This window comes from Pinus tabuliformis, chromosome 1_1 (genome assembly GCF_031772625.1).
Source record: "Pinus tabuliformis cultivar Carrire ecotype Pingquan chromosome 1_1, CPIR1, whole genome shotgun sequence".
Taxonomy (NCBI): Eukaryota; Viridiplantae; Streptophyta; class Pinopsida; order Pinales; family Pinaceae; genus Pinus; species Pinus tabuliformis.
The window spans coordinates 888965437-889037525 of NC_142297.1; the positions used below are offsets into that span (position 1 = coordinate 888965437).

At 34.9% G+C, this 72089-nt stretch overlaps 1 protein-coding gene and 1 long non-coding RNA gene across 7 annotated transcripts; one reads left to right on the top strand and one right to left on the bottom strand.

Moving 5' to 3' along the window:
* Nucleotides 1–12654: 12654 nt before the first annotated feature.
* LOC149217235 (pleiotropic drug resistance protein TUR2-like) lies at nt 12655–14633 on the bottom strand. Its single transcript, XM_089391326.1, has 4 exons — nt 14206–14633; nt 13862–14033; nt 13177–13431; nt 12655–12941 (listed from the first exon to the last, which is right to left on the bottom strand). The coding sequence occupies exons 1-4, from the start codon at nt 14331–14333 to the stop codon at nt 12672–12674; spliced, it is 825 nt and encodes a 274-aa protein (XP_089247452.1). The 5' UTR covers nt 14334–14633; the 3' UTR covers nt 12655–12671.
* Nucleotides 14634–17925: 3292 nt separating this feature from the next.
* On the top strand, nt 17926–20848 carry LOC149217236 (uncharacterized). 6 transcript variants are annotated; one of them, XR_016250645.1, is made up of 5 exons: nt 17929–18189; nt 18466–18495; nt 18584–19024; nt 19112–19141; nt 19230–20848. It is a non-coding gene; the product is annotated as an uncharacterized LOC149217236 (long non-coding RNA). The 6 variants fall into 6 exon arrangements; XR_016250646.1 differs by having other exon boundaries at nt 19273–20848; XR_016250647.1 differs by having other exon boundaries at nt 18584–18689; nt 18883–19024; nt 19112–19234.
* The last annotated feature ends 51241 nt before the right edge of the window (nt 20849–72089 follow it).

Below are 72089 nucleotides of genomic sequence, written 5' to 3' on the forward strand. Positions count from 1 at the left end.
ACTTACTACAAACTATTGGCGAACATCTTGCCAATTCATGCAGGTAAATGTTTTGTCGGAGGTCTTTCCATCCTTTCAATATCCTTGAAAATGAATATTTTTACATGGAATATCAGAGGAATAAATAGTAAGGGGAAACAAAGATGTCTTAGAGATAGGATCCAAATGGAGAAGCTGAACATAGTAATCCTACAAGAGACTAAACTAGTGGGGGACAAATTAAACCTCATTATTGGAAGTTGTTGGAGAGGGTGTCAAAGGATATCACTTGATGCTAAAGGAAGTGTGGGAGGAATTACAATTTTGTGGAATCCTCTCCAGGTAATATTCCAAGATTGGTTTGCTAGCTCTAGATTTTTGATAGGAAAATTCTAATATATAGGAATGACAAAGGAATTCTATCTAACAATGGAATATGGTCTCCCTATCATAGCAGAGAAACGTCTCTTCGTGGATAAATTTTGAAACATCAAACATGCAGTACGTAACTCATTATGGGTGGTTCGCAGAAATTTTAACTTGATTAGATTGCTTAAGGAGAAGAAAGGACCCATTCATAGATTGGACTCTGAAGCAAGTCCTTTTGATAGATATATAGAACAAATAAAGTTGCTTAATATTCCAACTATTAATGGTACGTATACCTAGAATAACCACCGAGGAGGGAAACACCAAATAACAAGTTGAATAGACAACTTCCTCCTCTCTGAGTAGGTGATGCAGAAAGACATTTTTGTGGAAGCAACAATTTTACCTTGCCTCGAATCAGATCACTGAATGGTGAGAATGGAGATAGATTTCAAGGAAGTCCCTCACAATCATCCTTTTAGGTATGAAACCTTTTGGTTCCAATACCTAGACTTCCTCGAACTCCTAAATTAGTGGTGGCAGGGGATTGAAGTCTATGGATCGACTAAAATACAATGTTTTCAATTTAAGCTTAAAAACTTGAAGGAGCGGGTGAAAGTATGGAACACACAGGTTTTTGGAAATAAACTACACGACAAAGCTAAATTGGAAGTCGAGATGCAGGGGATACAACAATGTATCATCTTGGAGGGTTACTCTCAGTGCCCATGGGGGATTCACTTAGTGAACCTATGAAACATCACGTGCATTCATGGCATATTAAAAAACACCCTTAATTTGACTACATATTGGAAAATTCCTCTAAAAATCACATTATTTAACTTCCTACCAATATGAACCCAATACAACTTCCTAATTCAAAAAGCCCCTACTTTCAGTAGATATTGTAGGTATCCATTTTTTCATTAACATTTTTTATACCCCTTTATATTTTTTCATTGACTTTAAGCTTCATTTTTTATATTTTCCAATATAAAAACCCTTTACCCCCTATATATCCCCCAATATGTTATGTCATTTTCCCCTCAATATATATCCCCTAATATGAACCCACATGGTATGATATTGCTCCCATAGTGAAGCCCCCGTGCCAGTGCCTAGGACATCTTAGATAGAGGAGTGCATGGAAGATTATCAATAGGGGGCTTTCGGTTGCACTCCAATTGTCACGAAATTTAAAAAGATAATATCAGGGGGGCTTGGTTCAATCAGCCTTCATGAAGGTAAAATCAAGCCAATACATGGATCCCAATGTTTAGGGGGTAAATTGGGCCAACCTCAAAGAGGAATGTCTGGTTCTGGTGGCCGACACACAAAAAGGGGCAGCTTAATGTTGCAATTGTAGTAAAGTGAAGAGGAGGAGAGAAAGGAGGTGATTCTATGCATAGGGATGTAACATAATCCTAAGCAACAATGTCCTCACAGAGGTATGGAATATTGAAGAGGTGGAATCGTAGAAACAATGGAGCGCAAATGAAGGTTTCATGGTATATACATCATGGGCACATTTGTCACCAAAAGCATAAGTAAATTTGTGCATGTTACAAGTAAATAAGTAAATATGTAGCTAACACATGGTACTGTTACTACTTAGTAACAAATATACAATGACGAACAAGGGAGAAACCGACAACTTCATTACACCATTTCAGAGAAGGAAAAACATATATGAAATGAGATTTAAAGAGGGGAAAACATATTGTGCATTACCATGATTGGAATCACCAAAGAGTTTCATTAATATTCAAAATGAGTCCCATTCACCAGTCCATTTACATTTAACAATCTACAACTCAAGTCCCTCATGAACAAGCAATTGGAACCAAAGAATTTGGACCTCTCTGGGTGCAGAATTCCAAAACCAGTGTTAAGTGTTTCTTCCCTCTATTTATATAGAGAAGGGGGGATTTTAATCAACATTTACAAAATATCTCAGCCAAGGGCTAGTTGTCAAATTGATTAGATGTCTCAGCCTATGATAGCTCTGCTACCCAAAATGATTCCCAAGGATTTGATTCCTTTCTTGAAAATACATAAAAATTACAGAATTAAAAAAAAAGGAAAACACAAAGATGATGGAGGAAAATATCATCCTTGTGGTTCCTGTGAAGGCCCCTAATTAGGCCACGTCTCTACCATAATGTGTCCCTTTTGCTGCTTGGCCGGTTTTTGTCGCTTTCGCCTTAACTACCTAACTTGCTCATTCTCTAGAGCTGGGAGTGGATCAAATGTGAGTTTCTTGTTACAGATTAGAAGTGGAGAATATCCTGACAGTCCTTCATTGTGTATCTGAGTGGAGCCCCATGTCGAGCCATTAAATCTTCCCAAGTCCCATAACTCCATTTACTCTCTGAAGACGTGCAGCGAAGCAATCAAATTTATTTTTGAGGCGATTGTTGTCCTGGGTTTCTTGTTGTAAAGGCTTCCATAGGATCAGTCCATATCGATTTGCAACTGCTCCATACCTCTATTCAAAGTCTCAAATGTCGACCCATCCAACTTTAAAGCATTGTACCACGCTATCGAGGGGTCGTTGTATCGGGACTTTTATGTTATGAGGCATTACAGAACAGTGAGTCCCAATCTCCATATGCCCCCTTTGGTTTATCCCTTTTTAGTATTTCTTCATTGTAGGATCAGAGGCTATGACGAGTGCTTAGCACTAAGTGTTAGGGCCTTTGGACTCTTGTATGGGGGCCTTTTTCCCTTTATAAGTCCTTTGTGCCAGATTTCCTTAAGTCTAACAACTGTGCACCTTTTATCGGAGCTCCTTTCTCAGCGGATCACAATCAAGGTTTCTAGTTGGGAATTTTACATTAGAGTCGCAACATGTTTGCGACCTCCGATTGTGATAGCCCTTTAGCGTGCGACCCTTGGTTCCTCGGCCCTTTATCTGGTCATGGGCCAGCTCCCTTATTGGAGCCCCTTTATTGCCTTTCCCATGTGTTCATTGCGTTACAAAGTGCCGATAAAAGTCAACCTCTGATTTGCAATTGTCGATGTGATGTCATCACTTCCACGTGGCACCTTGTGAGTGGTGACACATGTCACCCTATTTTGGCCCCTTATAACCCCTCGACACATTGAATCTACATGCCACATGTCTGCCATACTACCACATCATGCTAACGTCAGTGCCACTGTGGATTTATCTAGACCAATGGTATTCTGCCATGTTGCCTTCTAGGGGATAGATAAAAGGCCCATCCGCCCTTGGTTTTTCATTGATTTCCTTTGTAAATTGCTTTCGGCCTTCCCGGTGCTTCAACACTAACATATAGAAACTCGCAATATCACAATATTTTAGAGTTGTCACCCTGCTGGTACATTGATAAGCCATGATGTTACTTGTGTGATCATCGATCGCCGATTGCCATGGACCATCGACTATCGATATGCCAATATGCTCCTGGACCTCTGATATGTGGGGCCTCCGATATGCTAGGGCTTCCGATTTGCGAGATCATCGATATGCGATGCGATACTAATGTGCAATCGTCGATCGCCATGTTGCTAGAACCTTTGATATGCCATGTTGCCTGGTCCTCTTATTTGTGATTTGCGATATATCAGTGTTGTTATGATCGTCGATCACTGATTCACCCTATCGATATGCCTGATCGCTGCCTTGGACCTTTGACATTTACTATCGTCGATATGAGGGATTGTTGGAGCCTTCGATCTCCAATATCAGTGATTAGTGATCGCTGGTTTTATTTTCCCTCCCCTGCTGCTACTTTCAAAAAATTCCAATTGTGATTTGCGATATGCTCACGTACCTTCAATATGTGATTATTTCCTCCTTTCAAAGGTGACAAAACCCCCATCTTTAACATGCCATATCTTATGATTCTGGGGTCCATTTGAGGAATTTCATATACCATTCGAAATCTTATTCTAAGCACTATCCAATGGAGAGGGTACGATTTAGCTTTGAGATATTTTGTGTTATGGGAAATGTCTGCAACTTTTCTGCTCTTTTGCACCCTTTTGACAACTGAAAACAAATTTTGCAGTGAGTGACAACATTGGCTTCAACTGGGGACAGTGCCTTGTTGGAAAGGTTTTGAGAACTTGCAGACCAGTGGCCTTCACCATTGGGCATGGAGTTAAAAATATAATGGACATACATAACCAGAAAATCTCCATGAAAGTTTGTTTGCAGGGATTCCTTTTCTCATCAAATTGAAATGCAGAAAATAAAATTCTACCAACAGGAAAGTAAATGCTCATCTAGTGAGCTTATTTATGTACAAATCCTACCTACGTACAGGGATCAATTCACCTAAGTGATTTTAACCCTCCAATGAAGCCATGCCAACATTTGGGTGCTGGACCTAATGCCTCCCTGTTGCTGAAATTTAAAAATTAAAATAAGCATGCACAATGAAAAATTTGAAACAAAAAGCTTGATGCATACTCCAGAAACAACCTCTGATGCTGACCAAAGAGTGCATTCATGTAATCAGCTATAGGGTCATAGAACCAACAAGAATATTTTGTAGTTGCCTTATTTCCACGAAAATTTTGTTGATCAATATATTCTCGGTCAAGGCAAATGCAAATATTGTTCAGCTCCTCAGCTTTAGAATTTTCGAGAAGAACTTGTTGCTGGAAGCTTGCTCCCCTCTTGCTGGTAAAGCACTCCCTTTGAACATATGCGACCATCTCATCGTCCTCTAAGTAATATGAATCATAAATCAGAGGAGGTTCTTGAACTGGTTCTCCAGTTGAAGGATGTGCATCGTGGACTTGAGCCTCTTCGTTGACGTCCTGGTGGGCCTCCTCTTCTTGTGCAACTTCCCTTAACTGGGATGGTTGTGACTCTGCATCACTTGACTCTCCATCAGAGTCACATACATCATAAGAAGGAGAAACATCAAATTCCACTAAATAAGATCTCTGAGGATTTATTTGCAGCTCAATGATGTTTCCTTCTTTGCTTTCTTGATCACTGGGAAATACTTCCTGATGTGAGTAGATATCTTCTTGGAATGGAGTCTCACAAACATATTCAGCAGGATCATTATCCTCAGGGATATTTTTTACATTAAAATGTGCATAATAATCTTCAAATAGAGCATTCAGTGGATACAATCTTTTGCAATAATGATGGAATTCTATATGAAAACATTTTAAGGAAGATATGCTGCCACGAGGTATTGTTCTGTACCAAACTATAAAATCCTCTTCTAAAGAGTACATGAACAATTTCATTTGTGCGATCTTGAAAAGGAAGAACAATATCGAAGGAGAGAGTGGAAGAGCGAAAAACCAAGACGGAGGGTTTCTGCGTGGGATTTTAGCCGTGGACGGGGGCAAAGGAGGGAGCTCCACTCCCTCCTTCAGAGAGGTCATGGTTAACAAGAGCAAGGCCCATCCAGAATTAGACAGAGGCAAAACGATGGAAGGAGGAAAAAATAGGGAACATGAAACAAAAAATAACAAGGAGAAGGAGAATGTTGGCACAAAAGACAAAGAGGAAAATGACAAAAAACAGGGAACAAAAGACAAGAAACAAAAGGGACCATGCAAGCCCAAAGCTGAAGTCACTCCCAGAGTTATCTTAAATAACCCTGAGTTGCAGGCCCATAGGGAGCACATGCAAAATTATGCAATCATATGCAAATTCATGGGACTATGGCCCACCGAAAAGGCTTTACAAACATGGATCAGATATCACTGGAAGCCTAAAGGAAGCATTGATCTTCATCTAGGATCCAAGGGTTTTTTCACTGTGGTGTTTGCAAACATTGAGGACAAAGACAGAGTGTTTGAAGGCGGGCCCTACTTCTATGCAGCAGCAGGGCTCTACATGCGGCCGTGGATGATGAACTTCATGCCGGAGCGGGAAACCTTTACCTCAGTGCCGGTTTGGGTAAGACTCTATTCACTACCTCTGGATTATTGGCAAATAGAATCACTAACAGCCATAGGAAATAAATTAGGGAGGTATGTTAAAACTTCTGAAGCCACAAGAAGGGGTAAATATACCTCCTTTGCTAGGATTTGTGTAGAAATGGACCTATCTGGAGCTCTTCCGGACGAGGTCATACTGGAGGTTTATGATGAGGAATGGGTGCAGACAGTTGACTACGAGCATATTCCATTTAGATGTCGAAAATGTCATGAACATGGGCACCTTCTGAGAGACTGTCCTGTCAGTAAGGCAGAGAACAAAAGCAAACCTCAATTATCTAAATAACTACCTTACCATAACCTCAACACTTAGTTAATTCATCTTATAAGCATAATAAAAAATAAGGGTCGTGGCAGTAGTCCCTGTCGGGGTCTGCAGGGAACTTAGAGGAGGTGGCAACCTTGCAGAAACCATATTTAACTTTGCCTTTGGATGACCAAATGTGATTAATGAAGAGTTTGGTGGGTGCGGCAATCACATTCCATCCAACATAAAACTCAGTTTTGTGCTTTGTGATACGAATATTATATTTCTACTGTAATATAATTTACTGTCTAAATATTTGTTAAGAACAAAACTTCTAATTTAAAAACAAAAAAATCGAACTTCCTTAAACTATTACATTAATTTATTAAGATATTTAAATTAAAACATTATTTTATATAATGAATATGATTATAAAATGTTTAAATTAAAATTTAGCAAACTGTCTATCCAGAAGTTATGAAATTGACCAATTAATTGTTTCCCTAAAAAATAGGAGGTTATATTTGGGAGTGGGAAACAAAATCTCATTAATGATCTAGCAACTACCTGCCACTTTTTGGTGAGGTGGAGGTAGTTACTAACCACAAAAGAGTGGTAGATTGGAAATTGATAAAAATCTTGTGTTTGATTTCTTTTGGCTCATTGTGAGAGAAAATGCTAAAGAGAAGCAATATCCTTGAGGGGATAATGGTTGGATGCAATATCAATGTTGAGAGGAGCCAAGTACTCAACTACTAGTTTTCCCAAACTACTGATTTTGAAGTCAGTGTCCTTACCTATTGTTCTTTTTTCTTTGGAAAAAGTAAATAATTATGTTTTTCATTAGAAAATTCTATGTAGAAGAAAGAAAATAATTTAGTTACATTTTACTTACTCATTTTCCATAGTAAAAGAAAAGGAAAAGAGTTAGTTATAATTTTATTAGAGAATTTTGAACTGTAAAGAGAAAATGGCTAATTGTTTTGTTTTATTTTATAGATTTTATATAGTAGAAAACTTATGGTTATATTTTTATTCATAAATATTGTGTGGAGGACTATTAAAGGAAGAAAACTAGAAATTATGCTAAAGAAAACAATCGCATACATAGTAGACATTTAATGTGTTAATTGAGAAATTAAACATGAAGGTATTTGTTGAAACTAGATAGGTATTGGTTATGTATACAAGTCTATCTATATGTGTTATTTCAACACACCGCACCTAGTAATACAGGATTGGAAAACCTTGTTCGACTTTGAAGAGTAAATATGTATACAAAACAATAATAAAATATGTATATAATAAATTTTGATTAACGTAATAACTCTTAATCTTCACTTTGCGAATATAATAAACTAGCCTAGATACACAATGATCGAAAATACAAAAGTATCAATATTTACCATTGTTTTCACAAGAAAACACAATGGTATTGTTTTCCAAAATTATACAAAGTTTCATTTATGATCTAAAAATATCATTACATGGAGACAAGATTTGGAAGAGCTCTAACCAACCTCAAGAAACATGTAATTAGAAAAATAATTATATAACTTAAATGTTTTCTTCATAATCGAAAACAATACTCAATACATGAGAGGCTCATATCATTTTATAAATAATTATGTTTCAGAGGAACTACATGTCCCAAAAGACGTGAAAGAAAACAATTAACAAACATTTCGGAGGTTAACAGTCGGGAGATTCCTCTTCGAACAAGAGAAATCACACCCATGTAGAATGAGAAACCAAAATTTGGGTACCTTAGACGTGGCGGAAGAGTTGAATAAGTTGAAATCAAGCCATGCCAAATTTGGAAAAGTTAAAGGAAACCGCTATGTTCAAAAGAGAAATCGGTACCTGAAATAAGCATATACGAAATTAATAATTAGTAAACAAGAACTAGATAAATAACACAAAGAAAATTTAGCACTAAAGGAACAAATGTGAAGAGGGTTATAAAAATAACTTGAAAATAAGTTACAAAATTTTGATGGCTTCTTCCACCTATACAAAAGTAAAATTAACTTATTTACTATACATATAAAAATGGTTGCTATCTAAAATAAAGACAACAATGTTATAGGTAAAAATAATTAAAGATTGAACTCAGAAATTATAAAGTGAATAACAATGTAAACCCGGTGATTACATTATTTTAACCTATGTAAAACAAATAGTTGATTTTTGGATAAATACCAATCTAAAGTTTGTACAATGTGGGAAGGAAATAATTGCTGAGTAATTAAGAACTTCAATTCATAATTATTTTTGGGTAAATTTACCGCAGGCATATGACTTTATCGCGCTTCATGCAAATGACAAGATGAAAGAAATGAAGAACTTTAGCACAAATTTTTTTTGGATTTATTTGATTTCGAATCATGGAAATGCAAAAAAAAAAAAAAAAGTGTGGCACATAAATTCATGACAGAAAAATGCTAAAAATTCAGACCAATAAAGAATAGAATGAAAATCTTAGGGCATTAACAAAAATGATACGCACCAAAAATTACAATACACGCACCCAAAAAAATACGAATGGCCCTAACCAAAAAAATTAAAAATAGTTACCTGAGCAATAGCATAGGGAAGAGCGGGAGACATCCCTGCTGCCTTTTCTCTATAGAAAACTGTTCTTTCCGCATCAACTACTGGTTGGACAGAGACGGCATTAGAGAAGCCCAGAAAGATAATAGCTGCGAACATGGATCCCAAAGCATTGAATATATCTTGTTGCTTCTGCCTGCAAACAACATCCAACCACACATAAGAATTGGATCGTTTTGTCCACATCGAACAACACATTAGAATTGGAGAAAGTAATGTTTACATGTTCCGGTCAATTCTGCAAAAAATAGAGCCAAATATTAGGGCGCAGCAAAAGGTGAAAATGAGTCGAACGGTGTTGTACTGAGGATTTCACCAATACGACCAGTGCTGCTTCCAGAAACAAGCCATGGTTTAAACGGCAAAGGACCCTGTCCGGAGTCTGGAGTAAGTTTAGAGCAGAGAGTTCTCCAGAGTAAGTTCAGAGCAGAGAGTGTGGAGCAGCTAGTTTGAGGAGCAGAGGAGCAGAGAGCGTTGAGGAGAGGTTCACCTTTACAACTTGTAAGTTCCATTTTACAATGACTTAATATTACTTTCCACTATTACTTTCCACTATTATAGTAGTTGTTTTTGTTCATGCCATTTCTTCGTCCAGTCGAAGTTCAGCCACTCGTCTTCCATAGTTAGTTCCTTAAGTTGAATATATTAGTTCCATTTCCATTTTAATTTTGGGATTTGTAGATGGTGTTTAAGGGCTTTTTTAATTGCGAAAAACTCTATTTGTTAGGATCATCCATAACTCACATTTGCGGAATTTACAGCAATAGGCTCTTACAGTGACTTATATATTGTGTTTCGTACCTTTATTAGAACATCTTTTTATCATAGAACCCAACACAAGGGAAGGCGGGGTCATATTATTTTCAAGTTATTTTTATAACCCTCTTCACATTTGTTCCTTTAATGCTAAATTTTCTTTGTGTTATTTATCTAGTTCTTGTTTACTAATTATTAATTTCGTATATGCTTATTTCAGGTACCGATTTCTCTTTTGAACATAGCGTTTTCCTTTAACTTTTCCAAATTTGGCATGGCTTGATTTCAACTTATTCAACTCTTCCGCCACGTCTAAGGTACCCAAATTTTGGTTTCTCATTCTACATGGGTGTGATTTCTCTTGTTCGAAGAGGAATCTCCCGACTGTTAACCTCCGAAATGTTTGTTAATTGTTTTCTTTCACGTCTTTTGGGACATGTAGTTCCTATGAAACATAATTATTTATAAAATGATATGAGCCTCTCATGTATTGAGTATTGTTTTCGATTATGAAGAAAACATTTAAGTTATATAATTATTTTTCTAATTACATGTTTCTTGAGGTTGGTTAGAGCTCTTCCAAATCTTGTCTCCATGTAATGATATTTTTAGATCATAAATGAAACTTTGTATAATTTTGGAAAACAATACCATTGTGTTTTCTTGTGAAAACAATGGTAAATATTGATACTTTTGTATTTTCGATCATTGTGTATCTAGGCTAGTTTATTATATTCGCAAAGTGAAGATTAAGAGTTATTACGTTAATCAAAATTTATTATATACATATTTTATTATTGTTTTGTATACATATTTACTCTTCAAAGTCGAACAAGGTTTTCCAATCCTATATTACTAGGTGCGGTGCGTTGAAATAACACATGTAGATAGACTTGTATACATAACCAATACCTATCTAGTTTCAACAAATACCTTCATGTTTAATTTCTCAATTAACACATTAAATGTCTACTATGTATGCGATTGTTTTCTTTAGCATAATTTCTAGTTTTCTTCCTTTAATAGTCCTCCACACAATATTTATGAATAAAAATATAACCATAAGTTTTCTACTATATAAAATTTATAAAATAAAACAAATCAATTAGCCCTTTTCTCTTTACAGTTCAAAATTCTCTAATAAAATTATAACTAACTCTTTTCCTTTTCTTTTACTATGGAAAATGAGTAAGTAAAATGTAACTAAATTATTTTCTTTTTTCTACATAGAATTTTCTAATGAAAAACATAATTATTTACTTTTTCCAAAGAAAAAAGAACAATAGGTAAGGACACTGACTTCAAAATCAGTAGTTTGGGAAAACTAGTAGTTGAGTACTTGGCTCCTCTCAACATTGATATTGCATCCAACCATTATCCCCTCAAGGATATTGCTTCTCTTTAGCATTTTCTCTCACAATGAGCCAAAAGAAATCAAACACAAGATTTTTATCAATTTCCAATCCACCACTCGTTTGTGGTTAGTAACTACCTCTACCTCACCAAAAAGTGGCAGGTAGTTGCTAGATCATTAATGAGATTTTGTTTCCCACTCCCAAATACAACCTCCTATTTTTTAGGGAAACAATTAATTGGTCAATTTCATAACTTCTGGATAGACAGTTTGCTAAATTTTAATTTAAACATTTTATAATCATATTCATTATATAAAATAATGTTTTAATTTAAATATCTTAATAAATTAATATAATAGTTTAAGGAAGTTCGATTTTTTTGTTTTTAAATTAGAAGTTTTATTCTTAACAAATATTTAGACAGTAAATTATATTACAGTAGAGATATAATATTCGTATCACAAAGCACAAAACTGAGTTTTATGTTGGATGGAATGTGATTGCCGCACCCACCAAACTCTTCATTAATCACATTTGGTCATCCAAAGGAAAAGTTAAATATGGTTTCCGTGGCGGTAGTCCTTGCCGGGGTCTGCAGGAACTTAGAGGAGGTGCCAACCTTGCAGAAACCATATTTAACTTTGCCTTTGGATGACCAAATGTGATTAATGAAGAGTTTGGTGGGTGCGGCAATCACATTCCATCCAACATAAAACTCAGTTTTGTGCTTTGTGATACGAATATTATATTTCTACTGTAATATAATTTACTGTCTAAATATTTGTTAAAAATAAAACTTCTAATTTAAAAACAAAAAAATCAAACTTCCGTAAACTATTACATTAATTTATTAAGATATTTAAATTAAAACATTATTTTATATAATGAATATGCTTATAAAATGTTTAAATTAAAATTTAGCAAACTGTCTAGATGTGAAGATGAGACATTGTTTTCATTTAGTTTTCATTTTCAGTATCTTACCACGTGAGCTCCTCAAAAAATTAATTTCACTTTGTTAGTGTTAATGTATTGTAAATTATTAATTTATAAATTTATATTTTAATAATTTTAAAAAATAAAAATTAATCATTTAAAAAAATTATTAAATTAAAATTATCTTTTAATAAAAATAATGACTATAATTCACCATAAATATTTAAAAATGAAAAATGAAAATATGTATATAGAAGATAATAATATGTATTGCGTTACGCAGATTTCTTTTATTTTTATAATTATTTATTTATTTATTATAAATAAAATATTTTATAAGAATTTATTCATTGATACGAACATAACTTGTTTTCTGTAGCTATCTCCCTCTAATTTGTTTACTTACTCAAGCAACTGAAATCAGTCATAGATTGTAAAAAAATCCTTTGTTCTGAACAAAAGAATAAAGGCTCTTTCTATCTTTTTTGGAAATTAAGTGTTCTAATGCTCAGTGCAAAGATCGCAGCGAACAAAAGTGCGATTGTCACTGTTGCAACTGCAACCGGTCCCAGAAAATCGTGTTTATATCCAAAGTAATTACTCAGAAATTCGTTCACTTGTTGCTTCTCGCCATCTGCCATCACCACTTCATCTGAAATATCGCCAAACTGAGATACCGCCAGTCCATAGAGTGTCCATGCGAAGGGGCATGCCCAGTAATACCATCTCCACCACAGAGGAATCCGCTGTAACGCCCAAAAACACTCACATTATCAATGAACATTTATTTGACTAATTTTTGTGACGAGCCCAAAGGGAAAAAAAAGAGTAATTACTTTTTTTATGGTAAGAGTTTTGGAAATTTGATAGATAGAAACCACTAAAATGAACTGATTATACTCCTATCCATCATGGAATTTCCAAAATCTGCAATCAAATTAAATTGAACAATACATAGAGAAAATACTCTGTAATTCTCACCGGACGTGGAATTATGAAGCCGCTAAAAATCATCCACACTGCAATACAAGCCGAGGAGAGAACTGAAGCTATGGTTGCATTAGGAGTGACAGCCGCCATTATCATCCCATAGTATGTGGTATAAAGGAACGTGAAGAACATGAAAAACAAATGCCAAAAGAATTGGGTTTCTGTCCACTTCATGCCTGTCAATGCATAAACTATCACACCATAGACCAGTGTTTGAATATATATGTATGGCACTTCGATCAAAAGCTGTGTAACATAAATATGGTTGTATTAGTAGAAGGCTTTAAAGCTATGTTTGTATGCTTATTTTTATAATATTACAGTTTGAGCGTTTTAAGAGTATGTAGAGGTAGAATATATATATTTCTACAAATTTAGGTTTTAATAATTAAATTTATTTTAGGTTCGATTTTGTAAATTTATACTTTTGTAATCAAATACTAAATTCAAATAAAAAAATAGAATATATGCACTTATGTAAATTTACACTTTACTAATCAAATGCTACTAGATGGGTTCCTTGTTCATGAACCAAAAAAAAATGTATACGCCAATTTAGCAATGATCAAATTAAATTGAATGAGTCTATATTGATAAAACAATACAAAACCAAAAAGTGCATATCTGAGCAATATCATACGGAAGAGCCGAATACGTTCCTGCAAAAAGTACATACCTGAGCAATAGCATACGGAAGAGCCGAATACATTCCTGCTCCCTTTTCTCTATATAAAACTATCCTTTCGACATCGACTACTGGTTGGACAGAAACGACATTGCTGAAACCCAGGAATATAATAGCTGTGAACATGGATCCCAAAGCATTTAATATATTTTGTTGGTTCTGCCTGTAAACAACATCGAATGACACATAAGAATTGCATCTACCTTGAATATTAGATTGCATCCCAAAGTATTTAGTATACTTGTTGGTTTTGCTCGTAAACAACATCCAATGACACAAAAGAATTGGGTCTAGATTGATTAGATTTTGTGATTGTAGGAGAAAGTAATGTTTACATCTTCCGGTCAATTCTCCAGAAAATAGTGCCAAATATTAGGGCGCAGCAAAAGGTGAATATGAGTCGAACGGTGTTGTACTGAGGATTTCTCCAATACGACGAGTTTTGCTTCCACAAACAAGCCATGATTTGAACTGCAAAGGATTGACCAAATTGCCTTTCAAAACACAAATCCTTTGAGTCTTGGACTGGTTCGCTGAGTTCCTGAATGAGAACTTTATTATGCCTGTGGAAAAACCCACATTATGCATTATGTTTTCAGTAGCATTGAATAAATCCACATTCATAAAACACAAAATGCTGGCATTATAGCTAATGGAGATATGAATTGTAAGTCCAAAACATAATCAAATTGGGATAAATAAACATGGAAACTTATATGCATGCAAAACGATAGCCTATCCATGATTTGTATGGGAAATGGGAATATAAAAACAATTTAAAGGCTCTAGGAGATGGGAATATATTTAAAAAAATGCGGGCCGCTGGCTGAACCCTGCTATTCCTCCTACATAACTGGCCATAACACCTCTACAGGGAGAACCGACTGCGCCATCGTCGTGTTAACTAAAGACACAGATCAGTGTAGCGAACCATATTGAACTGTCAAATCATAATGTAAAGCAGTGGAATGGATAGGTTCTTTGCTTCGCTACACTCCTATCAAACTGTAAATCAAAGCAGTAGATTAGAAGCAAATGGGTGGTGAAGCAGGTATGTTAAAGACCAGTGGTGAAGTTGATTAGAGACAAGTGTTGTGCCAGGCTCCATGGCGTGTCAAAGAGCTATCATGCACATGGCAGAAGGCTAACATGCAAGAGTTTTTCTCTGCTGTGGGGCACGATTTAACATGAAATTTGTGTAATACACATGACATCAAAGTTTAGTCAGAGGAATTTACAAGTTCAGTTTCCGGGATGGGTTGATAGGACAGGATGGCCTTACATGGGACCATGTTATACTTGGGATTACTAGTTCTATTAGGCATGAGAAGGAACAATCCAGGTTCACCTTAGTTCAATTAGGCCTAGGAAAAAGAGATTGTGCTAGCTATGTCATGACATCTGCATATACTACACTTGTATGAGTCCCATATACTACACTTGTATGAGTGACATGATACAGGTAAAGAAACGAGCATAATACAAGTAAGCAAAAGTAATTCTACTCAAAGCATTTTTGAAATGTTAATATACAATGTAATTTTAATTTAAAAATAAATAAATAAAAACATTTTCAATTAAAATTTTAATATCTAATATACATTTTGAATTTCAACTCCCACTATGCATTTAAATAATTCAAACAGATTAACTTTAATTTATTAATTTCTTTTGTATTTTCTTGAAAAAGATTCAAATCCATTTAAATAATTCAAACAAATTAACTTTAATTTATTAACTCCTTTTGTATTTTCTGGAAAAAATTTCAAATCCATTTAAATGATTCACACATTAAATTCAACATTGATTCTTAAACTTACTGGCCTACTCTCTCCTCTGGCATGTGACATGGCAATGGCCGATGCACATTTGCTTAACTTAAGAAAATAAAAAATAGAATTATTATGCATTGCTGGCCTTCTTTGACATACACATGTCGGGCTGCGGGCATGACGCGGCTTACGTTTCCAGAAAACATCTTAGAAATGGCGTATCGATAAGTATATTCCAGGTTGGCAAGACACCGAAGAAACTGCATTTAAAGACTTCACTAAAGAACAATAATTATTAATGATCTCTGAAAGAGTCGAACCCTAGACCGGACGTCAGGTGCTATACATTGCTCCTCGTCTCACCCCACACCCAGCAGCCTCCCACACCATCTAGGCAGCAACACTCTTTTCAGCAATACACTGCTTATAAGACACAATCCTGACATTAGAAATGTTTGGCGGACAAAATACGATTGGAATCAACTTGCCAAATAAGGACAACAATACTTTTTGCCATCGTATCAAATTTATTTTAGCATCTATTGATGCCTATTCTAAGATTAACATCCGGCGTACGCGAAATATTGGCCCCTCAAAACATACAACATCTAAAAGCAAACACAATTTTTACAACACAAATGCATCCGCATGAACAAAGTCCAGTTTCTGTATTAAACATTGTTGGGTTCCTTGCTGTGCCATTTCAGGGATGCTTGGATAACGTATTTGTGAAATGCAGCAGCTACCGTAGCTCCAATAAGAGGACCAACCTAGAAGATCCACTGCAATGTAAGAATCAAAATTTAATTCCATAAAATCTGCAATACTGATAAATAGAAAACAACAGAAAGGAGACTATTATCCTCTTCTTACATGGTCGTCCCAGGATTTCTTTTGGCCATAAATCACGGTTGCTACAAAGCTTCTGGCAGGATTGATGCCCGTTCCAGTGATGGGAATGGTTGCCAAGTGTACCATGAATACAGCAAAACCAATTGAAACCGGAGCCAAAGCCTGCGCCAATCAGTATATTAGCATCTATTAATAGATTAAATAATCAATGTATTATACATAATAATAAAATTGCTTACTGCATACACGTTCAAGAAATGGACAATGATAACGTACAGGCAAGGTTCACATGGAAATTCCTCACCAGAAATCGTTCACATGGAATTCCTCACCAGAAATCGTCGAGAGCGAGGTGCACATCCCATTTCCAAAAGAAATAGTCCGACTGGAAATTTCACTTCCAAGGAGAACATTACGATCTCTCTCATTTATAAGACGGAATCTTAGGAAGGGCAGAGCACGACATGCAACACCAAAAGTCACGTCGTTGCCAAACAAATACAACGCTAAACATAGAAACACGTCAAACAATTTTACAACAAATTGTAATACTGGACATGCATCAAACTATTTTACAACAAATTGTAATACTGGACATGCATCAAACTATTTTACAACAAACTGTAACAAACTATTAGAATATTTTTTGGCAACCGCCATGGAGGAGGCTGAACTAAAAACAGATAATGAAACCTTTGACATTCCAACTCTAGCAATTGCGAGAAAACTCAGAACACAGTCTTGGCCTCATTGTTGAAACCCTGGTACAGAACCTAGAGATTATATGTCATATTATGGAAGGACCTCGCTTATAAAAGAAACCAGTTCCAAAAAAAGGGCGCGGCCTACCTGAGAACAATGACTCATAATGAGAAATCAACTTGCTCGCCTACAGATAGCACCAGAGCTGCCGCATGCAGAAAGCCCACTAGAGCTTCTGCATGCAGATAGCCATGTGGCAGTAAATTCTCTCTGAAGTTTGTGTCAGTGAATTATATGTAGTTTGGATATAAAAATCTTTAGTGAATTATATTTAGTTTGGATATAAAAATCTTTTGCACCAGAATATTTAGTTTGGATATAAAAATCTTTTGCACGAGAAAACCTTGGATAGCAGAAAAGTTGAATATCTTTTGCACCTGAAAACTTTGGATATCAGAAAAGTTTGCCACAAGGACAGGCAGAAGAGGTACCAAAATCTTAGGATATCTTACTTTTACCCATCTTGAAACCTGCGAAGCCCGCAATAAGACCCTCAACTTTGTTGGCCAATCAGCAATTACATAATAAATTTTATATTATTTTTTAATATGAAAACTTTGGTAATTTTAACCAAACTTTATCGCTGGCGATTTGGCTTCAAAAAGTTTTAACCAAACTTTTGATTTCACCCTCTTATTGCAAGCGTCTCTTGCCCCGATGTGATTTTATTGCGGGCAAGTTATTTTATCCTAAGTTTTTTCTTGCCCATTTCCACCAGGCTACTCCAAGTGGACTTGTCTCAGATCCCAAGATGGGACACTTGTAAACATCTCCACTCTTGATTTAATTTAAGGTTGAATCTGACGTTCTTCACTTGTCTCGAACGATTTAGCTAACCACCCACCCGTTTGCCCGAAAAATCTGTCATTTGCACTCCTCCCCGCCGGTGAGATGGCTCTGCAAACCACGGCGTCTTTGGACCAGGCATAGCAGGTAACTCTTGATTTTTCACTGGTAGTGTTACTGCTCCTTGCTGTAAGAGGGTTCAGAGTGATTAAGGTATTTTTCGAAGATCGTTGAGGCTAACCTCTCGTCTTCTTCGTAGATAATCTAAATCTGGAAGTGCTCATGGAGAATCCCATTCTAGAATTCAGTTCTGCACCAACACAATGCCTGAAGCATGTTAACCCACTTTTAGGTTGCTTTGTTGTTGCCGATTTCATGGGTTCTGGGTGAATTGTTCTGAGCCTTTATCGGTTTTGTTGGCAGGTATCCAATTGCAACCTTCGACATGAACAGGTAACATCGTGTCTCTATATTTCTCTAATTTCGATACTTATTGGAAACTGGTTGTCCTTGGCCTAATCCTGCTTGGCTTCTGGTGCAGGTTAAGTTCCCTAGCTTCCTCGTCATTCTATTTTGGTTGCAGTCGTGGCTAATGTGGAGGGTTAACAGAACTAATTGGTTGATCCTAAGCTCCTCTTTGCTTCCAGGTTTCTCCTATTCGTTATGTTTCTGGGTTTTACTTATTCATCCTCAAAGTTTTTGTATATAGTCAAGGAAAAACTCAGAGTTGTTGATTTGTTTAGTCATATATAGATTTACGCATACAAGTCTTGTCTGTAGGAATTAGATAATTTGAACCATGGCCTGTATCTTAATCATGTTACTGCTCTCTGCTATAAGAGGGTTCTGAGTGCTTAAGGTATTTTTCGAAGACGGTTGAGGCTAACCTCTCGACTTCTTCGCAAGTAATCTAAATCTGGAAGCTTTCATGGAGAATCCTATTCTAGAATTCAGTTCTGCACCGACACAACACATGGAACAGGTTAACCCACTTCTAGGTTGCTTTGTTGCTGTCGATTTCATGGGTTCTAGGTCAATTGTTCTGATCCTTTCTTGGTTTTGTTGGCAGGTCTCCAATTGCAACCTTGGGCATGAACAAGTAACCCTGAGTCTCTATATTTCTCTAATTTCGATACTTATCGGAAACTGATTGTCCTCGGTCTAATCCTTCTTGGCTTCTGGTGCAGGTTAAGTTACACAGCTTCCTCATCATTCTATTTTTTTTTGCAGTCGTGGCTAATGTGGAGGGTTAATAGAACTAAATGAATGACCCCAAGCTCCTCTTTGCTTCTAGGTTTCTCCTATTCATTGCGTTTCTGGGTTTTAGTTATTTGCCCTCAAAGTTTTTGTATATAGTCAAGGAACAAATGAGAGCTATCGATTTGTCTAGTCATATATATATATATATATATATATATATTTACGCATACAATGCATGTCTGTAGGAATTATATAATTTGAACCATGATCTGTATTTTAATCCTGATTTGAAATCGTCCATTGAGGGGATTTCCCGATGTATTTTGTATATTCTCTTTCGTTTTAAGGATCCTTGCATACTGAGAAGGCCTTTGGACAATTTTACATAGTCGGTTTAATAACTCTGTAGTTCTAATTTATATTTGCATTTAGGTTTTTCGTTCTGTTCAATTAGAGAAGATATTACTTCTCAGGTTGATTACGAGATAGTCTATAAATTTATTTCTGTTTTCAATTTATTTATGTTTTTAATGGGATTTAATGAATTTGAAACATGAGCTTTAGTCTTTCGGTAATGCGAGATATGATATTCATGACATTTTTTCAATTTATTGCATGCTCTGCATAGTTTGTTTATTCTCTGAAATATTACAAATTTATTTATAGTTTAATGGATTTCTGTCTCTGTTTTACATTAATGTCAATGAAAGGATTGTACCTTAATTAATAGTGGATAATGAATCCTTCAAGTTTACAGTTTTTATAGTTGATTTAATTCTGAGCAATAAACCCTTGAATTTTCTTAGTTTTACTTCTGCCTTCCTCTACCAATTTAGTCTAAATATTTTCTCCTCAGGTTGAAGGTCGAATTCCTCTCATGAACTTCTTCTTAACCCATGAGGAATATCCACATACTGGGTGCATGATTGTCTAATTTTGGGTTCTTACCTGGAAAGGGCTAACCTTGTCCCCTGTTAACTAATTAATGTCTTCCAATCAAAAACTTAATTTTCCAGCAGTAATCCTACTTTATCTTAACTAACAGTCAAATTAGTTATATAGCAAAACAAAAGTTTTCATGCAAGAGTATATTAAATGAAATTTGTATAATCACATTTATTCTAAGAAAGACAGTGGCATGATTAGTTACTTATCTGTTTCTGATATTTTAACAGCTAGGACTGCTCTGTCTAGGCGTGCTCTCCTCCCAACCTACGGGACTGATAATTACATCCAAGTCTCCCCCCCAAGGCCTCAGACTTCCACAGTTATTTCTAGTATTTATGACTCAAGTATTCAGATATCAAAACCACTCGAGTCCAATCTGAATAGCCAGGCCTTGTCTGTCAATGGAGTAAATCCACTGGCTCCAACCAGTTCAAGAGTTATCCAAATCAGGTAGCTTCCTTGCTAACCGACTTTCTAAGGTACAGACCTATCATATTTTCCTAAATAGGCACATTAGGCACACTAGCTGTTTTCTAATTAACATCTCCTACACTAAATAGCTAGATTAGCTAGATTAACATGCCAGTTCATACTTTGAATAGAAAATGTCGTTCAATCGTTCGATCTTCTTACTCTTTTGAAGACATTGGCATCAAACAAGCCCGTCAGATCCCTAGAGGTGTGAATTGATCATTTAATATGTTGAAAATCCATGCCCTCTAGGCTATTCATAGGTGACAAAAAAATTACTTTATTTGGGTTTACTAAACTTTAAAGACTTGCTGACTATGTGCACAATTTTTTTCCTATATCAAATCTGTCAAAATTTAGAAATTATTTTGGCTCTTCATTGAATTTGGGTTTGCTCATATGATTTATTGACAATTGAAAAAACTGATGTGAGCTCATGATGAAATGAATCATTTGTGGATAATTCAATGACAACTAAGAAGATCCATGTACAATTGAACAATTCGGGTGGTGTGTTGTTAGTGGATATAATAATCGATTTATGCAATTTGACTTATGGTGTATTACACATATATTTTTCAAGTGATTTTGTGGTTTCACATTTCATATACAAAGAACTGAAATAAAATTCCAGGAATCGATATGGTATTTTAATGTTTATTGCAAAGGCATACACATAACATAACAGATCCAACTAAGTATGAGCATCTGTATACATAATTGTGAGCTCTCATTCTGGATCAAATGATAGAGTGTCTAGTGCATTGCAATTGGGATAGAGGTTATTTAAAATTTTATAGATATTTGAATATGTACACGGTCAATATATTTCATAAATTGTTGATATTAATGAATTTGCTAACGCCTTGATTGGAAAAACATTTATTTTTTGGAAAACATAAAAAAATGGATGTTTGCCAATATGAATTGAATTTGCAGATGTATGGTCTAATCTCTGGTTTTCTAGAGCATATCTAAAGAGGAAATCAAACTATTTACAACTTATTTGTATGGATGATGATGATTTCAACAAAACTAAAATTGGCATGCATAACACATTCTTTCTAATCTATATATATGATTGAGATATGTCTACAGTGATGGATCGATGGCCTGAAATGGGAAGTCAGTTATAAGGCATGATATACTGGGTGCACCCTTTGAATAAATCATAGAAACATATTGTTTGTGGAAATAATATATGCATTGAGACCTACTCTTAAACATCACTAAGTTTTGGACATACAAATTTGATTGAGAGAACACAGAGATCATAGTAATTTGATGTGTTTGCAGTGACTAATGAATATGTTGTAGGTATTAAAAATATGATTGTGTGTAGGACAAAGACATAGCAAAAAGAATTATTTGATGATCATAAATACATTGATATATGTCTTGAGATGATATGTTTGCAAATTTGATTGTTGAGAGTGAAGTGGTAGCCGAGAAATTTATGTTATGTCAAAAGATTGTGAGTCAGTTTCTTGTTGACCTCTTCAGCTATGATCAAAATGATTGGAGAATATCACCTATGCCTTCATTAGCATTATCCTTTGTGATATTCTAAAGTGGAAACATTATAATGCTTGTTTATGTCATATGTTTAAGAAACCTATGTAAGGCTATGTACCAGTCAATCTATAGTTTGAAAGTTTATTTTTTGGAGGTTATTTTGGTGTCATTGTTGTGAAAAGATTTATTCAACCATAACACGAATCTTTCCTTGGTTTTAATATAAAGAGGCTCTATTTTCCATTACATATCACTCATTTAAGCCATGAGCGGTATTATGGAGTCATTAATGTAGCCACATTGCATTAGGTGAAAGATGTAAATTTCGGGTCCATGGAGTCATTGATGTCATACCCATGTAAAATTCTTATAATTCCCTACAAATTTTGATCAAATATTTTGGTCAAGTGTCAGTCCTATTGTCCATGAGGTGTACCCTTCAACACGAAGGTTTTGATTGTAGGTTTATGATGATGCTTAGTGGGAGTGTGATTAGTATGTGTTTGTTAATCTGATGAGGTGCTTATGATGTTACTTGAGGGATATTGTCACATTTTTGTTTTGACTTTGTCACCATGTACATGTTGTTTCCCACACTATATTTTTGTTGATGGATATGGTATGCAATGGCAAAACACTGTCAAATGACGCAATCATGATGTAAAACGAAATAATATATATATACAGAGCTTTTTCTAGGGGTTGCATCCCTTAAAAAAAAATCAATATCATTAAAAACTTTTATATAGCATCCAACATTCCAAATTTTCAAAATTTCTACCAAATTTAATTAGGTCGATATGCCTTTCCTATGCATCAACAATTGTCAACACTTTTACCCTCTTCCGTTCGATCAAGTGAGACACTTTCAACCGTTGATTTGAAGTGTCATCTGGCAAGCATGCACTGCACATTGACTGCTTTTTCCAAATATCGGTTGAGTTGCCTTCTTTTCTGCTGTGCATTGAACTTGGCCCTGTTATGCAAAAACTCTGGTCAGATTGCCATTTATCGTTGTAGGTAGGTCATTCTTTCATGTACATGCGATGATATTTATTCTTTCTTGGGAATGATTAGCATGAAATCCTGTAATAACAATACTCTACCTGCACGAAAGAAACAGGGGGACCGGAGCAACATCAATATGTATGCAATAAGGGAGGGGATCTGTATGGTGCGAGAAACTGTGTTTGGTTCAAGAGCCAATTAATTTCCTGGTAGATTGAGTGTGAGCCGTGAGTGAATCGTGAAACCGACCTCCTTCAACTGCGATGTTCATATGATTTTCCGACGCTTAATCCCTCGGAAACTCCGCCTTGCCATTGACCTTCAATTGCTGCTGCTCCTTGCAACATCCAGGAGGACTTGGAGCATTGTGTGGTCATCGAGGTGAAGCTGGAGGGCACATAAAATGTCCTCCTGCTGCCCACGCCCCAACGGAAGAATGAACGTTACGTTGGTGTGAAGAAATTGGAAGATGGGTATTGGCACCAACAGAAGAATGAACGTTACGTTGGAGTAAAGAAATTGGAAGATGGGGATTGGGTTGAGGAGCAGCAAGCACCAGTAGGGGGTTGTGAACATTACTACTGTTATGCGGTCCTTCGACTGCGATGTTAACTTGATGTGCTGATGCGTGATTTCCAGCATCATAATTCCTCACTAACTCCGCCTTGCCATTGGACATTACTTTCAAATTTGCAGTACAACATCCAGGAGGACTTGGAGCATTGCGTGGGCAATGAGGTGAAGCTGGACGGCACTTACAAACTCCTGCTGCCCACACCCCAACGGAAGAATGAACGTTACGTTGGTGTGAAGGAGTCGGAACATGGGGATTGTGTCCAGAAAGACCATCACCTCCAAGCGATTGAACATTGCTGCTTTTATGCGGTCCTGGAGGAGTGGGAACATGTTGGGTGGGTTGAGATCCCGAAGAAGTAGCAGCAACCACAAGTAAGGGGCCTGCCTTAAACGACAACGTCAACATAAATAGGTAAACCAGAATAACAGACACATCAGTTATCATTTTCCTCGCGAATGACATCATCGTTTTAATAAATAAATCTTCAGCTCATTGATCGGTTCCGTTAGATGATTGATGGTTGGTAATGAGAGTTATGAAAAGGTGATTTGTAGTTGCAGATCAAATATTTGGTGGATGCATACAATACATTACTCTTACTCACATGGAGAGATCATCTATTCTATAAATACAAGACGGACAGGGGGAGGAGCGGAAGCAGACACGTTTTTTTTAGATGTGAGATGGGCAATCAATCTGGATATTGAATTCAATTCAAATTAATTGTAATGTCAACCATTGACAGATCCTTCGTTCGTAGAGCAGACGGGAGAGAACTTTGCGGGTTGAATGGGTGCACACAGCGAGGAATAATAATGTGTTACTGGTGTGGGATGTTTAGTTTGACTTAATGCTTTGAGACCATTTGATTAATCTCGAGTGTCAAACTGACTTCCACATATGGAAAGCCAAAGGTGCAATATGGATGGATAGAAATATGTTTCTAGAGATCATTTCCCCTATTTATTGCTGCATTTTGAGTTTTGCAAGGCATTCTTGTTTCCTCTAAAAACAAGGTTTCATTAAATTTATGCTTTTTGGTAGTGATTTTTGAGATGTTGGGGTAAGGGTTTGGTAGATTAAGACATGCAGACAAATGTGCTTTGTTTGATCTTTTCTGATCTATTCGCAATTTTTTCAAAGGTTTTCAAACACATTGAGCTTCCTTTCGTTGTGTAGAAATATTATCCTTCAGATCCCTATATTGTCTTCTAGGTTTTAAGTTAGTTTTTAGAAAAGGCGTTTTTGTAAGCATGTATGAATACCAGCTACACCTTGTAGATCTCATGGTTGACTGTTAAGTTTTCTTGCTTCTTTTGATGGAATATTGAGCTGCATTTTAAGTTTTTGGTAGACGTTTTTCCTGCGGTGTTGTAGTTTTACATCATCGACATTTTTTCGACATCATCTGAATGATTTAAAATTGGAAGGATTCATCTCTTTACTTCTATTACAGGAAGCCCTTTTTATTTTTTCCAAGTATAAATAAGATCAAGTCGAATATGACAACATTGTCTTGATGTAGATGGCCTACTAGAAGAATGATTGTTGGGTTTTTGAAATGTTTCCTCGTTATTCATGTTGTGTTGTCTACTTACGCCAAGTTTTATAATTTATTCGATTTAACAAATATATACTAATAATATATATGCCAGAAATTTGACCACAATAAACCGGCAATCAGTTAAAATATATATGCTAGAAACTTGACCATATAGGCATCCTTTCCCTGGTAACATATAGGAATTTTCTGATACTCTTCATGGGGAATTTAATTTTTCTCAGGATGCCTTCTTGCATCTTCGATTGCGAAGGAAGAAGCTGTGAAATTGGGAATCGTGATTGGTATAGACCTGGGAACTACATACTACTGTGTTGGGGTTTACAAGAATGGTCATGTGGATATTATTGCCAATGACCAAGGTAACTGTATTACCCCATCATGGGTGGCGTTCATGTAAAATAAGAGGTTGATTGGAGACGCTGCCAAAAACCAGGCCGTACTGAATGTCGAACGAACCATCTTTGATGTCAAGAGACTCATTGGGAGAAAGTAAATACTCTGATCTCTGATTTGCCCATTCATTATACAATTATATTTATTGCAAATCCAATTCTCGCCTTGATATTGAACCCACAAGGGTGCCAGTCATGAAACTGGAATGTTAGGTCAGGGGTCGAGCAACATTCTGGTTGGGGTCAGATCAGGATTTGATTTTTGCCCTGTCCAAACTTCAAGAAAATGATTTAAAAATTTTACTTGATGAGCACAATTAAATGAAAACATTTGTTTTATATAGGTTTAAAGACAAAGAAGTTTAGAAGGATATGAAACTGGTACCATACAAGATTGTGAACAAATATGGGAAACCTTATATTCAAGTTCAGGTACGAGATGGAGAGACAAAGGTATTTAGCCCTGAGAAAATCAGTGCTATGATTTTGACTAAGATGAAGGAGACTGTAGAAGCATTCCTTGGCAAGACTATAAAGGATGCTGTTGGGAATTTCTGATAATTCCAGAACAAAATGAACAGAGAATAATGCTATGTTTCTTAACACAGAGAGAACTAAAAAATTGTTTGCTGAAGACAGAGTTTCACCAACACACACAAAAGGAAAGTTGTATTCATTAACAATACTGACTGTTACAAAAAATTCTTCCTCCAACAGAGGGATTACACCTAGCCTGCTTCAGATGCAGTTCCAAAAAAAATTATTTTGTCTCTGCTTAAAAATTAACACTGCTGAAACACTTTAGAGCATCATAGCAAAATATTTGTGTTCCAATGAGTCTCTATTTGATTGCTCTGTGACAAGGGTACATTTCTTCTTATCCTTGAGTATAATGTCATTGTAGTATTTGACTAGAGCATAGGAATGAATTGATTCCCAAGGGGCAGAAAAAGAGAAGTTGATATCAATGCAACCCAAATTGGCTAAACAATATGTCACTTTATTACCAGAGTGTCGAATATGAATTGGAATGACTACCTAGATGTGATTTAACAACTCGTCTATTCTGGAAATGTAATTTTCCAATATCCATCAAAAGGATAATTTGTTCAGCTTGGTACCATTCTGAAGATGCTTGAGAATGTTGATAGAAATATGAGAATCCCCCTCCCTCGACAATTTGTGAAAACCTTGGGATTTTTCCAAACCAAGTCAATTTTCTAGGAAAAACGTTTTGATATATTATTACTATTTATTTCAATTGAACCAGCAGTGATGAAGAGGGGATCTCCTTAGTGATTACAAAATATGCCTCCATAGCCTGAGGTTCTAGGATTTCCTTTTGATGCGTCGTCAAAGTTATATTTAAGAAAAATCTATAGAGGGGAGACCAAAGCACCATGGAGGAGGGGCCTACATAATGGAGAGGAGACAAAGGGAGGGAATGACAGGGAAGGAGAGAGAGGGTGGATAGAATGGAGGATTCCGAAGGGGGATAAAACCAATTTTCATTTGTCCATTTCACAATGAGAGTGTTCTCTCTTATGTTTTTAAGAATTTTGACCCAAACTTCTTCAGGTTCCTTATAGGGTCCCTTAAAGAAGACCTATTATTTCTTTCCTTCCATAAGGACAAAAAAACGAACCTAGAGCAAGGTGTAGAAAATCTGTGTAGGTTAACCTGATAATGCAATATAATTCAAAGCATAATACTAGAACCTACTTCTATTATCAATTTGTGGAAGCTTAAAGATTGAGTTGAACAATATAACCAGGAGAAGAAGAATCAATCGTACAATACAAATGGAAATACTTTGGGGAAAGCCTCAGCTAGAAACCACACTATCTGTATTATCATACAAGGTGGAAATACATAGGAATTAGACAAAGCCTTAGCTCTCACAGCTAGCCAGCACTCAGTACAATCCTCATAGATGCTCACAGGCAATCTTGGCTTCTCTCCAGCCTTCCTCTCTTCCCTCCAAGCTTTGATTTCCTTGCGCTATTCCTCTGGGATGATTCTCCTATCACCAAGTGTAACACTCTCTCACACACTGTCAAAACTACAGACTCCTCAAGGAATGATCCTTGACTGCATGCATGAGTTTTCTTTATAAGAAAAAGCATGCAACCGATAGTACACTATCCTTGACATTAATCTCAACTGGGTCTTTCTCAGAATAGACATGCATGAGTTTCTTTTGAGGGAATCTTCAATTAACTAGAGTACCCTAGTTGAGTGCATGCATTCATCAACTGACTATTAACTCACCATTAGTTCCTGAAGAAGTTTGGAACTAGTTTAACTAGACTTAACTCAGTAAAATGAGTTAACTAATTACAACTGAAATATAACTCAATCTTATCTCCTTAATTTAAGGGATAACTCTTGCATGACTTCAAAAAGACTTCTAACTTGAATTTCTCCAACTAATTAACTTGAAATAAATTAATTAATCTTTTCCAAGTAGATGTTAAGACTAAATTCAATTTTAATTCATAATCTAATTCAAGGACGAATTAAATTAGAATATTCTTCTTTCCACATTTCAACACTCCCTCTCAACAAGAAATGGATTATCTACCACCCTGATTCTGTCTCTATGGAACTCGAATTTACACTTTGACAATGCCTTTGTCAAAATGTCAGTATCTTGCTCCTCTGTCGAAATATATTGCAGCAACATGATCCTCTCATCATCATCAGCTTGCTCTACCTTATAAAGCCAACGGGAACTCACAACTAACTTGTTCTCGAGTCTCGAAACCACGTCCTAGACACTGTTACAAACTATGGAGTCATACTTCTCCACCATAGCATCAACCCAAATCGACTACTACACTGCTTACTCAAAGGAAGAAGGCTCAATCTCAACACATTCCCCAGCAAGGGCCATGTATCCAGTGTACCTCTCAAGTGACCTCTCTGTCTGTGCTGAGAAGATGGTTCTCCCACATTCTCTCTCACATCCTCCAATAATCTATGAACTTCTCTTGTGCACTTCCATCCATCTCTAGAAGACTCTGCTTGAGTGGGTGTCTCCACTCCTGGAACCTCTGCATGTGGCTACTCCGCATCAGTCTGAGGCTCCTCATCCTTAGGAACCAACAGTTCCTCCACATCCTATAGTTGGAGCTCCCTCTCAAGGGAGACTTGCATGGCCTTCTGCTCATCAAACTTGAGATCTCTGTGAACCACTATCTTCCGACTGGTAGGCAAGTACACCCGATAGTTGTGAGGTGTATCAGTGTACCCCACAAATACCACCAACTCTATTATCAGCTCAAGATTCTTTCGTTCATCCTTTGTCACATGGAAATATACCGATGAGCCAAAGATCCTGAAGTAACCCACATATGGTCTCTTACCAGAGAATGCTTCCTCTGGTGTCTTCATCCCAAGTATGCGTTGTGGGCTTCTATTGTACAAATAGACCATTGTGTTGCATGCATCAGCCCATAAGTGAAGTGGTATGCCTTGGTCATGTGGTATTTCTCGTGCTTCCCCTACAATAGTTCTATTCTTCCTCTCATCCACCCCATTCTACTATGGGTTATGAGGTTCCGTTAACTCTCGTTTAATTCCTTCTGTTGCACAAAAGTACTTAAACTCTTGAGAGACATATTCTCCACCATTCTCGCTTCTCATGGCCTTGATCTTCTTCCCTGACTCTTTCTCGATCAAAGCTTTGCACTCATAGAACTTTGTGAAAGTTCGGTCCTTCTTCTACATAAAATAAATCCAGCATTTACGAGAATAATCATCAATGAAAATCACAAAATACCTTTTCTTCATTGTGGATGCCATCGAGAATGGTCCACACACATTAGTATGAACTCACTCTAAGATAGCCTTTGCTCGACTGTCTTGATCATGAAAGAAAGACTTGGTGTACTTTCCAAGGTACAACCTTTGCATGTGTCAGCTTTCTCAAGTTTACTGTTGGGACGTCCTGTAGATATCTGCCGCATTATCTTTAAAGCCCCATGATGCAAATGGTCCAACCGCCTATGCCACAACTCGCCAATGTCTTGGCTTTCCACCAATTCTACTTTCATACTCAATGTTGCACAATCATCTACATCTAGTTTATAGAGATTCTTCACCTGAATCCCTATCCTCTTGGTCTGACCCATGGCTATGTGTCTTAAGAACGCCTTTCCTTTACTAAATACAACATCGTAGCCTTTTTCCTCCAACATCATGACCGGTACTAAGTTCTTCTTCAGTCCAGGCACATACTTCACATCTGTCAAGGTGATAGGACCTCCATGCTCCCTTTGAAAAGAAACCGTGCCTACTCCTGAAACATTATACCTTCTGTCGTCACCCATCTCTATGCACTTCTTGAGGTCTTTCTCCTCTAAGGCACTGAATAAGATTTTATCACTGGTCATGTGGAATGAGGCTCCACTGTCAAGATACCAGACACAACCCATCATCAATGACACCATGCATGCGATGAGGCTAAAGTCCATTTCAAACTGAGAGGCTAATGACTCACCTTCCAATCCTTCCAAGGATCCCTTCTTGGACTTCTTTGATGGGAAATTAGTCGCATAATGTCCCATCTTATGACAATTAAAGCATCTTACTTTAGACATGTCACCCTTCTTCACTCCATGAGAAGAATTTGATTTGGAATGTGAAGCATTCCCCTTCCCTTTCCTTTCCTTACTTGCTAAAGCCAGATTTTCTTCATCATCATCCTTGGATGAAGAACCATCTCATGTGCTCCTCCTGATCTCCTCCTGCATAAGATCTGACTACAGTCGTTCCCAATTCAGTAGTTTCTCCCTTCCATTCACAAAGTCATGGTAGCTATTCCAACTCTTTGGAAGGCCAAGGAGAGCGAGGCTCACCATATCATCTTCAGCAGTAGTTATTCCCACACTACCAAGCTCATCTCTGTAGGTGGTGAGCTTGTTTAGATATGCGGAAATAGTATCACCATTCTCCATCTTGATTCTTCGAAGCTTATCCTTAAGCGCCAATTTCCTCTAGTCATTACTGTTCTGGTAGAGGTCCTTCAATGTCTTCGACATCGAAAATGGAGTATCCTTCCCACGGAGACTCGAGACAATATGGTCTTGAACTCCCTCAAGGATGATCCATCTCGCCTTCGCCACACACTTCTTCCACTCAGCCAACTCTTGTGCATTAGTTGAAGCTGGCTTTGGGATTTCTTAATCAATGAAATCATTCAAGCCATTGTCTTCTAATACATCCTCCATTCTATCTTTCTATGCTATGAAATTTGAGCTACCTTCCAAGGCATACTCGAGTCTTAAGCCATAAATGCCATTTCCAAACCTTGAAGTATGATATGAATTCGATTTGCACCTACAACCCCGAACTTCAAACTTCGAATTCTCTTCTCAGTATAGTGTTTACAGCTCCGATACCATGTAGAAAATTTCTACAAATCCAGCTTTGGTAACATGTAGAAAATTTGTGTAGGTTAACCCGATAATGCAATATAAATCAAAGCAGAATACTATAACCTACTTGTATTATCAATTTGCAGAAGCTTAAAGATTGAGCTAAACAATATAACTAGAAGAAGAAGAATCAATCGCAAAATACACATGAAAATACTTTGGGGAAAGCCTCAACTAAAAACCCCACTATCTGTATTATCATACAAGGTGGAAATACATAGGAATTAGACAAATCCTTAGCTCTCAAAGCTATCCAGCCCTCAGTATAATCCTCACAGATGCTCACGGGCAATCTTGGTTTCTCTCCAGCCTTCCTCTCTACCCTCCAAGCTCTGATTTCCTTGCATTGTTCCTCTGGTATGATTCTCTTGTTACCAAGTGTAACACTCTCTCACACATTGTCACAACTACGCAATCCTCAAGGAATTATCCTTGACTACATGCATGAGTTTTCTTTATAGGAAAACACATGCAATCAATAGTACACTTTCCTTGACATTAATCTCAATTGGGTCTTTCTCAGAATAGACATGCATGAGTTTCTGATGAGGGAATCTTCAGTTAACTGGAGTATACTAGTTGAGTGCAAGCATGCATCAACTGACTATTAACTCACCATTAGTTCCTCAAGCAGTTTGGAACTAATTTAACTAGACTTAACTGAGTAAACTGAGTTAACTAATTACAACTCAAATATAACTCAATCTTATCTCCTTAATTTAAGGGATAACTCTTTCATGACTTCAGAAAGACTTCTAACTTGAATTTCTCCAACTAATTAACTTGAAATAAATTGATTAATCTTTTCCAAGTAGCTGTTAAGACTAAATTCGATTTTAATTCACAATTTAATTCAAGGACAAATTAAATTGGAATATTCTTGTTGCCACATTTCAACACAAGGACCCATGTTTGGTTGAGGATTGTCTTTTTAAAAGTCGTAGTTCGCCAAGAGGAGATCATTTCAATGGCTTCTGCATTGTTGAGGTAGTTAGATTGATAAAACCTCAACACTAGTTTAGTCCATTATCCTTCTACAAACAAGCATCCATTGAAGAGGTGTTCAATAGTTTTTTGGTGGGATTTGAAGATAACAATAAGAAGATCCCTCAAATCCTCGCCATTGTATGCGCTCCCATGTTAGTGTTCTCCTTCTTGCTAGCATCCATAAGAAATGTGCTACTTTTGGCCACAATTTTGTTTACCAAATGTAATATTAAAGTGCAATATTGGAACGTTACATACCACAAAAATGTGTTAGTCCTGGTGCATCATGAAATTTTTCCATACAAGTATTCCATGGAATTGAAATTTCCTATGCCTTATTGGTTTACAAATGTCATACATAGTGATGTTGGCCAATATCTTTAGTAACTCATCGATAAGAGGCTCCATATATACATTCATATCTTTAACTTGGTACATACCTAGTAATTGTTTCAAATGACACATAATTAATACCATGATATGTATGTATATAAGTAAATAAAAAAATATAAGATGTTATGCAACAAACAAGACAAATGAAAATGTTACATTCGAAAAACTAATGTAAACAAATACCTCGAACAATCATTTTCAACATTTTGTGCTCCTGCTTTATTGACATCCAAGGAGGAAGGTTATTATTGATAACAAAAATTGGCCACACTGAGTAAATAGAATTCATCTCTCCAGATGGATTAACATCGTCAGTGTTTTCTAGACAAATCCCTTCTGCGGGCAGAAGTGATCTCCCTAGGTTTAGTAGCTTAATCTAGAAAAAACCAAATAAACTACACTATCTTTCCCTAGAGATATTTGAAATATAAGAAGAAGACATACCTAGTGTTTAGTGCAAGCTTCCTTCTTCTCTTCATCCACTCACTCCAGCTCCAACTTTAACTCCTGAAAGTAGAGCCTGTAAATTAGCCAAGACAAGCAAAGAGATCGAGATTTACAACACGATATATTCAAATAGCTCTAAATAAGAGATGAAGTAAGCATATTCTACACATATATAATCAAATACATGATGTATGGGAAAGAAAAATCACTTTGTATTAATGATAATAGAGAAATATTACAACCCTTGTTGAGGCCTTGATGCTACAAATATCTCCTAGCCTTCTCGTCCTTTCTTTGCCACAACGATAAATCCTTCAATCTCACCAGTGCATAAGAATGGATTATTGACCTCCAAACTCAAACTGATAGCATAAGGGAAGAATCAGAGTCTCCAAAATCAAACCTAAACTTTATAGCTAGTACTACTTTTATAGGGAAAATAAGGAAGTTCTATATCCACCATGCTAGGGCTAGATCCACTTTGAAAGGAGGTAAGTTCCATGATATAAGGAATAAATCCTCATTAATAGGAATTTGAGATTGTATTCAATAGAAAATGAATGAATCGACTCTTGAATCTTTTAGAGGAGGAAGATCCAAAATTATATTTTTTTCCTCATTTCCAAGTGTCATCACACTCATAGTAAAGGAAACCTTCACTGACCAGTGCAAGTTTCATTTGTGCAACATGTGCCATCGCAAGTTTTGCTGCACCTAAGTGCAATGGAGTCTCAAATTAGGGTTTTGAACCAATGTAATCCAAGATTCTTATAATTTTTGGAAATAGTTTTCCTTTTGGCATTATAGGGGATTGATGCAAAGTGTAACGAATGATGAGAGATCAAAGTTTGGGGAATTTTGACTAAGTGTGATAAAATGGCTTGTAACAGATTGCCCCGTAAAGTACAAAGTCAAAAGCTACAAAGTGTAAAGGATGAAGAGAGATCTAGGTTTGGGGCCTTTTGACTAAGTGGGACAAAATGGTCTGTAACAGTCAGCTACCAATGAAAGCCTAACATTACGAGGTTCATTCTTAAAATGCAGCCATTTTTTCTCAATTTCCCTAAATGCATAACCATATGCCGACATTCAAAGAACATCATCTCCACTTCTCTTCCATGCATGGTAATTCATAAATTGTGCTATGATTTCACACTTGAACAATCATTGCAAATGTGGAATTATGGGAATATGACGGAGAACCTTTCAAGGAAAATATTTTGTTATTTGATCGGTTCGATATCTACTACTCTGACATTGTAGACAAATTTTTTTCATTGCATGTTTTCCATAATATATAATATGATCATTAGGACATGCATCTATAGCTTGATACTTCATTCCAATTTCTTTCATAATGGTATATAAATATCGGTATGTGCAAGGTAAAATATTTGACAATGGTGACATAATTTCACCTAACAATCTACAACATAAAAAATCACAAGTTAGTGTAAAGAATATTAATTGTAAATATTCTATTCTTATTTTACACATTTATTAACAAAAAAAGGAAAGGAAAAAAATCAACCTTTATGTCTAATATGTGATGAAACATATTACATACTTCCAAATATGTGTCATACAATTGTTTGACAAACAATTCAAAACATTTAAGTTCACCAACAATAATGTAGCGGAGAGAAGATTTGATTTTGAGCCTTCATAAAGTGGTGTCATTTCCTTTTCTAGCAAAGGTTCATCAAGAATATTATCATCATTGTCCTCATCCTCATCATTAACTGGTCAAGTGAACAAGTCTTGGATCAATTCACTTGTTTCATCATCTTGAACTATGTTATTATTGACATCTTCTTCCATAGGATCATTAACTTGATCTTCAATATTTCCTCCATGTTCCTCAGATTGTACAAAATTTCAATTACTATTTGGGGCATTCGAACACCGACTAGGGGGCCATCTTGACTTTATAATTAGAAACAATCATACAAATTAAAAGTAGTTTGCATAGAAAATATTATAAAAATATAAAATTTTACAAATACAATTAATATAAACACAATAGATAATGAATATATAGCTTACCAAGGGAGAATATTCCTTCGATCCCCCTTCAATGTGCCCATGTTTCTTACAATGTCAAGTTTAGCAGTTTCTCTTAAAACTCTTATAGTACATAAGCCCCCACATTCAGCGCATGGGCAATAACATCTCCCATCATCCCCTTGATTTTCCCCCAACTAATGTTTGTTGACATTCTTCCCCATAAAAAAATTATAAGATGATTATGTTATAAAATTGATTAGCAAACTAGATATATTATATTTTGTAATGCAATTGATATATATATTTATGTATATGTATATGTATATGTATATGTATATATATATTTTGCTTGAAAAGAAGATCTTATAACCTTTTAGAGTCGTTGTAGTCATAGCAAAAATTTCACAGCGTCTCTTAAAAGAAAGATAATTATAAATTTACATACTCTTAGAATTCTGACAGTAGTTGAACAAGTCAAAGTTGACTAGTCAAAAAGTGACCCAACATTCCATTAATGGTGCCATGGATAGAGAAAAAAAAATTTCATTGATATTGTGACGACCGTCAAATACCATCACTCTTACGACGATACAAAGAATACTGTCAAAATTATGACACATTCAAAACATCTCATCAGAAGACCAACAAATTTAGGTTGATTAAAAAAATAAAACAAATTGACATTAATTCTTATAATTTTCGGCACTATGACAAATTTTAGTCATACCATCGTACTTTTCCTTCGAAATTTATTACTATATATAGTAGTGTGTTGTGTGTATTTTTAAGTTTGTTTATTGCTAAGAGTTTGTGTGATTTTACACCTGCAGTAGATTTCGTAAAAATTTTAGTCATACCATCGTACTTTTCCTTCGAAAAATATATAGTAGTGCGTTGTGTGTATTTTTAAGTTTGTTTATTGCTAAGAGTTTGTGTTCGAAAAATATATAGTAGTGTGTTGTGTGTATTTTTAAGTTTGTTTATTGCTAAGAGTTTGTGTGATTGTACACCTGCAGTAGCTTTCGTAAATATTTTTTGAAGGAATGTTTTGTAGTATTAGAATGTTAAATCCCATCTAGACATTGTTTCAATAGATTTGTTGGATAGTCCCTTTATATGTATATTGATGTTGTACAATGTAGCTGGAACATTTTTCTAGTACAAATATAATGGTTTCTATTTAATAATAGATACATTGTTCTAAAATAATTAAATAATTAAGTTTTAAGTTAATCAATATAATGTGTTTATATTGTTAAAGGTTGAATAAATTCTTTTAAAAGTATTTTTCAAACATTAAAGTTAACATTTTGGCTATAATTTTATTGGTATCAGTGACATATCGAAATAATTGGTAGTTTTATCTAGTCTTGGATGATGTTTGTAATACCATGGCTTTGACTCCTTGATTATATTGGATATAATAATGTATAAATTGCAAATGTGTGGTTATAATGATGGCAATCAAGTGATCTGAGTTTGAATAAATGATCCCATGTGTAAATGATGTAAATACATTAGTGTAAATTCCTAGTGTAAAGTTGAAGGTTTGACTAGTGGATAGGTAAGTATATGATATAAATATATGATGTAAATATATTTATATGGGTTATGTGGTAGCCTTGCCCCAATAAACTCAAGATATGTAAATATTAATGGTGGAGTATAATATATATGATTGTCTAAGATGGTTGTTAGGAGCACAAGAGGGGTTAATATTCCATAAGAGAAGAAGATGAAAAGGGGCTTGTGGGAAACTAAATATTCTATTGCCAAGTGTGAGCCTTACATATCATCTATTTTCTACCATGTACCTCAAATGAAGACATCCACTTCCATTTTCTTATAAAACCAATCATTAAATGCATGTAAGAGTTTGGTGGGGAAGTCTTTTCATGTATTTATGGAAACATGGGTTGAGTGCAATCATCATGGGAAAGTGTAAGAGTCTTATACACCTCCTATTAGGAGTAATGTGAGCCATCACTTCCTTCAATTCTATCATAACCACTCATTCTAAGAACTCATTCTAGCTTGTTCTCACATTCATGTTCTTGATTTCTCATGATGTGTTCTCCACTTCTAACCATTAACCACTATGGAAATTGAGCAAAATCAACATTGTGAAGAGTAAATCAACACTGTGAAGGGTAAATCATATACCTTGAATGAAGATGGATAGTTGTGGCTAGGAATACAGGTTGGGAAAGTTAAAATTCCATCATCCATTATGCATTTGTTGCTCTTTAGATGCTTGAGAGACAATTATTATTCTTACAAGTGATTCCTATAAAAGAAAAAACAAATTGGCCTCCTTTTGTGCACATTGAAGAGCATATGATGGAGGAATATGATATGATACAAGGGGGGTGTATATAGGGGTAGTTTTGTATGTAATTGGTAAATGTATATGTAATAGGGGTTGGATTAATAAAGGGCCCACATATGAAATGAGTTAGAATACATGTAGAACTTAATATATTCATTATGGTGAATATAGAACACTTGATTTGGGTAACGAATATATTGGAGTATTTGGAATAGGTTTTCCTATTCTTTAAGGTGTTATTATGTAACTCATATATCTTATCTATTTTGGAGTTGTGCTCCACATTTACATCTTGTGTACATTGTGTGTACTCTATATTTTTATGTTATTTTAAGAATTTGGTACATAAAAAATATCCCTAAGGATTATTGAGTAGAGAAAAGAAATATCTTCCTTGTTTTTGTGGGTGATGAAAGAGAGTGTCATCAATGTTTTGAGGGTTGGAGGAGATTTGTAGAGTGATCTATGATAAGAAAATTGGTTGAGCATAAGAGAAAATAGATTGGTTTGATAGAGATATAGAAGTATGTATCTTACCTTGGAGGTCTCATAGCCTAACTTAGGGATGGTATCTACATTGGATACCTATGGTTGGGTGGAAAAATGCTTGTATGTAACTAGAGAAACCATATAAATTAATGGTTGGTAGATAGAAATCAAATAGTTACCTCATGATACATGTCACATTACTAAGATTAAAAAAAAAACCATAAAATTTAACTAAATTGTAACTTTATTTTAAATTATCATTGATTGGCGCTCTCCATCTTAGTATGGTAGGCTTGTTATGTTAGAGATGTAACATAATGTTTGACATTTTGACTAAGTCAAGTTACATAAAAATAAATTAATTAAATAAAAAGATTAATGTAATGTAATGTAAACTTTGGAAAACAGAAAATAAAAAATTAGAAAAAATAACAAAACAAAAATAACCTTATAAAAACATAATAACAAAAATAAAAATGACCATGATATTGAGAACCCATGGTATTCATGTGGAATATTATCCACTATCAAAGTTTAACCAAAGTTTATCTCTGCAAATATTGATGTAAGAAATTTATAACCAAAGTTGTGAATTGGAGGTCTTATTGCACGCTTCACGTGCCCCGATGCAAATGAACTATGAACTTTAAAATCTTTCCCTATCTTAATTATTTGATCTATTTGATATTTTCAGTTTACATAACTGTTTACTTTAAAATCTTTCGTATCTCAATTATTTGATCTCGCTGTATGACTAAGGACACCGTAAAAATTGCAATTGCATAAAATAATTTTTATATTATTATATTAATTGAAAATAAATATTATTGGGCATTAGATAGAATTTACAAGTGTATGAGTTACGAATGTAAGGTGAAATAACGAAGTTATATTAATAATAATAAAATTTGAATAAGAGGCTATGTTAACCACAACTGGTTGTTGGCATGTTAGCCATTTGTCATCTATGAAGCTTTCCACAACTGCTAAAACAACAATTTGTGGCTCCTCTCTTCGCTTTTGGGGTTGGGTCTTCCCACAACAATTCTTCGCTCCTCCCTTCGCTTTTGGATGGGGATGAATAGAATTGGGTCTAGTACTCGATCTTCAAGTGCACTTTTTTCTTTGTGATGTAGATAACCCCAATTAATTAGTCATAGTAGCTTCCAGAAGACAATTTCTGTAATTTCCGCTGGTTTTGAACATCAAATAACCTTGTTCTTCGGTGTGGTTTGTACGCTCTTTCCAATGCAGATGCAGATAGAGTAACAGTTTTAGCAGCACTACCAACAATTGCATTTACTCGAGGAGAAGTGAGGATGTAGATAGAGTAACAGTTTTAGCAGCACTACCAATAGTTTCATTTTCTCGAGGGGAAGCACTGAGAAGTAAAGTAGCAGAGGTCAAAGCATTCCATAACCCATTTACCAAGTTGAACCAGTATCCAAGGTTGAATAGAACAAACTCATAATAGAACACTCTCCAGAAAGGGTGGAATAAGAGTTGGTTTGTCTATTCTTGAACTTCCAATATTTTCTTTTGAATTTTCATGAATATTGATGCATTATAAATTAATACTGAAGTCTGTTTATGTTTGATTTAAAATTTACTTATGTTTTCTCTTGAATTTTTAGTGTTTAATTTTCAAAGTTTTGTCTCATAGTTTAGTCTAATTGAATTTATTACATATTTGCTTTACTGTCTAAAATTGATTGATATTTGCTTTACTGTCTATGTTTGGTCTAAAATTAATTCACTTTGTTACTGTCTTTTGGAATTTTGGAATTTTGGAATTTTCAAGAATATGGGAGGATTCTTTGCTTTACTGTCTATGTTTGGTCTAAAATTTATTCACGTTTTCTTTTGAATTTTGGAATTTTCAAGAATATGGGAGGATTCAAATTTCCAAGAATATTGGAGTATTAAATTATGTCTATGTTTCTCTAAAATTAACTCATGTTTGGCTTCAGAACTTTATTAAATAATTTGTTGAAATACAAACATTTTTCATTCAATTCAAATTTACTTATGTTTGGCTTCAGAATTTTATTAAATAATTTGTTGAAATACAAACATTTTTCATTTAATTCTTTGCTTAATTATAAGATTCTTCTTATAATTCCAGGATTAGGCTTAAAACAATTGATATACATGTAAACTCAAAAGACACAACTTCAAAATCTTTAATAAAAAGTATTATACAAAACTCGACTCAAGCATATTCACAACGCTGCATGCACTGTGATTTAAATGAAAAGAATTTTAACTTCAATATCCTTAATAAAACGTGTTAGCCGAAACTCAACTCAATCAATCATATTCACAAGGTTGAATTCACTCTGATTTAAATGAAAATAAATTTAATTTGGCCCCATAAAACAACAATTGTAACTCAAAAATTAACACTCTTGAAAAACCAGTTTCAATTTACAATCGCAACTCAAAAAATAACTCTCTTGAAAAACCTGTTTCAGCTTATGCCTAGCCTCTCCTTCAGGTCTAAAACTTCATTCATATGATCTAGGTACTTCAGGTGTCTTCTGCACCTTTGTTTCTTCCTTTTTATACATTTCCTTTTTTCTAACCTTTGTTGCTTTTATGTACATTTTTTTTCCATTTCCTTTTTTTCAAACTTCTATTTATACCTGCCATTTCCTTTTGTCCAACCTGTAACAAATGCCTTTTTTTCCATTTCCTTTTTTCGTACTTCTATTTATACCTACCCGATTACTATATCTAAAGGGGCATCAATAGAGCAGTTGGTTGATTAGGCAGTTGCTATGGCTGATGATGCAGTAGCAATGGCACAAAAATGATTTGGTTATTTATGTTTTTCTTTTATGAGTGGTTTGCATTGCTGCCCACTTGTTTCAATAGTGCTTTGCATGGAGGCCCATGTGTCAATCCATACTTTTTCCATTAAATAACAAGATATCCGTGGTGTGATATGTTGGGTTATAATCCCAAGATAGTGGCTCCATTTAATAGACCATTCCAATAAGTTCCAAAATTCAAAAATCAATGCTGACTTGGAACATTTTTATAAAATTCATTTATATACATTGATTTTATATTAAAATAACCCTCTCATAATATTCAAAGTATCTTAGTAAATACTGAAAACAAGTGACGTGATTATATCAATTCATCCTCATGCCGTGAACGCATTGTTCATTGGTAGAAATATACTAATAAGTAGAGGACCAATGTCCTTGGGATTCCCTATTGGTTAATGTAATCACACAGTGCATTGGGATTACTTATAAAAATATATATTTTTCAATATAAAATTTTATTTTTATGATTTCGTGAATTTTTAAATATTTTTATTATTGTTATTTTTGTTTTTGTTTTATTAGGGAAATTGGAGAGTATTGGATTCTAATTACAGTTGGTTAATTATTATAGTTTTTTTTCTTTTAAATTATATATATAATTATATAAATATTTTGAAATTTTCTTTATATTAAAAATTAAAGTAATTTTTAATATATAATATATATATATATATATATATATATATAACTTTATAACTCCATTTATTTAGTAAAAATGAAATGCATAATTATACATTTTTTTGTGTTACATATAATATAATCAAATATATTGAAAGTCATTGAAAGATTAAGTATATATATTTTTTTAGTGTAAAATCTTTTATATTTTATGATGTTATTGGTTTTATTAAAGTTTAAACATAATAAATTGTAATATCTTGTTTCCTAAAAAATGGATGATGTAAAGAATTAATATTTAATATCAAAAACTTGTACAAATAAAAATGTAAAAAGATTTAAGAATTTCTAACTTAAAAATATTGTAAAAGATTTAAGAATTCCCAAGTTAAAAATATCCACATCAATTACATAATTGCAAAATCAATAAGAACACTACTCTTTTCTTCAAAACACTGCACTGCATTATGAATAATGAAAAATGTCTTATAGTTTAGGTGGTGAACATCTTTGCTAGTTTTTAAATCTGAATTAAGTCTTAAAAAATATTTATTTTTAAGAATTTCTAACTTAAAAATATTGTAAAAGATCTAAGAATTCCCAAGTTAAAAATATCCAGATCAATTACATAATTGCAAAATCAATGAAAACACTACTCTTTTCTTCAAAACACGGCACTGCATTATGAATAATGAAAAATGTCTTATAGTGAACATCTTTGCTAGTTTTTAAATCTGAATTAAGTCTTAAAAAATATTTATTTTTATGTGTAGTAGCATGCATCTATTTTAACTATTATATTATTTAATGTTAATAAAGATAAAATAAAATTATATATCCATTTTAACCATTATATTATTTAATCTTAATAAAGATAAAAGAAAATTAAACAAAATATTTTGTTCACATAAATATATATAAACTTTTATTAAAAAAAAAAACAAAAACAAAAACAAAACCATTATTTTTCATTGCCTAAAAAGTAGGAAACTTTTCCCTAGCATTCCAATAAAACCATGGAAGAGATCTCCCAATGCACTAAGCTTGATATATAAAGCTTTTATTATATAATTTTATATGTTTTATTATATAATTTTATTTTATTTTAAATATATATTTATACGTTTGGGAAAAATATTAAAAATACACATATGTGTGACTAAGACATATGCACTGAAGGATAAGACATCAAAATTTTCTCACCATAAAATCCAATTATATACATTGAGCTTGGGTTAAAATAACCTTTTCATAATATTCAAAATATGTCAATAAATATTGAAATCTGTTTCAGCTAATCAGTAGGTCTAACTAAAACAAAATCCATAGGTTTCGAATAAAACCCAATTACATATCAAATTCCGCACATCACCATCGATTTGACAGCTCTAGGTGAACTATTTCAGTTCCATTTCAAATCCCATTTCAAATCGGACAGTATACAATCCATTTGTGTTGTCCTTGTAGACCCAGTAGGGACTACCTTTAATGATCTGATATAATATGTAAAAACAATTTGGAGCATCCTCTTAGGTTCTGACACACTTCTCACATATCAAAAATACATCAAAGGGGAGGCTTTCAGATATTTTAGTGACATATATCGTTCAAGGGACAATATCCCCACCAACAAACAGTTGTAACAATGTGATTTCTTCCCAACATCATCTAAGGCAGAGGCCTTTGAGAAATGGAGCGCCCTATAATAAAGGAGGAAGTCTTAACAATATTGAAAGAATTGGGTAGAGGGAAAATTCCCAACCCAAATGGATGGACCATGGAACTATTCATACACTTCCAAGACATTATGATCAATGAACTCACCAAAAAAATCGAAGAATCCAAAATTCATGGTTGGGTTTCTAGTGCCACCAATGCTACCTTCATCTCATTAATCCCTAAAATTGAAAAGCCTTCCTCTTTTTCTGATTTCTTCCCCATTTCATAGTGCAACACCATCTACAAAATTATATCAAAAACCATATCAAATTAGTTAAAACCCTTACTGTCCAAGTACATTACATCTGAAAATTTTGGTTTCTTAAAACATCACCAGATCCATGATGTTGTAGCTATTGCCTAAGAATGCATTCATTCCATAAAAACCCATAAATTGTAGGCTTGTCTCATGAAGATCAATTTTCTTAAAGCGTTTGACTGTGTCTATTGGGAACTCTTATGCATGACATCCTTGTTGAAGATTGGTTTCGACTCCTCCATGATTTGTTGGATAATATCCTGCATCAAACCTGCCTCCTTTGCTATAATTATCAATTACCTCCTGATCGATTTCTTTTTGGCCTCCCAAGGCCTACAACAAGGCTGCACCCTGTCTCCCCTTTATTCATTTTCATCATGGATGACCTAAGTACAAGATTCAATGTGGCCCGTGACATCGGGCTTCTTACTGGATGTTTGATTGCTGATATTGTCCCTATCTCACACTTACTTTTTGTGGATGATATACTAGCTATGGGGAAGTATGAACCACAAGAATGGCTCCTAATTTATGAAATTATAAAATATTTTAGGCTCACTTTTGGACTTTGCATGAATTAGTCCAAATCCAAGTTAATCTCTAGCGACCTGAAAGTGGTTTCGACTTTAGAAATTGTAAATATGTTCAGTGTTTCTATCTGTCACTTGAACATGGGATTCTCATATTTAGGTTTTACCTTGAAGTCACTTGGATACATGAATAAGGATTGGAACTGGCTTATCCACAAAATTGAAAAGAAACTCACGCACTGGTCTCATAAGTGGATATCTTTGGGTGGACTTCTTATTCTCATCAAATTTGTCCTCAACGACATTCTGATCTATTGGATGCACATATATAAATTGCCCAAGGGTGATATTCACAAAATTAACTCAATGGTGACTAGGTTCCTATGGGTGGGCCCAAATGCTACTCGAAAATTCCATGTGGCCAGCCTAGATATGCTTACCCCTCCTGTCAACCTTAGTGGGTGGAATGTTAAAGACAATGCCTCCTTCAACATGGTTCTATTGTTAATTTTTTTTGGAGGGAAGTGAGTTATGAGGGTCTCTGGCAGTGTTTCATTTCTACTAAATACCTACAAAATCGAGGCTTCAACAGTCGGCTTCGATCTAGTGTAATGGACCCTCCACAAATCTCCTTTATTTGGTGAAATCTTCTAACAACTAAGAATTGGTACTTTGGTTACCTTCCCTAGGACATTGGCCTAGGATCTTACCCTAAGATAAGATTGAATTCTCTTATTGGTATGATAGGTCAACATCTCTTATCCCTTGCTCTCATTACTTTATTACATTATAGAGGTTTACATGTGCTCAAAGATATTGCATATGTGATCATTCCTCTCCTTTTTACACTCATTGGAAAGACATTGCAACGATTGGTTTGTCGGATCCTATGATCCCTGAATAGAAGAATTACATCAACAATTTGAAGCGATATGGGATTGTACTCTCATCGGATGTGTTGAGAAATGGAAACAAGAAATTCTAGTTTAATTTTTCCTTGAATTAAAATAAGAATTAAAATTGAATTCTATTCTCATAGCAACTTGTAAATAGTTAATTAAGTTTAATTAACTTAATTAGCTTAGGAATTTCAAGTTAGAAGTCTTTCTGTAGTCATGTATATGTTCTCCCTAAGTTTTAGGAGTACAGTATGAGTTTAAATTGAGTTGGAAATTATATCACAGTTTACTGAGTTAAGTTCAGTTAAATTAGTTCTAATTTGTTTCTGGAACTAATAGAGGACTAATAGTCGGTTGGTGCACTAATGCATCCACTAGTGCTACTCCAGTGAACTAAATATTTCCTCATGAGAAACTCATGCATGTTAGTTCATAGAATGACCTAGTTAAGACTAGAGTGCAGGGGCAATGTACTATCAGTTGTATGATTTACTGAGTTGTATAGATCATGCATGCAATCAAGAATTGGACCTAGTTTTGATTGCACAATTTTGGAAGCACTGGATTCCTATTAATATGGGTTATTTAGCCATAGGAATTGCGCAAGGAAATAGGGGCTTGGAGAGCTACATAATTGGCTAAGTGTTGGCCAAGAGCTAGCTTGTAAGCTATGAGAGTTGAGCATACTTGTGCGGAATTGTTCTAGTGAGAACAAGCTTTGTATCTTCACTCATACTTTCGATATATGTAATAGAGATAGTGGGGTTTTGAGCAGCGGCTTTCCCCAGATACATCTTGTGTTATGTGCCATTGGTTTATCTTCTTCTTGTTCTTATTGTTTTTATCGATCGATTGGCTTCCACTCGTTGAAAGTAGAAGTAGATTCTTGTCCCGTGCTTTAGTAAATTGCATGATCTTATTGATCTAAAGCAAAATTCTACATGGTATCGGAGCTGAGAACAATATACTAGAGGATATTTCAAAGTTTTGGGTTTTGGGTTACAGGTGAAATTCGAATTTGCAATACATACTTCAGGATCGGCAAATGTCATTCTACGGTTTGCAGGTCGAGTATGCCTTGGAATGCAACTCAAATTTTATATCATGGAGTGATAGAATGGAGGTTATGCTAGAGGATAATGTCTTTAAGGAATTCATTGATCAAGAAATTCCTAAGGCAGTAGCATCGAATGCACAAAATATGGCCGAATGGAAGAAGCGTGTGGCGAAGGCAAGGCAGATAATCCTTGAGGGATTTCAAGACCGCATTTTCTCGAGTCTCCATAGCAAGGAAACTCCATATGCTATGTGGAAAGCATTGACAGAATTGTATAAGAAAAGTAGTGAGCAAAGGAAATTGGCACTGAAGGAAAAACTTTGAAAAATCAAAATGGAGAAAGGTAAGACTATTCCAAAATACTTGACCAAGTTCACTCAAAGTCGTGATGAACTTGGAAGTTTTGGAATCACAATTTTTGAGGATGATATGGTGAGTCTTGATCTGCTAGGATTCCCAAAGAGTTTGCATAGTTATCAGGACTCCATCAATGGTCGGAAGAAGTTTCTAGATTGGGAACGACTATGGTCATATTTGATGCAGGAGGAGGTCAAGAGGAACACCGGGGATGCCCCTTCATCAAAGAATGATGATGAACAGAATTGTGTTTTAGCGATTAAGGCGAAGAAGGGGAAAGGGAAAGCTTCGCATTCCAAATTGGATTCTTGTCATGGAGGTAAGAAGAAAAACATGACGTAAGTTAAGTGTTTTCATTGTCACAAGCTGGGCCATTTTGCTACAAATTGTCCACTCAAGAAGTCCAAGAAGAAGTCATCAGGAGGAGCGGTGGGTGAGGCTTTGGCCTCTCAATTCGAATTGGACTTTTCCCTCATTGCATGCATGGTGTCACCAATGATGGGAAGTGTATGGTACTTAGACGGTGGAGCTTCATTCCACATGACTGGTGACAAATAGTTATTCAGTGACCTGGAGGAGAAATAATTCCAGATGCATATCGAGATGAGTGACAATGGGAAGAATAGTGCTACTATATTGGGCATGACTACTTTTCAGAGGGAGCATGGGGCTCCACATACCTTGAAGAATGTTATGTATGTGCCCGGTTTGAAGAAGAACTTGGTATCTGTTTCCATGCTTGAGGATAGAGGTTATGATGTGATCTTCTCGAAAGGAAAGGCGTTCCTTCAACACATAGCCACAGGTCAGGTAAAGAAGATAGGGATTCGGGTGAAGAATCTCTATAAGTTGGAGGTGGAGGAGGGTGCTACTTTGAGCACAAAAGTAGAAAGGGTGCAGAGCCGAGACATTGGCGAGTTGTGGCACAGGTGATTGGGCCACTTGCATCATGGGCTTTGAAGATATTGCAACAGATCTCTACCAGTCTTCCCAAAGGTATGCTTGAGAAAGTTGATACATGCAAGGGGTGTACTTTGGGAAAATACACCAAGTCTTCCTTTCATGACAGAGACAGTCAAGCAGAGGCTATTCTAGAGAGAGTCCATTTAGATGTGTGTGGACCATTCTCGACAGCGTCCATGACAAAACACAGGTATCATGTTATATTTGTTGATGACTATTCTCATAAATTCTAGATATTTTTCATGCAGAGAAAGCATCAAAATTTCACAAATTTTTGTGAGTTTAATGCATTGGTGGAGAAAGAGTCGAGAAAGAAGGTTAAAGCTCTATAAAGTGATAATGGTGGTGAGTATGTCTCAAATGAGTTTAAGAACTTTTGTGCAGTGGAAGAGATTAAACGAGAGTTGATGACACCCCATAACCCTCAGGAGAATGGGGTGGCCGAGAGGAAGAACAAAAGGATAGTAGGGGCATCGAGGGAAATGTTGCATGATCAACGCCTACCACTACACTTGTGGGCTGAGGCATGCAATGTTGGAAATAATACTAAGAGGGGGGGTGAATCAGTATTATGAATTTAATAATATTTAATTTCCATGAACAGATTTATATATGCTACTTCGATTAATGAAACTTGTGTATATACGCAATTATGTTTAGAGAAACCAGCGTACACCTTGTAAACTTATAATTTAGTCAGTTGATCGTTAATCTGTGTATCAAAACCATATAAGCAGTAACAAGTAAAGTAAAAAATAGAGCAGACAATCACACACAAGAACACAAGATATAAGGTGAAAACCCAATGTGGGTGAAAACCACCTACTACAATTCGTCTCTATCTTCTTTTAATAAGAAACTTCTTTTTATAATATTTCTGTACTGGTGCACTCTTATACCAGTACGCAGGCTTCTACCTGCAGAAGGCTACAACCTTATCTCGTTCTCCAGCTTCTCCTAGAAGGGAGCTACAACCCCCTTGCTCTTGTACTAGCGGATGTACTAGTACGTAGGTGCTAACCTATAGAAGGCTACAATCTTCTCTTTTCTTCCAGGGACCACGCTTCATAAATTTTTAGACTGGATCCATCAATAACATTAATCAAACATCAAAATATATCTGCATCAATCAATCTCCCTTGCACTAACCAAAACTGAATCAAACAATCACTTCTCTGAATGTTGTAACTAGAATACAGTAATAGTACCAGAACCCAAAACGTTACAACGGTAAAAAGAAGTAGCTAAAACATATTTTATGAGATGTACGCTACTTCAATATGTAAAACCTGCATGCATACGCTCCTATATGAAGGAAAACCTGCATATACGCTGTTTTGAATTACCGAACCAACGTGTATACGCGCCTTTGCTATACTGAACCTGCGTACAGATCTGTAAAAGATAATTTTCCATTTTCAACTATTCATACATCAATTATACCCATATCATTAGATTTACAGATCAAGACATGTGCCAAATATAAAAGATCAGAATCACACAAAGATACTTCTCTTCAAGCCTTAAGATCTTGACCCATCAATAGAACTTATCCTTCTTCTAGCGCTAAGGCTCCTCCTTGATTCAGATCCAGCTATGCACCATAATCCAATCACTAGTATTCTAGATCTTGCTCTTCATTAGATATTCAATACTTGAGTGCCTTTGCCCAATGATCTCCTCCTCCTTTTATAGTCTTAGGCCTTACTCAATACCATGGTCCAAAACCACTTAGAAGCAATACCTTGGACCAAATACCTGGGGTCAACACTTCGGTCAAGATACCTTGGATCAATACCATGGGTTAAAACCAAGTTTTCCAACATGTACGTGCTTTTTCTTATGTGAAAGTGCGTGTATACGCATACACACTTTCTGGACTTCTAACCCGCGTGTATATGCGGCTTAGTCAAGGGGAACCTGCGTATATCTTTTTTCCTTCATTCTAAGAGCCTAAACTGTGATCTGTCATTTGAGTGAGTTGCCATCAAGGATAACACCTGTGTCATAGCACCAAACCTGTACCATAATGCCAACAATCTCCCCCTTTGGACTTGATGGCAACCCCAAGTCACTCAAAGTCATTCTCCCCCTTTGTCATCAAGGGCAAAGGGTTATGCTCCCCCTGAGTACATGCTAAACTTTTCGGAGATGCTGAAGTGTGTTGTTCGTGCTCCCCCTGACTGAAGGCAAGGTCTGCAAAAATATGTTCTACAAGAAGAATATGACTCTATACATCATAAATGACCTTCCTATCACCAAAGATTCATACATATATCCATCTACCAACCAAGTGGGGATATACCAAGATTGAATCATCCACCCAACCAAGTGGGGATACACCAAAATTTTATACATGATAAAACAATAACCTTACATCATCCATCCCAGGCATAGTGGGGAAACAAAATAGGTCGTTACATGACCTTGATAATAAAATATATACATGACATAGAGACAAAATATCTAACAACAAGACTATGATAGTCATCAGCAACTATCATCAACAACATCTGTCAATCACCATCCAGACCAGCAACCATGATCTCCCTCTGCACTTGTTCCACCTAAATCATGAACAACTGTGAAATTATACCAAGATCTTCTAAGGTAATGCCAACAATGATAATGCATTATATGCTGCCCCTAGACTTGTGCCAGATGATCAAACTCTTTTCATCCTAAGTTTGGCCCACTGATATTCTTCAAACCAACATATACACGGTTGTATCCACAGAAACTGGTGTATGTACGCGGATACGCTTCATGAAACTCGCGTACAACCACTGTTCTCTGAAACAGACAAGTGTCAATAGCAAGATGATGTGTCAACTACTCCCAGCTTCTGTCTGAGGTATTCAAATGTTTCTCTCGGTAGTGGTTTGGTGAATATATCAGCAACTTGTTCCTTGGAGGGAACATACTCCAATTTGACCTTTTGTTCAAGCACTTGTTCTTGGAGAAAATGATATTTGATAGGTATGTGCTTGGTCTTAGAATGCATGACTTGATTCTTTGAAATACTGATTGCACTTGTATTATCACATAGAATGGAGATGGGTGGAGTGCATGTGATCTAAATGTCTTGCAATGTTTGCATCATCCAAAGGAGTTGTGTGCAACAAGATGCAACAACCACATATTCTGCTTCAGCTGTAGATAATGCAATTGAAATTTGTTTCTTGCTGAACCATGACACTAATCTGGAACCCATATAGAATGCACCACCACTAGTGCTTTTTCTATCATCCACACTTCCTACCCAATCTGCATCTGTGTATGCATGAAGTGTAAGATCTGTGTCCCTAGGATACCATAAGCCAAAATTTTGAGTTCCTTGAAGATATTTGAAGATCCTTTTGACTGCCTACAGGTGTGATTCCTTTGGATTTTCTTGGAATCTTCCAACTATTCCCACTGCATGCATGATGTCTGGTTGGGTACCTGTTAGATATAGAAGACTACCAATCACGGATCTGTAGGTTGGTCGATGTACTGCTACTGATTCATCATTTGCGCTGAGGCTGCATCCTGTTACCATAGGGGCACATACTTGTTTAGAATCTTCCAAGCCATATTTCTTCAAGATCTGCTTGAGGTACTTGGTTTGTGATAGAAAGATAACATATTTATTTTGTTGAACTTGTAAACCAAGAAAATATGTGAGCTCACCAAGCAGGGACATTTCAAATGCTTTCTGCATTACCAAAGCAAAGTTGTGACTCATGGCTTCTTCATTACTACCAAAAATGAGATCATCAACATACACAACAAGTATTGGCAATTTATCATTATCAATTTTTATATATAAATTTCTATCAACTGATCCTTTTGAAAAACCTTGTTGATGAATATATTTGTCAAGACAATAATACCAAGCCCTTGGAGCTTATTTTAGACCGTAGAGAGCCTTTCTGAGTCTGCATACAAGTTTTGGATCATTTCCAAGGATTAATCCGTTTGGTTGCTCAATATATACTTCTTCTGAATCTAGGTCTCCATTAAGAAAGGCAGATTTCACATCCATTTGATATACTTTGAACTTCTGAAAGCTAGAAAGAGCAAGGAACATTCTTATGGCTTCAAGTCTAGCAACAGGTGCAAAAGTTTCTTCAAAGTCTATACCTTCTTGTTGAGCATACGCTTTACAGACAAGTCTGGCCTTGTTTCTAATTACTTCTCCATATTCATTCAGCTTATTTTTGAATATCCATTTGGTTCCTATGACATTCTTATCATGAGGTCTAGGAACTAATTCCCAAGTATTATTCTTTTCAATTTGCTCAAGTTCTTCATTCATAGCCTTGACCCAACATTCATCTTTGCATGCTTCATGTACATTTTGCAGTTCGATGGAGGAAAGCAATGCTAGATAGCTTGAAGCTTCTGTAATAGTTCTTCTTGTCCGCACAACTACCTCTTTCTGTTCCAAAATTTGAGTCTCTAGATGATTTTTTTGAACATATCTGGATGGAGTCTTTTCTTCTTTCGTTATCTACTCTTCTAGTGCTTCATTGGTTTCTTCTTCTTCAACGTTAGTTTGATTTAATGTGGAAGGATAATCCTCATCTTCTTCCCACTCTTCAGTTTTTACCTGCTTTGGATTTTCGCTTGCTTCATCAACCACAACATCAATACTTTCAACAATTTTCCCAAGTCTTTTATTATAACACTTGTATCCTTTACTCCGGGAAGAGTAACCAAGGAGAATGCCTTCATCTGCTCTAGGTTCAAACTTGCCAAGTTTTTCATCAGTCCTTTTGATATAACATTTGCTTCCAAAAACTTTGAAGTATTTTACAGTAGGAGTCTTACCATACCAAAGTTCATGAGGAGTTTGAGTGTTGTTTACCCGAACATTCGTTTTGTTGAGAATAGTGATGGCAGCAAATGCAGCTTCACCCTAGAAGGTTGCAGGAGTTCCAGAATCATCTAGCATAGCGCGAGCCATTTGTTGAACAGTTTTGTTCATCCTTTCTACCACTCCATTTTGTTGAGTAGTCCTTGCGGTAGAGAATTCCCTTCTTATTCCATGTTCTTCATAGAAGTCGAAGAATTCATCCGAGGTAAATTCCCTTCCTTGATCAGATCTAAGACATTTGATTTTGCGATATGATTCATTTTCAACCAAAGCTTTGAAGGCTTTGAACTTTTCAAATGCTTCGTCTTTATGCTTTAGAAGTCCTATCCAGCACATTCTAGAAAAGTCGCCAATGAACAATATAAAGTATTCTTCTCCACGAGGTGATTTTTTCCTTGATGGACCACATAAATCAGTATGGACAAGTTCAAGCGGCTTACTAGCTAATCCTTCTTTCTTAGGGAAATGTGTTCTGGTTTGCTTACCAAATTGACATGATTTGCATATTGTATTTTCTGGAATTCTGATGTCAGGAAGATCACGTGCAACCTGGAATTTGCATGCTTTCCTTATTTAAGGGAAGCTTAGATGCCCCAATCTTCTATGCCATAGCCAGTGTTCATCATTTTTGCTTAGATAGCATTGTTGTTGTCCTCCCTTGAGTATGTATAAATTATTTGGAGTTCTTATGCCTTTGATCACTATTTCTCTTGTATCAAGCTCATGAACAACACATCCATTTGATCGAAATACTACCTCATTTCCTTGATCACACATTTGATTAACACTCAATATATTATGCTTTAAACCATTAACATACATAACATTCCCAGCTTTAACCTTTTCTTTTAAGAGAATAGAACCTTTACCTTTTATGACTGCAGGGGTGTCATTTCCAAATGAGACCTTCCTTTATTTTTCTAAGGCACTATATGACTGAAGGTTTTCTTTATCACCTATCATGTGTTTTGAGCATCCACTGTCGATGCACCATCGATTTTCTTGTCCTTCTACATATAAGGCTATACCACATCTTTCGATTTACGGTTCTTTATTTTTCCAAGTTTTGGGACCCCATGAATCATGCTCCTTCTGAGATGTTTACCAAAATTTACTCCTGCATTTAGAGTCTTCATGACCGAAGTTGTTATGGATAGAGCATTCTATTTCATTTTCAAGAACAAAAAAGTTATTGTAGGTCCTTTTTATGATCCTAGTCACATTCCTTTGATTTCGTGCTTCTCTAGTCATGATGGTCTTGTAAGCAACACATTGAGCAGCTTTGTGTCCAAAGTTATGACATGAAAAACATTGGCCACTAAAGAAATTCCTGCGATTATTGAATCTACTGACCAGATGATTGTAGTTCCTATTGACATTCATTATTGAAGCAAATTGAGAATGATTTACCTGTGGTTGGTTATAGCTTATGTTCATCCTTGAAGTAGATTGAACCTGATTTACCTAGTGATCTACTTTAAGCCTCTGTTGACGATTGTCAACCTGTTCATTTCTCCTTGCTGCATCAAGATAGCTTTTGGAGGTTGATGGCTTCTGTGCTTGAGATGGTTCTTCAGTATATCCAAGACCTATCTTTATCAGAGGAGAACACTGCACTTTGATAATTTCATCTAAAGTTTCTGATCCTTTAGCAAACTTAAGATTGAGAGCTTTTTTTTCTCAATTTCTTTTCTTAGACCCATAATTTCACATTCTAACTTTTCATTGTGTTTTTCCCTTTCAGCAAGTTGGAATGTAAGAGTATCTATAATCATACTCTTTTCTTCTAAACAAATTTTAAGTTTAGAAATTTCTTCATAGAGACCATCTTCATCTAAAGCATCCAACAAATCATCATCTTCAAAATCCATCAGAAGTCTATAATCATTACTATTTTCATCTTCATCACTATTTGATAAACCATCACTATCTTCATGCGTATAGTAGCTCTTCTTATTTACACTTTGTTTTCTATTCCATTTTGCTGATTCCTTACCTTTATCAAGCTTCTCTTTGTGAGGACATTTGGCAGCATAATGACCTACTCTTCCACAAGAAAAACATTTCAAAGGTAGTTTACCTCTGAATCTTCCAGAACCCTGTTGAAGGTTCTTGACAAAGTTTGATTCTTCCTCTCATTCTGACATATGTCCCAACTCATTGAGTTCTCCTTTTCTTGAAGCTTTGAATGCGGCTTCTCTCATATCTGATGGACCCCCTTTTCTCATTTCGAAAGCAGTTAGGATTCCATGCAGTTGTGACATAGTAATACTCTGAAGATTCTGCTTTTCTTCTATGGTAGAAACTTTTGATTCGAACATAGAAGACAAGGATCTTAGAACCTTTTCAACTAAAGTAACTTCTTTTATCTAGTCACCCAAGTTTTTCATGTGATTAACAATCTTATCTATACGTAGGAAATAATTAGCTACACTTTCATCATTGTGCATTCTGAGAGTTTCATATTGAATTCTGAGAGATTGTAGTTTTGCACATTTTACCTGATCGTCTCCTTCATAGCTTAGAATGATCTTGTCCCATATTTATTTGGTGGTTTTGAGCTGCATAACCTTGATGAATTTTGATTGTGATAGACTCCCCAATAGAGTATTGATAGCCTTTGCATTTGTTTCATACTGCTTTTTACCTGCTGTATCTATAGGAATTGCTATTGGAAATGTGTATCCTCCTTCCACGATATCCCAAACTTCTATTCTAAGAGATTGAAGATAAGCTGTGATTCTTACCTTCCAATAGATGAAGTTTCTCCCATAAAAAATTGGTGGCCTGATGGATGCCTCTTTTTCGTAGTTGCTCATGATGATAAATCTTCCTTCAAGCGATCAAGCTTCTTCTGAAGGACCTGCTCTGATACCAATTGTTGGAAATAATATTGAGAGGGGGGTGAATCAATATTATCAATTCAATAATATTTCATTTCCATGAACAGATTTATATACGCTACTTCGGTTAATGAAACTTGCGTATATACACAACTATGTTTAGAGCAACCAGCGTACACCATGTAAACTTATAATTTAGTCAGTTGATCTTTAATCTGTGTATCAAAACCATATAAGAAATAATAGGTACAGTAAAAAATAGAGTAGACAATCACACACAAGAACACAAGATATAAGGTGGAAACCTAATGTGGGTGAAAACTACCTACCGCAATTTGTCTCTATCTTCTTTTAATAAGAAACTTATTTTTATAATATTTCTATACTGGTGCAGTCTTATACCAGTACGCAGGCTTCTACCTGCAGAAGGCTACACCCTTCTCTCGTTCTCTAGCTTCTCCTGGAAGGGAGCTATAACCGCCTTCCTCTTGTACTAGCGGATGTACTAGTATGTAGGTGTTGACCTACATAAGGCTACAAGCTTCTCTTTTCTTCCAGGGACCACGTTTCATAAATTTTTAGACTAGATCCATCAATAGCATCAATCAAACATCAAAATATATCTACATAAATCAATCTCCCTTGCACTAACCAAAACTGAATCAAACAATCACTTCTCTGAATGCTATAACTAGAATACAGTAACAGTACCAGAACCCAGAACACTACAACAGTAAAAAGAAGTAGCTAAAACATATTTTATGAGATGTATGCTACTTCAATATGTAGAACCTGCTTGCATATGCTCCTATATGAAGGAAAATCTGTGTATACGTTGTTTTGAATTATCGAACCAGCGTGTATACGCGCCTTTGCTATACTGAACTTGCGTACAAATCTGTAAAAGATAATTTACCCTTTTCAACTATTCAAACATCAATTATACCCAGGTCATCAGATTTACAGATCAAGACATGTGCCAAATATAAAAGATCAGAATCCCACAAAGATACTTCTCTTCAAGCCTTAAGATCTTGATCCATCAATAGAACTTATCCTTCTTCTAGCGCTAAGTTTCCTCCTTGATTCAAATCCAGCTATGCACCATAACCCAATCACCAGTATTCTAGATCTTGCTCTTCATTAGATATTCAATACTTGAGTGCCTTTGCCTAATGATCTCCTCATCCTTTTATATTCTTAGGCCTTACTTAATACCATGGTCCAAAACCACTTAGAAGCAATACCTTGGACCAAATACCTGGGGTCAACACTTTGGTCAAGATACCTTGGATCAATACCATGGATCAAAACCAAGTTTTCCAACATGTATGTGCTTTTCCTTGCGAGAAAGTGTGTGTATACGCATACGCGCCTTCTGGACTTCTAACCCGCGTGTATACCTGGCTTGGTCAAGGGGAACTTGCGTATATCTCTTTTCCTTCATTCTGAGAGCTTGAACTATGATCTGTCATCTGAGTGAGTTTCCATCAAGGACAACACTTATGTCATAGCCCCAAACCTGTGTCATAATGCCAACATGCAACACAACGGTTTATGTTCATAATCGTAGCCCACATCAGATACTTGATATGAAGACATCAAAGGAGGCTTATTCCGGTAACAAGCCATATGTTAGTCACTTCAGGATTTTTGAGTCATTAGTATATTGCCATGTGACCAAAGATGCATGGAAGAAGCTTGATATGACAGCAAATTTGGTGACATTTGTGGGATACACTCATACACCTCACAACTATCAGGTGTACTTTCCGACCAATAGGATGACAATTGTTTGCAGGGATGTTAGATTTGATGAGGAGAAGGCCATGCGAGTTTCCCTTGAGAGGGAGCTTGAGCTACATGTGGATGAGGATCTTTTAGCTCCTAAGGTTGAGTAGCCTCAGATTTATATGGAGAAACTACATGCAGAGGATCCGAGAGTGGAGACATCCACTCAGGAAGAGTCTTCCATAAAGGGAGGAAAGCGCACTAGAGAGGCTGAAAAATTGTTGGATGATGCATGAGAGAATGTTGTAGCACCCACTTCTTAGCGCAGACAGAGGAGGTCACCTAAGAGGTACACTAGATACATGGATCTTATGGGCAAATGTGTTGTGACAAAGCCATATTCCTTTAAGGAAGAAGTGCAACAGCCAATTTGGGTTGATGCCATGGTGGAGGAGTATGACTCCATAGTTCGTAACAATGTTTGGGATGTGGTCCTGAGACTGGAGGACAAGTTAGTGGTGAGATCTCATTGGATTTACAAGGTAAAGCAAGCTACAGATGGTAGTGTGGAGAAGCATAAGGCTAGATTTGTGGCCCGTGGCTTTTCACAGGTAGAGGGGATTGACTATGATGAGAACTTTTCTCCTGTTTTAAGGTACTCATCAATCAGATCTATATTGGCACTATCAGCATAGATGGGTTGGAAGATACATCATATGGATGTGAAGACAACCTTCCTTAATGGCATGATTGAGGAAGAGGTGTACATAGAGCATCCTGAAGGTTTTGAAACCTTTGACCATGAGTCGCATGTGTGCCTGCTTAAGAGAACGTTGTATGCGCTGAAGCAAGCACCCCGTGCTTGGTACACCAAGATAGATAGCTACTTCACCGGGTTGGGCTTCTTGAAAAGTGAAGTAGATGCGAACCTATACCACATAGTGCTGTAAGGTAAGTTGATCATTATACTTTATGTTCATGTTCTCATACTCACAGGCGATGATCAACTGATCAAATCTTGCAAGGAGGACCTTGCAAGAGAGTTTGAGAGGAAGGACATGGGGCTCATGCATTAATTTATTGGCATGGAGGTATGGCAGGGAGATGGGGAGTTTTTTGTGTCTTAGGGAAAGTATGCCAATGAGATACTTAAGAGATTACACATGGAGATCAACAAACCCATGGAGACTCCTCTAGTAGGTAACTGGAGGAAGGAGGATACTACTTCAAGGGAAGTCGTGTAAGCTATTGTTTACATGCAGCTTGTGGGTTCATTGATGTACATGGTGAACACACAACCAGATATGTGCTATGCAGTTAACCAGCTTAGTCAAGCGATGGCTAGGCGTACCAAGCTGTATTGGAAGGCAGCAAAGCACGTGTTGAGATACCTCAAGGGAACTTCTCAGTATAGATTATGGTATAGATAGACAAAGGGAGTGAAGCTTCAAGGCTTCATCGATGCAGATTGGGCAGGGATTCCATCCGACAGGAAGAGAACGTTAGGAGGGATATTCAGTATTGGGTCAGCATTAGTTTCTTGGTACAACAGGAAACAGTGATTAGTTGCACTCAGTTCGAAAAAGTTAGAGTACATGGCTACGAGACAGGCCGCATGTGAAGCCATCTGGATGAGGAAGATCCTGGTTGGTTTGTTTGGTCAACAGATGGATCCAACTGTGATTTACTATGATAATTGGAGTTGTATCAAACTCTTTGAAAATCCAATTTTTCATGATCAATCCAAGCATATTAATATCTGCTATCATCTCAGATATTGTGTATTGAGGCAGATTATGTTGTTAGAGTACATTCCCATGGAGGAGCAAGATGCTGACATTTTGACAAAGACATTGCTAAGATGTAAATTCGAGTTTCACAGAGACATGATCGGGGTAGCTAATAATCCCTTTCCTGTTGAGAGGGAGTGTTGAGAAATGGCAACAAGAAATTCTAGTTTAATTTGTCCTTGAATTAAACTAAGAATCAACATCAAATTCTATTCTCATAGCAACTTGTAAATAGTTGATTAAGTTTAATTAACTTAATTAGCTTAGGAATTCCAAGTTGGAAATCTTTCTGCAGTCATGTATATGTTCTCCCTAAGTTTTATGGGTCCAATATGAGTTTAAATTGAGTTGGAAATTAGATCACTTAGTTGACTGAGTTAAGTTCAGTTAAATTAGTTCTAAATTGTTTTTGGAACTAATAGAGGACTAATAGTCAGTTGGTGCACTAATGCATCCACTAGTGCTACTTCAATTAACTAAAGATTTCCTCATGAGAAACTCATGCATGTCAGTTCATAGAAAGACCCAATTGAGAGTTGTATGATTTATTGAGTTGTATGGAACTAGACCTAGTTTGGATTGCTCAATTTTGGAAGCACTGGATTCCCATTAATATGGACTATTCAGCCATAGGAATTGGACAAGGAAATAGGGGTTTGGAGAGCCGTAGAATTGGATAAGTGTTGGACAAGAGCTAGCTTGTGAACTAAGAGAGTTGAGAATACTTGTGTAGAATTGTTCTAGTGCGAAAAAGCTTTGTATCTTCACTCATATTTTTGATATATGCAATACAAATAGCGAGGTTTTGAGCAGTGGCTTTCCCCATATAAATCTTGTGTTATGTGCCATTTATTTATCTTCTTCTTGTTCTTATTGTTTTCATCAATCTATTGGCCTTCGCTAGTTGAAAGTAGAAGTAGATTCTTGTCCTGTGCTTTAGTAAATTGCATGAGCTTGTGAATCTAAAGGAAAATTCTACAGGATGATGACAGAATTGTATGGTTTGGTGGATCTCAGCTGGAAAAAGTTATAGTAAAAAAGGAATACCAACTAATTTCTTTGCCTCTTAGAACGAATCTACTTCACTCTTGGCTGACTCGATCTTGGAAATGGAATTTCCCTCTAAAACTAATTTTTTTTCCCTGGGCTAGTGGTTCACAACTGTATCTTGACTTGGGAGAACCTTGTTAAAAGGGGCTTGCTTGGTCTCGGACATTGCTGCCTGTACAATTCCCATGGCAAGGGTATTAACCACCTTTTCATCCACTATCCTTTCACTACATCAGTTTGGACTAGGATCCTCCATTTGATTGATGCTCCTTCTACCTGGGATCAATTTGACATTGTCTCTTGTCTAGGTAGTCGTGAATAACCAACACATCCAAACTTTGGTCTTTTTCATCATCTGGGGCATTTGGCAGACTCATAATGCTCTTATTTTTGAGCATTTTGCGTACCAGTTGCAAAATATATCTTTTCATCAGGTGTTTTATGCCTCTTCATCTTCCATCTTCAAGGCTCCTCCTCTTGTTTGCAACATTTGGGAGTCTTTTTCTATTGGCTTTTTTGATGGGGCTTCCTCCTTTGACCTTTGTTGATGTGGCATGGCAATCTACATCGACGTTGCTCGATCTTACCTATTCCATTGACATGGTGGGTCAAGATCCAATACTCATGCTGAGCTACTTGCCCTCTGGGGAGTTCTTCACTGTGCTATCTCACTCGGGCTGCGAACTATTAACATTTTTGGAGATTCCAAAGCTGTCATTGAATGGGAAAATGAGCAGGGCTCATTGAAATCTTTGTCCCTTGCTAACTGGAAACTCACAACTAAATCCTTAATTAATTAGTTCAATTCCATCTCCATCACCCATATCTACAGGCGAAAAAATGGTGTTGCAGATCGTCTATCCAAGGGTAGTTGCACTTCGGATTCCAACCAGATCTTCTATAATTTTTTTGTGCATAACAATCTGCAGGGTTCAAGACATCTTGACATCTAATCAAATTTACAGGGACTAGATCTGTCACTGTCTGGGAGAATGCTACATATGTCTCTTTTCTCCGCATTTCCATAGGATTTTTTCCTGACACAATCCTCTATTTTTTCTGTATCCACTAGAGGATGATTTTCTTTCGGGTCTCTCCAGCGTATGTGTACATCTCCTCTGCTTTCTCATGTAATTTATGCTCTATCACTACAAGAAGGTCTCTTATACTGCTCTCTCTATTTTTACTCTGTTTTGTCATCATGTGGGAGATCAAATGATAGTCTAGGGCTTCCCCTCTATATTTTTGTAACATCAGACAATGTTGTCTCTATTTATTGTTTAACATACTATCATCATGTAAGGATTCAAATGATAGTTTGGATCCACTTTATGAGGTAAGTGAAAAACATAATTTCTTTACAACAAAGTAATGGAATTTTTTTTTTTTTTTTGAAGAAAAAAACTTCCAATTTCTAATTAATATGATTCAATACTTCTAAGTTATTTGATTCATTTAGATAACACCCCATTGGATTTTTATTTGCCATAATAGTTTTATGGCACACAACATTTTTGAGCAATATTACTAGCTCACAACAATTTTCACAGTGTTGTTATAAACTCACGATTCAACATACTAGATGTTGTCATACTAGGATGGACAAACAAAGTTGGAATGAGCCTTTTGGCTCAATTAATGAATATTAATTGTTTTTGAATTTTTATACAACGAAAGTTTTGAAAGAAAATTCGTTAGATAAATGAGTTATAATATTTATGATTTTTTATATTGAAAATTTATATGAAATTCAATTTATATTAAGTAATATATAATTTATCGAATAATTAACTACATAAATGAATATTAAAATGTTTATAACTTTGCTATTTTGATATGACACTCACATAACCACTAATTAATATCAATCACATGCACAACCACTTTTTTTATTATTTATTTATTAATATGAACATTAATAATTTTATTATTATTTATAAATTATATATTATTATTTATAAATTATATATTATTATTCTTATTTTTATTATCCACTCCTTAATAATTAATTAATTAAAAATATTAATATAAATAATTAATAGTTAAAAATAATATGAATATCTATATTAAAAAATAATAATTATTAATAATAAAAAATAGATTGATATAGTACTATAAACTATTGTCATATTAATAATATTACTATAAACTAAGAGATGAGTATCACAAAACCCAAGGAATTATTCATATTAAAAATAAAATAGATTAAAAATCCAAAAAACTATCATTTTAATTTAAATAGGGGGGAGCGCGTGAATCCCTCAATAGAAGCATTATATTAATCCCAGAACACAATATTTTCAATATATACAATAGTCTGATGATTACAATAGCTGCGTCAATAGATGACAACGCAACATGTATTCCGTGGGTCGAACCCGGGTGGGGAGGCAAATAACATGCCGTCCCAGCGGCGCGGGATATCGCAGTCCCAAAAAACTATCATTACAAACACAAGGAAGTAATAAACCCATATAAGTTCAAAAGATTAATGTTATAAATCTTAAGATTAACATTATAAACTTAAGCAATTAGTAAATCCAAAAATCAATATTAAAATCCCAAAAAAATTTAAATCCAAAGAAATAACATCATTAATATTTCTGACTTTTTATATGAAATTCAATTTATTTTAACTAATATATAATTTATGGAATAATTAGGTATAATAAATGATTATAGACATTCTCATACTTTGTTTAATTTAAAATATTTATTATTAAAAACAATTTTAAATTTATTATATTTCAAATTTATTTATTTATATATATAATATAATACTATTTTCAAATTTTGGAAGAAAATGCTCGTAAAAGATGTTATAATATTGTGAAGATGAAGAAGGATATTCACATCTAGTATAGATGATGGGGGTACACGGGACTAATGAATAAAAAAAATAAAAAATCTGAATCCTTTTTCGAGGAAACAGTAAGCGGTAACTAATATTTTCAAATGACATTTTTTGTTCGGGAAACAATTAATTTTACCAATGTATTAGATGAAGGAAATAAAGGAAGAAAATTGATTGCAGGGGTATATGAGTAGTTTATTATATGGTCGGAAAGTTTATGATAACTCAGTTGACAAATCAATATGATTCTTACAATTAGTTAATTAGTTAATGTAAGCTAATGTTATTTAAAATTACTTTAATCATTTTAGTTATTTATGATAAAATTTCTTATCGACAAAATACCTAACCATAAATACATTTAATTAGTTTTTTTTGTACCTTTTTATATTGGCTTAGAATTTGTAGATATGGATGATAGATTGAAAGTAGTTATGATAATTTATAGGGATCTACAGTGATTTAAACGTATGTGGTTTATTATCAAAATTAGATGAAGAGACCGACCATGGCATATGCTTAAATAGAGAGCAATAACTTTACTTAACTATATCAAGTTGTTTAGGATTATGATTTGATTAGTGGTTGGATAAAAAGAAATGATGGGACTCTTACTTTTGAGATATAGGTAATTCAATTTCAAAGAATCAATAATTTTTTTTGGTTGATAAGTGGGTGAATCTTGAAAATCACTCTTACTCTTTCGCTGAGAGTCCATGACTTAGGGGCGTCTAAGCGGTCAAAGTGTCTGTCAGGGGCGTCTAAGCGGTCAAAGTCATTGGGGATCGCACCCGGCCTGAGCCGCACGAGCGGAAACCATGTTGGATTTTTTGGTATCGAAGAGACTAGAACCGGTGACCTTTGCTTACGGAGAGCCTTAACAGCGCGCTCCTTTACCCACTGTTCTAAATCTCTTTGATTTGAACGAATCAATAATTAAACAAACAATATTTTTTATTTTATTTTTTTTAATATTTTAAAATTATTTTTTATTTTTTCTGATTAAGAATTTATTTTTTTAAAAAAAGATTAAAAAAATTAATAGCCTGTGATTTAGAGAAATTTAATAGAAGAATCTATGTTATTAATTTCATTATCAATAATGTGATTTTCCTTTTTGTGACATTATGCAAATCAATATGAACGAATAACTTTCAGAAATGGCAATCCTTTAATTGATGATTGTTTCTGTAATGTCGAGCTTTGAAAAAAAATCACTTTTCCATAGAAAATATTCGAAAAAACAGTTCGACATTCCGTACAGATAATATGAGAGTGAAAAATTATCACTTTTCCGTAGCTACCAAATTCGGTAGTAGCCCCCCAAAAAAAACGAAAAATTTGGAGATTCAGTTGGATTCCTGAACTAATATGACAGTTTAACATTCGGTACACAGAATATGACAGTTTGAAAAAAAATTCACTTTTCCATATGTTCCAAATTCGGTAGTAGCCAACCAAAAGGATTGGAAACGATTCACTTGGGTTACTAATTAATATGACAGTTTGACATTCCGTACAGATCGATATAGGGATTCACAATAAAATTATTAATTTCTTGGGGCACATTAATTTCTTGGTGGCATATTGTGAGTTAATTGTTAGCCATTAACTAATGGTAGCTCTTTTTGAATTTTTATATAATGAAAATTTTGAACCTAAATTCTTTATTTAGGTGGTTAATTAATTTAATTAATAATTTTAGTACGATAGAATTGACTTTGGTTTTAGTGGACTTTTTGGATGATAGAATTTATCAGATCTGTGATATTAAAAAGGTGGAAGATGAAAAGTTTTTTTTAGACTGTTTGGCTCTTGCCCACATCTATTCACAATTCCCTATTATCCATCACACCTGCAATCTTCTTGACTTATTAAGCCAACCCAACTAAAGTGATCTTGGAACGCTTTATTAAGCCAACCCAACTAAAGTGATCTTGGAACGCTTCTTTCCCCACTCTTCGATTAGAGAAACAACAAGATTCTGAATAATGACAATTAGACTCTCTTCTCTTGAGGTCCTATAGACCACATTGGTCTTAATAGATGCTAATCATCATCATCCTCAATATTTATGATTTTTTTATCAAGAATTTATATAAAATTTAATTTATAATTTATAGAATAGTTAAATATATGAATGAATATAAAAATTCTCATTATATATTATTCTGAAATAAATTTATGTACTTTGTTTAATTATATGATTTTATTTGTAACATTTATCATCAAAAATAATTTTTAAGAAATTTTTGATATTTTTAATATTCCAATGGTATATTTCAATTTTTTAAATATTAAGAAATAATATATTTGGGTTTTTAAGAGATGTACGCTCCTTATTATTTTTAGGAATGAATTTTAAAAATCTTTGCTTTTGAAATACACAGTATTTTAATGATTATATTTTTTTATTTTGAAAGCTATGGAAATTCCAGTCATATTTTGAAAAAATCTGGCACAGATTTTTGTAAATGCAAGTAAAAGCTGTCAAAATTCACAATTTTAGGTATTCTAAATTTTTTTAATGGTGCTGAATCTATTTCCACCATTAAATCATGATTCAAACACTGTGTCTACAAAATTTTAACCACTTTTGACAAAAATACATAAAAATTATTATTTTAAAATATGTAACTCCCATTCACAATTGTGATAATTATTATTTTAAAATATGTAACTCCCATTCACAATTGTGATGGCCATGAATCCAATCATGGAAGCGTCGAATACTCTTAAATTTGTTAGATACCCATGACTTTAATTATAAAATTTGATGTTATTCATGTTTCGGATTTTTAAAGCAAATGACCAAAGTTAGGAGACGTGTCAACGACTAAGTAACTGTTCAACTCAAATCATTGATTCCGGAATATTCTGGATCGGACAAAAATAATCAACCTTGTGATTCTCGGAATATCTCGAATCCGACAAACATTTTAATTCCAGGAATATTCTGGGATCGGACAAACATAATCAACATTAATTATTCAGCATCCATTGTGATTCTCGGAAAATCTAAAAGCCGACAAACATGAGCAAGGTCAATTATTCAACATAGGATCCTTCAATCTACTTAAGGACATCCCTCAGAAACAGTTTCGCAAATTAATAAATCTTTATTTTGGCCTGCATGCTTTGACTGTATATGGTTGGAGAGTGATCTCATATCTTGTCAATGGAAGGCGACTTTATTATGTCCAGCTTGACTGGTACTTAGTGAAGAGTCAAGGTGATGATGTCCAGTTATTTTTTTAATTACTATAATTGGTAATTGCGCTTTATCATCCTTTGATTTTTAGATATATTAATGGGAGTCGTTTACTGAGGCGGAGGGATTGTCTCTATAGTTAAAAGTGGTCGGAATTCGGGTAAAAAAATTTCAAAAAATCTTATAGATGCAGTATTCTAATCATGTTTTTGACAGTGGAAATTCAGCACCATCAAAAATGTCAACCACACCTAAAATTATGAATTTTGACAGCTTTTATTTGGACATATAAAATCCCTGCTAATTTTTTCAAAATATAGCTGGAATTTCCATTACTTGGGCATAACTTTTAGACTACGGCATATTCATGTAGCTATTTGTACAATATATTTTGTAAATACAGATTTTAATTACAAAATAATAAATTATTGTAGTTATATAAATTAAATGTAGCATGTAATTAATGGTTTGTTTTTCTCTACTTTATAATATAATTTCGAGTAATATTATTATTTCTTGTTTTTTAAAATGTATTTTTAACGTATAAATAGATTCAACACCTTCAAAAACTTACTAGACACTCTAACTTTTAATTGCTTAAATTTTATGATTTTCAAAAAATCTCTAACTAAGTTTAGAAAAAAAATACCAAAAAAATGTTCCTAAAATGTTCATTTCTGCTATTAGTTAGACTATGTGAAAATTAAATGGTTAGTAAATACCAACAATTAACAATCTATAATAAGCATCAAAACACCTACTTCATGATACATCTCATGTTGCTAAATTGAAAAATCTCTTAAATCACATGATATTTCATTTGTAGACGCGTTTTGAACCAACCATTGTGGTTCATCGTCAGGACAAGTTGAATGAACAGATCAGGCAAAGTAAGTTAATTAGATAGAGCAGACCTCCAACCGCTATATTCAAGTAACGACTAAATGACAATGGCTAGATTTGACCAGTTAGTTAAGAGAGGAAAATAACTATTATTAACAAGGAGCCACTGCCGTGGCGGTAGTCCCTGCCGGGGTCTGCAGGGAACTTAGAGGAAGTGCCAACCTTGCAAAAACCATATTTAACTTTGCCTTTGGATGACCAAATGTGATTAATGAAGAGTTTGGTGGGTGCGGCAATCACATTCCATCCAACATAAAACTCAGTTTTGTGCTTTGTGATACGAATATTATATTTCTACTGTAATATAATTTACTGTCTAAATATTTGTTAAGAATAAAACTTCTAATTTAAAAACAAAAAATCGAACTTCCGTAAACTATTACATTAATTTATTAAGATATTTAAATTAAAACATTATTTTATATAATGAACATGCTTATAAAATGTTTAAATTAAAATTTAGCAAACGTCTATCCAGAAGTTATGAAATTGACCAATTAATTGTTTCCCTAAAAAAATAGGAGGTTGTATTTGGGAGTGGGAAACAAAATCTCATTAATGATCTAGCAACTACCTGCCACTTTTTGGTGAGGTGGAGGTAGTTACTAACCACAAAAGAGTGGTAGATTGGAAATTGATAAAAATCTTGTGTTTGATTTCTTTTGGCTCACTGTGAGAGAAAATGCTAAAGAGAAGCAATATCCTTTAGGGGATAATGGTTGGATGCAATATCATCTTTTGGCTCACTGTGAGAGAAAATGCTAAAGAGAAGCAATATCCTTTAGGGGATAATGGTTGGATGCAATATCAACGTTGAGAGGAGCCAAGTACTCAACTACTAGTTTTCCCAAACTACTGATTTTGAAGTTAGTGTCCTTACCTATTGTTCTTTTTTCTTTGGAAAAAGTAAATAGTTATGTTTTTCATTAGCAAATTCTATGTAGAAGAAAGAAAATAATTTAGTTACATTTTACTTACTCATTTTCCATAGTAAAAGAAAAGGAAAAGAGTTAGTTATAATTTTATTAGAGAATTTTGAACTGTAAAGAGAAAAGGGCTAATTGTTTTGTTTTATTTTATAAATTTTATATAGTAGAAAACTTATGGTTATATTTTTATTCATAAATATTGTGTGGAGGACTATTAAAGGAAGAAAACTAGAAATTATGCTAAAGAAAACAATCGCATACATAGTAGACATTTAATGTGTTAATTGAGAAACTAAACATGAAGGTATTTGTTGAAACTAGATAGGTATTGGTTATGTAGCGGTAGTCCCTGCCGTATTGCCAATAAACACTAAACAATTATAACACTAAACAATTATAAAATGAGTATTTAGGAGTTTTGACAGTTGCTCATTCCTGTATTGGTTTTTCTTTTAAACAATGGATTTGATTGGGCACATATTTGAACTCTTCAATAGTGTTTTCAGCTTCCCAATCTTTCTTCCAGCTAGGCTCTACCTTCTGAATTATTGGATTTCCCTTTCAAAAGTGTGAACATACATAGCTTCCTTTATCTTTTCACATCTCTTCACATTAGTACTTATTGAATTCTCAACGATAGTAATGGTTGTTAAGTCAACCTATAATTAAACATTGTAAGAATCATAAAAGTGGATATACGCCATCTGTAAGGACACTTGGTCTCAACATAGAGCACCAATTGCTCATCATGAAAACTCAACAAATAAAGAAATAAATCTGAATTGGAATTGAAATGTTTAAATGTGATGATCTATTTAGGGTTAATATAAATGAAAAACTCGTACCAATAAATACCAAACCTTAAAAAAATGTTAAAACAAAAGGAATTTACGCTTCATCGTTTTTCACCAACAAAATTACCAAAAAAATATGGGTTAAAAAATAGATCTCATGTTTAGTATATAGATTAAATTCCATAAGACAAACCTCTTGTTACTACTTGATGTCAATCTTATTTGAATATATAATGTCATTTATTTAATCAACAGAGCTAGTAGAAGCTTGCAAATGAAATGTATAAGAAGATCATGCCTACAACTAAAAACATTTCATGTTTGTGTTGGCCTAATATAAACAAACACTTCATATCAAAATACAAGCGGTGCTAGGAAATTGAATTTTTGCTTCAAATGCTATCACTATTGAAAGACCTATAATTTGCATTTAGTAAACGCATAGAGATACAATCATCCTTAGTACATAAAACTAAGTCCTGGGAGCTCTGATTCCAGAATTCAAAGACCAACCAGCAGAACCAGAAAGACATAACAAAAAAGCGACAACCACCTTGATATCTAGAATTGAATCAAAATCTAAGGTAAGGAAAACTATGCTCCCAGGAAATCCATGCAAGTTTTCAAAAGCTTCAACACTAAGCATAACCTCCGCCACCACCAATGCATCTATCTGAGGAAATCCATTAACTATATCCACCAAGCTTTTGTTGTCTGCCATGACGAATGGAGAATCCCTAGGCATAGGTATGCACCTTTATGAGGAAATTCATTAGCTCTCTCTGCCAAGTTTTTGTTTTCTGCCACAACAAATGCGAGAATCTCTCGGATTAATTTCAACAGAATTTCAATTGAATTGAACTAAGCAGGCCTAACTACCATGCATTATCTTCAACAAGAATTTCAATTGGATTCAACTAGGGGAGCCACGGGCCTAACTATCTAATTGCATTAACTTCAACTTACACCCATTTTCCCCAGGAACCTCCCTGAGTTAGGTATCAGAGAGCTCACCTGAAATCAAAATTGTAAATAAATATCAACTAGAATTTCAATAAAATTACGAATGATAATCAAGTATAGCTTGCATTAATTTCAAGAATTTCAATTGAATTCAACTAAGCCAGCTACATGGCCCTAAGTATCTTGCATAATTTCAACTATCCATAGCTTTTTAAACGATCCATAGTTTCTAGTGCTACAAGTTAATATAATGATAATGATAATATACTTGTTGGTTGGATTGCCATCAGAGGGTGGGTACCGAGAGGGAGAAGTAGAAGCAAAGAAAATAAATTCAATGTACCTTAATATCTCAAAACATATTAAAATTAACTCATGGGGATATACGAGGAATGGCGGCCTACGAAAAAGAAAAGAGAAGACCAAAGGCATGTGATATGCCTTGACCAAAATGAGAAAAGATCTACTAGGATGTCATTGATTCTGACATCCATAATAAATGGAAGAGTCACTATGACAGAGGGATCCATATTGACGGCTATCAATAAGTAATAAGATTAATATCTCTTAAGTTGGTAGGTGAGAGGGATCAGAAATTTGAATTGCGACTACAGACACCGAGAGGGAAATCACCCTCTAAATCAAGGGAGATAGAATGGCGGACCTTCGGAGAACTATGACGATTCAGGGAAAATAATGCAGCAACAATAACAATGGCCACATTTACACCACCATTGGTTTTGATAGAACTATATAATTTTTAATGTTCAGAAAGGGAGCCCAAATACGACTAATGAATAATGACCATATGAAAGAACTAGATAGAGTAGAGACCGACATTCAAAGACAATTACATCCTATCTACCAGATCACATCATTGATAAACAGTTGAAATCCGAATCTGAAATTCGGGACGTATATGAATTCATAATCTATAGAGATGCTATATATATTCTTGCAAAACTAAACTCATATATTCTGTATGTTCCATTACACAGAATAGGCGAAGAGAAACAGCTCTTTATCAACTAAAATTGAGAGAAAGAAAAACGATATCACTAACTTTTAAAATGCATAGCCCAGGAGAGCAGAGCACCGAATAGCTTGAAAAACGCCACTAGCCCGAAACCATCATAGCAGCTCCCAAGGAGTTGCTGATAGAAAAACTTCCTTTTACATAACTGAAACTAGAATATATTGATAATCGGAAGCACCTCCCTATGACTAGGATATCAGAAGGATGCAGAGAGATCGAAAACTTGTCTACAAAGAGCCGAAAAGCTAAAAAATTTAGGTAGAATACTAGAAAACGAAAGGAAGAAAGCCTTCCCTGAAACAAATGTGAGCCAAGACATGGAGGGAGCACTCAGGACTCCCCGCGCAGAGGAGAAAAGAACCAAAACCAAAGAAGTATCAGTAAGCTAATATAGCGAGTACACGGGGAGATGACAAATGGTTCGAAGCGCCTTACATGCAAGCTAATGCACCAGGAGCTGAGAGGTGGAGCCTCATGCATGTAGCCATAAGCTGACAGAATGCTAAGTGAAGCACAGGTGCGATATACAGAGAAGTGTAGACTCCCTGAAGACACGTATAATCGGCTAAGGTTTCGCAGACATATCACCCATTTCAAAGTGTATGAGGCTCGCTGGTTGGATGCCTGAGCAGAGATCACTAGTTGGTCGCCAAGGCGATGCTCTCTCTTGCGGCTCGCCCCTTCGACCGATGAAAATATGGTATAGTACATGTTAATAAAGTTATATTTAGTTTGGATATAAAAATCTTTTGCACGAGAAAACCTTGGATAGCAGAAAAGTTGAATATCTTTTGCACCTGAAAACTTGGATATCAGAAACGTTTGTCGCAAGGACACGCAGAAGAGGTACCAAAAACTTACGATATCTTACTTTTACCCGTCTTGAAACCTGCGAAGCCCGCAATAAGACCCTCAACTTCGTTGGCCAATCAGCAATTACATAATAAATTTTATATTATTTTTTAATATGAAAACTTTGGTTAAAATTGTGATGTATAGCAATATTTTTTGGTCAAACAAGAAATTAATAGGTAGTCAGTGCACGATCGATTGCTAAGAGTCCCAGGCAGGGACTAATAAGACATTATGGTTTTTTAAGAAAGTTTTAGAGGATTCAAATCCATAACTTTAATTGAATTTCAAAGGATGTAAAACTGCTAATTTTAATATAATGATTATAAAATCATGTTAAAAATTTAAAAGTGAAGAGAGAGATAAAGTGTACTTTTATTATAATAATTTTTTGTTTAAAAAATGAGTAGCTTAATGTACCTAGTACATTATGTAATGTACTATATTGAGAATGAGATATTTCTTGAAACCATGAAATTTTCATATTTCTTAGTATAATATACTTATGTAACATATACGTATAATTGAATTGAATTAAATTAAACATTTATGTTTATAATACCATAATGTTCTCTTTATCAAGTTGTCAATTGATTAATGTATGAAAGCATAACAATGCAAACATATATAATCAATCATAAGGGCATAATTTTTTTGTGTACATACAAATGGAACACCATTCAATTCATACCATAACAACATTAATTTAACCTAATGAAAAATAAATCATAAAACTTCTTTATGTAAATTAATAACCAACATAAGGAATGAGATTATCTTATATTTTACATAGTCATTAAGGATATATCATTTACTTCTTAACTTTATAATAAAATGGCCATAAAATATTATTAAAAATTATCTGTAATTAATTTTACTCAAAAATAATAATTACTTAAAAATCATAATTTTGTAGCTATATAACCCTCTTCCAAAAATATGGTTGTCCAATTGTTCTTTCTATATCCAAAATTATAAAATATATTTGCATTCTAATAATATACAACTTGTGTTTCTAAAAAGTCTAGTTATTCATAGAATAACATGTATCTAAAAATTTATATTCACAATAAAATAATTTTATTTTTCTTTATTCCTTTTCCTCTACACAATAAAAACTTTATATCTTTTTTCACCTTTTTAAGTATCACATTTTTTTTTTTTTAATTTTAAACCATTTATTATTATATACATGAATACAAATATAAATTAAAAATATTAAT

Coding starts and splice junctions, on each gene's coding strand:
- LOC149217235 (XM_089391326.1), bottom strand. CDS start 14,333: ATGGCTTGTTTGTGGAAGCAAAACTCGTCGTATTGGAGAAATCCTCAG. Junction 14,034..14,205: donor TGGAGAATTGACCGGAAGAT/GTAAACATTACT, acceptor TGTTGTTTACAG/GCAGAACCAACAAAATATAT. Junction 13,432..13,861: donor TTCCGTATGCTATTGCTCAG/GTATGTACTTTT, acceptor TATGTTACACAG/CTTTTGATCGAAGTGCCATA.